Source organism: Petromyzon marinus, unplaced genomic scaffold, assembly GCF_048934315.1.
Source record: "Petromyzon marinus isolate PM22_M1 ecotype Great Lakes invasive population unplaced genomic scaffold, UKy_Petmar_22M1.pri1.0 PM_G_Scaffold_30, whole genome shotgun sequence".
Classification (NCBI taxonomy): domain Eukaryota; kingdom Metazoa; phylum Chordata; class Hyperoartia; order Petromyzontiformes; family Petromyzontidae; genus Petromyzon; species Petromyzon marinus.
This window is the reverse complement of record NW_027422873.1, coordinates 1,519,573-1,591,661: the sequence shown is the minus strand read 5'-3', so window position 1 is coordinate 1,591,661 and position 72,089 is coordinate 1,519,573. Positions and strand designations below refer to the sequence as shown.

The following is a 72,089-nucleotide window of genomic DNA, read 5'->3' as shown; positions in this document are numbered from 1 at the left end:
GGGCCGCGCATGATCAATGACCGAATGCTGTGTTGTGTGACAATTCAAGTAACGAAGCATTGTGGCCATCGAGTGGTGTTGATAAGGCAATTCGAAGTATTTCAGTCGAACGCTTTAAATTCATAATCGTTATGAATCAATGAACGAACATCAACGTGGTACTGTGCTGACGATTTCAAGCATAATAACTTCGCATATCAGAATGTATTAAGGATTGGATACGAATCAAAGACCAAGTGCCGTGTTGTGTAACAATTCAAGCATACGAGTTTGCATATTATAAAGTTAAGGTTTGATAGAATAGTTCGCATGTTTTTAATCTCTCTCTCAACAACCGATTGATTGCGTTACGCGTCGGGAATTAACCACAGGTGCCGCTATCGAGGTGAAACAACGTAATCGTGATGGTATCATGTTCACGCTGTGTTGAAATTCCAAAATCCCGAGATTGAGTTTTCATATTATCCAAAAATTAAAGTTAGCTAGAAAATAAAATTGATTAAAGCAGAAGGTTTGTGTGTGATTCTTCCTGAAATTCTGCCTAATATTGTTCTGCGTATGAGATCTGAATCCTGGGGACCTATCATAAGCACACTATCACCACACATAATCCATAACACACATAATCCGTAATGTTCAATCGAGAGTAATCGTATCCTTATCGATAATACGGAATTAAAGAGCAGAGTCGAATCGACTCTCTCTCATTCACGCTCACAACGCCTGCGTCACTGCATACGATTAATTGCGTCATTCCATAATTCATAACACAATCCTCGTCACCGAGGCTCGACCTGATAATCCATAGCGACCTGCATTATCATAACCACGCCCACTCGCATAAATTAATACAATTATCTCTCGAATCAGCATAATTTATGCGCATAATTATACTGATTAACATAATTTCGGATAAATTATGCAAATCTCAAATTTAATTTAATTTTCATTATTTTCATCAATTTTCATAACACCTATATATACAACATATTGGGCGCGTCGTCCGGGATCTCTCGCAGACAGTTTATGCTTGAATTAAGGAACAAATCACTGTTGTAATAACCAAGGTTTTATGATCTAACGCTACCCTGTGACTGTAACGGGTGTAAAACAAACAAAAAAACGCACTCTGAAGGGAAATTCCAGAGTAGCAGGGTATAACAAAGACAATTGAAGTAAGATTATTTGCTCGAGTCAAACTGACCACATCCTGTGATACAAGTGTTTTTATATGTACTCTGAAGGGAATACTAGAGTCACACGAGTCGAACTGATGCATTCTGGATACAACTGTTTTGATATGCACTCTGAAGTGAAATTCCAGAGATGCTCGTATTAAGAGTATTTTTTGAGTGGATTGCGGGATATTGGGAACTTGTACCAAAAAGGTCAGGCCGATCTGCTACAGAGCAAACAAATCATGGAGACACATGGAAAGGGAGCTGTATTGATGACATTGGGACACTGCTTAAGAACTGGATAAAATGGTACAAAAGCGAACACGATGTAAAAACCTCAGGAATAGCTACGCTGAACTCAGACCCTCTCGCACAGACAGACAAACAGAGATTATGGAATGAGGAAAAATTCGGAAAAGAAACGGGTGGGGCTGATTACCCCGAAGTCAGAGTGAGACAGAATATTAAAACCAAGTCACTCGGGGATTCTGTACTGATAACGCGAGAAAGGGCGGAGCCGAAGCTCCGAGGCAACTCTCCAGGAAAACGCACACCACGCACAGACGGCCGACACAAACATCGCGACAGGCACGACGCACCAGACAAATATAAAGCAAACACCCCACAAAAACCACATAAGTATGAGCCATGGGACAAACATGAGTCACCGAGCAAAGTTGACCCACGTTACAGGCGCAAAATACGCTACAAAAATCATGTTAAGCAACGCCACCGTGATGTTAATGACTCATCCGAATTTGACTCGGATGACGATGATCAACTTTCCGAATACTCGTTCAGTAGTAACACTCTGAAATTGATGGACAAAGCTCTCGTCAGAATTCCCTATTTTGATCCACACAATAAGAACAGGGACATTCACACTCACATCGCAACGGTAGAAGCAGAAGCAATGATCAGGGGTCTGAGGAAAACTGATGAAAAAGCGAGTTTGCTGAAACGCAGCTTGCATGGACAGTCCATATCATGGGTAAAGTCGCTACCATACGAGGTTCGGAACGATTTCAAAAAGCTGAGCCTGGCAGTGATTTGGAAGTTTGGAGAATATCTAACACTGTCTGAGGGATTTAACGCTGCAAAATCTATGATCCAGTGCGCAGACGAGGATCCTCGGGATTACCTCATGCGATTTAAAAGAGCGTACTACGCAGGCGATGTGGATCAGTATCACGAAGGTGACAAAAGGTTCAAAATTATGTTTTTTGGATCTTTGAGTCCAGAGATTACAGAAATTGTGGGAATGGTCTTGAGTCCAGAGACAGCCTCCTTAGACCACATAGTGGATCGGGCACACATGGCTTGGCAGTACCGGGCTAAAAACAATGATTCCACAGCACACAGAGAATGGGGCAAGGTAACCGGCCTATCAGAGGAAAAGAAAAAACATGTGAGGCATTTGATGCACGCAGGCCCACAGTGCAGAAAACAAGAAGCACCCACGGATTACCAACATAATTACATGCACGGGTGGTCAGATAACAATTACACGAGACAATGGCACACAGACCAGGAGCGATCGCAGCATGTAGGGACGCGTATTTGCGAGAATCGCAACGCGTGGAGACCACGAGCAAAGTCAGACCAGTGCCCAATTCCACGGCACACAGGCCAGGAGCGTTCGCAGCGTGCAGAGACGCGTATTTGCGACAATCGCCACGGGTGGAAGCAAAGAGCAGGACCATATCTTCACCCAATGCAGCGGCACACAGCCGGCCAAAATTACCCACACAGATGGCAAGATAACAATTACGGTCGACAGTGGCACATAGAGAATGGGCGGCCACGACACACAAAGACACATAATCGCGAGAATCACGGCGTGTATAGGCCAAGAGCAGAATCACGCCGATTCCCCATTCCACGATACAGAAGGGGCACACATGGCTTGGCTGTAACAAAGAGGGTGACATGGGCACGTGATAAATCGCTCACACTGGTTGAGAGGAAAATGACAGGGAAAGAGGTGTCCGCTGATCTGAAAAAAAATCACAGCCCTTGGAAAAAATCAAGCAGGCTGGAGGTTACAAACAGAACCAGGAGGGGAACCATGATTGTGGAAAACGAAATGCGCCATGCACACGCTTTGATGTGGTGGGGAACGCGAGAGTCGCTCCCGTGGTGAACCCACCTATTGAACAAGGAAAATTAACCATGAAGCGTGATCTAACAGGAAATGATAACCAACAGGATCGGGGGGATAAACATGCTTGTTTGGTAAATGGAAACGCGATCAATTGTGTCGCAAAATTGCGTGAGAGTACTGTGAAAGTGCCAGGGAAACGCGTTACGGAGACAAAAATCCATGATGGATCGGGGAATGTGTGGAAATCCAGCACACACAAAAACATGGAATCGAATCGAGGCACGGAATCGAATCGTGGTACGGAGTCAGCAAATCTGCACTTGGCTGCGGAGAAGGCAAATGACCCCAACAGTCGAGCACGGAAACTCGTGTTGTGTACTAATCCTGGTGGCGCTCGACATGGCTTCACGCCACATAAACCCACAGGGAAGGCGAGGGATAAAAAAATTACCGATACGAACCAAGGAACCGTGCTCATTTGGCTAAAGCCATACCGACGATGAACCAAAACGACGATGTGATGATGTTGCATGGAAAGGTCACAGGTTACTCTAAAATACCTGGTCATGAGGAAAATTATTCTGCACTCTTGACCAAAGGTGGCAGTAAGGTTGCCAATAACTTGGTGAACATTAAACAAAGAGATGCCAGGAGGGAAACGGTGTACCACCGGGCTCGAAACCGCTATCCAGTGTTTCCCAGGAACTGAAACAAAAATCAAAGTAGCAATAATTGATAACAACCGATGTAACATGTTGCCTTTATTTTTTCTTTTTCCTGTTCTTTTATTTTCTTATTTCAAATGTAATCATGCTGTGACACGTACACGCGCGTTGTAAGGAAAAATCAGTCAACTCGAGGAATGTCGATGGTTCGAGATGGAAAAGGCATTTTTCTTTTATTTTTAAAAATAATCCGTGGCAGACCACCGATCATTTTTAAAAGGGCGGTGTGTTGTATATGAGCCTTTTCCAAAATTGATATTAACAACAATATTTGCCGTTATATATATTTTTTTTCAACAAACGAAAAAAATAATTAATAAAACCCGTAAGCCAGGCACACGAAAAACCAGGTGTCGGTCATAAACATGCCATTAATAAATAAAGAAATAATAAAACTCTCGAGGCGAGGATGTTAGCAGCTATCTGCGAAGATCTCCAGATGAACAAGAGTTTGATGTGCCCTAAGGGAGGTCACGCAGAGGGAAGCCCTCCGCAAGCCAGAAATGAGGACGCCCACGGGTTAAACTATTTTTTTTTTTAAACAACGGTTCAAATTTAAAATGCCATAACAAGAATAAGCTAAAGTTAGCGGTCCTCGCGCTCACTCCAATCAAGACCAGGCCTCCAGATACATCAGTGAATTATTATCCAATGATTAATTCGCTATCAAATGATTTTCACCTTTAATACTTTTCCTGTTAAAACAAAGCTTGGAGCAGGAATACCGAGTCACATCAAAGGTTATCGAGAAGGAACGAGACAACGGGCAAACTTGCGAAAGAGTTTAAACAATATCCCAAGCAACCCCGACCACCTTTGTCTCTCTCACAGCGCGGAGAAGCAGGAATCACACCTTATCACAAGGGGCCATCTGGAAAAGCCAGCCGGGTTTGATGAGGAGACACACCCCACCCCACACACGGCAACCAGGCAAAGAAAGTTTTAAAGAAAATTGCAATATAATATTAATAATAACAACGTGTTAACCTTACACGACATTCCATTATAGAACCTTACAGAACCAAGGGATATGGATTCCAACAATCAAGAAACGGACCTCTTAAACTCAGGATGATAATTATTTTTCTTTTTAATAATTCCATCATAACAATTCGAACCTCGGTAAAACCGAGAGGTGTCGGGAGGACGTAGTTACAAACACGAGTCTTGGCGAACATGGGACCAAATGGTATTTGAGAAATATAAGTCGAAAGTATAAAGAGGTGCTCCCGACCACCTTTGTCTCTCCCGAAGAGCACGAGAGAGGAATTTCACGCCAGGGCAACCAGATCGTTATCGCGGGGACCATCTGCCACACACGGAACTTAGTAGTAGCCCCCACCCCACCCTGCACACGGGCAGCAAAAGAGCGAGCGAGCTTTAAGTTAAACTGTCACACATTTATAAACGCACAAAGTGACGAAAATTAATAAACTAAGTAAGAGCCAAGGTAACGGGGTGGATTAGGCTGGTAGAATGTGGAGTCGAAATGATATTTGCAAAGTATAGAGAGATGGGAAGATCCCGGCCACCTTTGTGTTTCCCTGCAGCACGTGATAAAATGCATACGCTCGGAAGAGCATCTTCACTTGGAAATAAATCAAATACTATGAATCACAAGCAGGATCATAACTGTGTATGATAAGATACCAACTGTGATGTGAAATGTTAAACTTAAAAAAAATCTTAACCATTTCTTTGTGCGTCGGAACGCGTACGGAAAAGGGGGGGGGGGGGGAACCCGCCCCTCTCTCTGGGTGGAGGGATTAGACAACCAGACGCCACCAAGATGAATCGAGGTGTCTGTTGTCTTGATGTTTATGGCTTGAGGAAAGACCCGAACAGGACCGTGTCATAAATGACACACACACAAACATACACACTGACACACGAACCCCCCCCACCACCGACACACGAACCCCCCCCCCCCACCGACATACGATCAGATCAAAGATAGCTCTGCCTCGTGAGGGGGAGCCGAGAAGGAGAGAGATTTTTGGCATAAAAAGGAGCTGTTTCAGCATTGAAATCAGCTCATCAGCCCTCGGGGCCAACTCATCAGCCCTCGGGGGCAGCTCAACAGAAGAAGACTCATCTCAACTCAGCTCAACAGAAGAAGACTCATCTCTACTCATCTCAGCAGAAGACCCGCTCAACTCATCTCAGCAGAAGACCAGCCATCACCGACGCCGGAGACGTCTCTACAACTCGCCGAATTGGCGAGTGTCGCCGATTGGCGACCCGCTGCCGCTGTTAGCGGCCAGCGCCACCACGAGCGAATCGTGAGCCTGCAATCTACAACCGCCGACGACGGAGCACCAGAGCGCCAGCTGCTCGCAGACGTACTGCGCGCATTACCTACCGAGTCCGCGTACAACCGCGCCGCTGCGGGCGTGCTTCTAACGCCGTCTACCAGACGGTCATCTCAGCTACAACAACGCATCTACTCGTTCACCAACGTCCGTCGAGTCCGAACCAACTACTGAAAGAAGAATCAACTGATACGTATGATACACTGCCCCCCACTACACGACAAACCAGACGTCTGCTTGACGCAAAGAATCGATTCCGAACATTGGCCTACTCTTTCACCACTCATACCATTCAACACACACACACACACGGGTCATTAACAAAGCCTAAAAACCTCAAGCCATTGAACCATCCATGATTGTGGAAACATCGCAACGACCGAGTGAATAATCCATCGTTTTTAAGAGTGTTCATAATTTTCCTCTGTAATATTGCGCTGGGGCTGTACTTCTAACCGCATAAATTACCAACTGACCCATTAACAAGGATTAATTCTTGACACCTCACCACGGAGCGCCGCTCGCGGGGATAGAGAGCGTGTTCAACCGGTTCCCTGTCAGGGGTCTGGCCACAATTAATTAAAAGATTGGCCCGAGATAAGGATCTCAAAAGGAAACATCGCCACCCATTGAGTCGCGTTGAGAAGTTGATTAGAAATACTTGAGTCGTTCGTTAATATTTGTCTTTCTGCATAATCTTGCTGGTATCCACGAATGAAATAACGAATTGAAACGCATATTTGTGCCTCCAAGAATAATACTGGTTGGAGTGCCCTGTCAACGAGTTGCGTTGCATAATAATCAGTCATCCTATTGTTAACAACGTGACAATAATTGCATTAAGGGCCGCGCATGATCAATGACCGAATGCTGTGTTGTGTGACAATTCAAGTAACGAAGCATTGCGGCCATCGAGTGGTGTTGATAAGGCAATTAGAAGTATTTCAGTCGAACGCTTTAAATTCATAATCGTTATGAATCAATGAACGAACATCAACGTGGTACTGTGCTGACGATTTCAAGCATAATAACTTCGCATATCAGAATGTATTAAGGATTGGATACGAATCAAAGACCAAGTGCCGTGTTGTGTAACAATTCAAGCATACGAGTTTGCATATTATAAAGTTAAGGTTTGATAGAATAGTTCGCATGTTTTTAATCTCTCTCTCAACAACCGATCGATTGCGTTACGCATCGGGAATTAACCACAGGTGCCGCTATCGAGGTGAAACAACGCAATCGTGATGGTATCATGTTAACGCTGTGTTGAAATTCCAAAATCCCGAGATTGAGTTTTTATATTATCCAAAAATTAAAGTTAGCTAGAAATAAAATTGATTAAAGCAGAAGGTTTGTGTGTGATTCTTCCTGAAATTCTGCATAATATTGTTCTGCGTATGGGATCTGAATCTTGGGGACCTATCATAAGCACACTATCACCACACATAATCCATAACACACATAATTCGTAATGTTCAATCGAGAGTAATCGTATCCTTATCGATAATACGGAATTAAAGAGCAGATTCGAATCGACTCTCTCTCATTCACGCTCACAACGCCTGCGTCACTGCATACGATTAATTGCGTTATTCCAATTCATAACACAATCCTTGTCACCGAGGCTCGACCTGATAATCCATAACGACCTGCATTGTCATAACCACGCCCACTCGCATAAATTAATACGATTATCTCTCGAATCAGCATAATTTATGCGCATAATTAGACCGATTAACATAATTCCGGATACATTATGCAAATCTCAAATTTCATTTAATTTTCATTATTTTCATCAATTTTCATAACACCTATATATACAACAGTACCTATCGGTTGAAGCAGACCCCACTGCTGTTGTTGAGACGCTGTGCACCAATAAGGGTCCAAGCATTTTAGGGCCTTCGGCCCTAAACGCATTCACGCAAGCGCCCCATGCTCCGTTTTGAAGTTTTAAAATGAAACATCTTTGAATCGTGTTGTGTTTTGAATTAGATTATTTTATTTCTTCATTAAAAGCTTAGTTCATTTTACATCCGGAAGACTTCCTTGAAAAGGACATTTCTAGTGAATTTTCTCTCGTCGTTAAGTAGACGGCCTTGCCGGGGGTTCGGTTCGATGCGGACTTTCACCTGGTGGGGGATTGCGGGATCCAGATGAGGCGACACGGAGCTGCTGGCCGTCTGCAGATCGATTCCAACGTAATCGAGCGTCTGTCCCTGCCCGTCCGTCGTTCGCATGCAGGGGGCGCGTGTAGGTTTACAGCGCCCCCTGCGTGAAAACGACAGTGCAGCGTTCATCACAGATAAAGTTGTGCGCTTATATTTTAAATGTTATTCTTTTATAAGGTGATGTTGATATCGAAAACTGATACATAGCTGGCATGCCATAAATAGGAAATTGACTCTGCTTATTCGAATCAATGTATTCATATATGTTGATAAACTGTTTTTAAGCAGATGTTGTGTCTCTAACGGCGACTACAGGGACCACGTGATTGTTTAAAAATGTATTTTGATTATAACTATAATTGCCTACAATTCGTCATGTGTAGCTTATTTAGACTAAAATGTATTCACTACCCAAAATGTATTTACTTGAAAACATAGAGCTGATATTTCTTCTTGGTTCTTTCGGTAAAGTCACGTAGAAGGGAAACAAAATAACAAAAATATAAAACAGTTACATTCTCACGACATTTCGACTGCAACACAAGCAATCATCATCAGGTGTCACACACAGGCACACACACACAGAGACTCAGGCACACACAGAGATACAGGCACACACACTGTGTACACAGTGTACACACAGTGTACACACATAGTGTACACACACACAGTGTAGACAGTGTACACACACACAGTGTACACACACACAGTGTATACACAGTGTATACACACATAGTGTACACACACACTGTGTACACACAGAAACAGTGTGTACACACAATGTCCACGTAGTTGCTGAGCTCACGCACGTAAGGGGTCTCTGTTCAAGCGATGGAGCAATGGAAAATGAATCTAAATCAACTTAAACTCCATCCCTGCTCTGTGACGTCACCACTCAGCATGACCTCATCGGTGTGAAACGCCAGGGGGAGGTGTGCCTCGCTAGTGACGTCATGTCACCAAGGTATTCACCCCACCCCCGTCCACCGCGCCCTTGAGCGTGATGTCACCTCTGCTTGGTCACTGCCGATATCTGTTCCGGTACAATCCTTATTTGGGCAAAGCTACGCCCAGTGACTGGCGTGTCATTAACATAATGTATTCGTGAAAGCCGTCGCGAGTTTATTGGGACGGGTTCAGCACCCACGCCCCCATCCCTCGACCTATGGCCCGGACTCATTAACATAAATTATGCACTTACGGGGCCACTCGTGGGAGGGGAGTGTCTTGTACCCCGGACGTGACGTCATGTCAACTACAGCTGCCGCGTGACGTCACGAGGCAACAGGAAGCGATCGCTTCGCTCTTGCACTGAAATCCGAGGTGAGAAATGATTATCGTGTTGGTGGTCGTGGTTGTTGTGGTGGTGGTTGTTGTGGTGGTTGTTGTTGTTTACCAAGGTAGAGCCTCTCTCTCGTAGGGATGTCAGTTGAGTAGCAGCGAGCATGGAAATCGATGTCCAGGTTGGAACTTTACAACGCGGGGCCTAGCCACGCGGGGCCTTGCCTCCTGCCCTCGCCTGATTGCATTCACTTTAATTATCTCGCTTAAGTTTAATTTGTCTTCACCCGGCTCGCTACTTTGTAACTTTGATTTATTGTAAATATTCACGCAGTTTTTATTTTCTTTTGTTAGCAGGCCAAGCCCGCTTGAGCTGCTATACCGCTCTTGTTATCAGAAGCGACCTGCCCACAACAACACAAGGTGAGGCTTTGTCAACGTGTGTGAATGTTTTGACTTAAAACTTTGGTGACTGCAGGAATTAATATTCTTGGTTCTTTCGGTAAAGTCACGTAGATAGAAAATAAAAATAAAATAACAGATAATAAATTTTCTTTTTTTTAATGAAGCAAAACACCCCACGACGTTTCTATGGCAACATTAATGTTGAAGATGCGAGAGCTTACAGGAATGTTTATGACATTTGCCCTCTCATTGCGTGCCATGAGAGTGCTGTTTGCACAGTCACACATAGTCACTGTAAGATGTTTCTCTTGGTCGTGTTTTTGTTTTTTTGCTTGTTGTGGTTGCACCCGATTCAAGAGCCGAATGGCTCACGGGACTAACCAAAATAAATCAAACTGAAAATCAAAAAACTGAAACCGCGTGATGAATTTGGGAAAGTTTTTCACTGCATCTCCAAATATATATAAAAGGCAAAGTTGTGATTGTGTGTGTTGTCTGTTCAAAATGTTTAGCGTACTTCCCGACATGCAACAAACTGGAAATTTGCCATGTGGGTACTTTCCAGACTGTACACCGTGCAAACATTATACAAATACGCTTTTGTGTTTTTGTTGGGGGGGGGGGAGCTCAATAATGTATAGATTTTTTGCACGGCAAGTGACCTGTGACGTCAAATCTGTCACGTGACCCTCGCATGTGGAAGCGTCACGCATTGTAGTGTAGCAGTTAGCGTTGTCAGTGTGTGTGTCTGTGTGTGTCTGTGTGTGTGTGTGTCTGTGTGTGTGCGTCTCTGTGTGTGGAAGCGTCACGCATTGTAGTGTAGCAGTTAGTGTTGTCTGTGTGTGTGTGTCTGTGTCTCTTTGTGTGTGTATCGGTGTGTGTGTGTCTGTGTGTGTCTGTGTGTGTGTATCTGTGTGTGTCTGTGTGTGTCTGTGTGCATGTGGAAGCGTAACACATTGTAGTGTATCGGTTAGCGCTGCACCGCGCTACGAACCCGGCGACCTGAGTTCGATTCCCGCTCACGGCCACCACCGGTGACGATTATTTTAACCGCTTCTGGGCCTCCCCTAGGTCGACTCAGCCTCAAACGAGTAACTGTTGCGGTGTGAACATCGCCACTGGGGAGACAAAGGCGGCCGGACGTGATGGATCCAAGTCCCGGGCAAAGCCGGTTAGTACAGCTAGTCATGAATATATGAATGAATATAGACGTGTAAGTCACATGTGACTATATATTCATTCCTCCATGGCTCGATACTGACGTGTAGATGGTGTGGATATTCTTATTTTCTGTCTGCAGCTGACGCTGGTCTGATGGAGCAAATGCAGTCAGCACAGCTCGGTACGACAATTCAACAATGCGACCAGCGTGCATACAGCACGGATCGGACTGTAAATTTGACACAGCACCAGAGAACTCGCACAGGAGAGAAACCCTTCAAGTGCACTGTGTGTGACAAGGCATTTGCATGGCCATCAGTTCTTGAGACCCACCAGAGAACACACACAGGAGAGAAACCCTTCAAGTGCACTGTGTGTGGGAAGGCATTTTCACAGTCATCTGCTCTTAAAGTACACCAGAGAACACACACGGGAGAGAAACCCTTCAAATGCACTGTGTGTGGGAAGACATTTTCAGATTCATCTACTCTTAAAACACACCAGAGAACACACACAGGAGAGAAACCCTTCAAGTGCAGTGTGTGTGGAAAGGCATTTTCAGATTCATCTCATCTTCAAAGACACCAGAGAACACACACAGGAGAGAAACCCTTCAAATGCACTGTGTGTGGGAAGACATTTTCAGATTCATTTGCTCTTAAAACTCACCAGAGAACACACACGGGAGAGAAACCCTTCAAGTGCAGTGTGTGTGGGAAGGCATTTTCAGATTCATCTACTCTTAAAAAACACCAGAGAACACACACAGGAGAGAAACCCTTCAAGTGCAGTGTGTGTGGAAAGGCATTTTTAGATTCATCTCATCTTCAAAGACACCAGGGAACACGCACGGGAGAGAAACCCTTCAAGTGCAGTGTTTGTTCGAAGACATGTTCAGAGTCATTTGCTCTTAAAACACCCCAGAGAACACACACAGGAGAGAAACCCTTCAAGTGCACTGTGTGTGGAAAGGCATTTTCAGATTCATCTACTCTTAAAAAAACACCAGAGAACACACACGGGAGAGAAACCCTTCAAGTGCACTGTGTGTGGGAAGGCATTTTCAGATTCATCTGCTCTTAAAACACACCAGAGAACACACACGGGAGAGAAACCCTTCAGGTGCAGTGTGTGTGGGAAGACATTTTCAGATTCATCTACTCTTAAAAAACACCAGAGAACACACACAGGAGAGAAACCCTTCAGGTGCAGTGTGTGTGGGAAGGCATTTTCACAGTCATCTGCTCTTAAAACACACCAGAGAACACACACGGGAGAGAAACCCTTCAAGTGCAGTGTGTAGGAAGACATTTTCAGATTAATCTGCTCTTAAAACACCAGAGTACACACACGGGAGAGAAACCCTTCAAGTGCAGTGTGTGCGGGAAGGCATTTGCACATTCATCAAATCTTCAAGTACACCAGAGAACACAGAAGCATCAGAAGATCCACAAGGAGTGCAGTCTGAAATCAGCTTGTGAAAGTCAAAGTGCCGCAATTAGCCCACCCCTCATGAAACACGAACCTGAAGAAAATCCCTACTTGGACACTTTTAAAGGTATCGAGGTGAAATGTGAAGAGGTAATGGTGAAATGTGAAGAGGTGATGGTGAAATGTGAAGAGGTGATGGTGAAGAGGTGATGGGGAAGAGGGAAGAAGTGATGGTGAAGAGCGAAGAAGTGAAGGTAAAATGTGAAGATGAAGATTCAACTCCAAAATGGGACCTTCACATCGATGGAGGCAACGTGAAGCAGGAGGAGAATTCTGACTGTGAGGCAGAGCGAGGCAACTCCCAGCAGTTTGTGGAAGTGGAGGTGTGCGTGGACTTCCTCCTAGACAATACAAAGTCAAGTGGTGACCCGGTAGATGTGTAAGCCAGAGACGATGTCGCTACAATAGATGCACCTTTGTCACAGGCCTTTAATGACAAGAATATGAAGTTGAACACTGATTTCCTAGGTTCAACCTGCAGAGTAAGAGTGGCCAGTCTTTGTGGACCTGTGGGTTGGGTCAATCTCTCACCAGGAGCGAGAGCCAATAAGCTCCCAAGCATTCACGATGTTCTCATGATAATTGCTTTTACGCTTTGCTCGCTTAATCGCCTCGGCAACTCGGAGTTTTGTGTCGTACCTCGTCTGAAACGCTCGAAGAGCATCCCCAAGTAGCAGCTGCCCCTGTGTGGCACAGGGTGGTGGCCCTGCACCGGCCTGCATGTGGACAAGAGCCTGTCAGTAGGGGGTGATGATTGACGTGTCATCTCAGTTGTGTAGTTTGTAGGTAATGTTTAGAATTTGCTACATTTTCACTCAGACGCCAGCATGCAATGGCCTACTCGTTTTGAATGACACAAGAGTATGTTTTACATCCACTGTTAAGCAGACGGTGCATTTTTTTAAAATAGCTTCTTAATCAGATGTTATCTGATGCAGTATATTTCACTGCAGTAATTAAATGTTGTTAAAATGTCTGTCAATAATTCAGAATGAACACTTGTCTGATTTTGTGTGTACATGCATCATTTCATTTATATGGGTTAAACATTGAATAAGTGATGTTAGGACAAAGTGTGTGTGTGTGTTTTTGGAAATAACCTGTACAGATAACTCAGGTGAGTCCCGTTGTTCTTGTGATACAGGTCAAAGGGTATTTTTGTGTTTCATGAAGCATCTGGAGCAACTCATTGTCTTTGACATTGGAAGCACACTCGGATAATTCATCAGTTACAAGGCATACCACCTTAAAGTTACACGCAGAGGAGATACATTCTCTGCAACACGAATTATAATTTTGTCTTACGTGTTGACGTAGATTTTGTCGAACTTGGACTAGAAATGCTCCTTGCTGATTAACGTCTGGATGTTCACAACCATGGCTTGAAGCAAGCCCCACTGCTGTTGAGACATTGTCCACCAAAACCGGTCCACAGTTGGCTTGCACACACAGTGTACACACACACAGTGTACACACACAGTGTACACACAGTGTACACACACAGTGTACACACAGTGTCCACCAACACCGGTCCACAGTTGGCTTGCACTGAATCAATGCAGTAATTATGGACTCGCACGAAGGCCGTGGGATTTATATTTCGTGTTCAACATTCCTTTGTTTCAGTGGAGAGACCGATTAAATTAAAGACGTCTTGTCTGCTGATCTTGTTCATATCTGTGTACATCGATATCCCACATTGCTTGCACGTACACACCACACGCAATTAGATCAATAAAAATAAGAACGACTTCCGGGCATTGCGAAGATCGAGGAATCTCTTTCAATGGAGCGAGTTCAGTGTGTTCGATTCAACATCTCTCTGTCCGTCTGTGTCATCTGTTTGCCTCTGTGTTTCTCTCTGCCTGTGTCTCTCTGTCGTCTCTGTGTTCCTCTTGTCTGTGTCCGCCTGTCTTGTCTGTGTCTCTCTATCAGCGTCTATCCAACCGTATTCAACGACTCTCAGTAGCAACACGCGCCCGGTCAACTTCCACGGCCCGCGACTCAAACTTGCTCAAAGGAGTGTTTATCTGTAATTTATTTCGCACCGTACGTAGCCAACCGTGATAATCTATGGGGCTCTGTGTGAGTCTCTGTGTGTGCATCTGGAACTTATTTCGCACCGTACGTAACCGAACCTGCCCAGGAGGAGCGGCTGGTATCTGTGGAGCTGTGGGCTGGGTAAATCTGTGAGCAGGAGCAAGAGACAAGATCCCAAGCATTTGCTACGTTATAAACAACATTTGCACTCATAAGTCGCTTGCCTAATTGCCTCAGCAACTCGGTGTTTCGTATCAAACCTCATCTCAAACAATCGAAGGGCGCCCCCTAGTGGCAGCTGCCCCTGTGTGGCACAAGGTGGCCCTGCACCGGCCTGCACGTGGACATGAGTCTGTCGGTAGGGGGCGATCATTGACGCGTCATCTCCCTTGTGGAGTTTCTGGATAGTGTCTGGAATTGCCACAATTTTGACCGTGACACCAACATGCAATGTGCGTTGTGAGTGACACAGTGGTTTGTTTGACATCCGCTGTTAAGCAGACAGCGCATATTGTGGTGAATGTTACTGGGGTAGCCAGATATGCCTGTCGGATTTGAACCTTGAACCTCTGCAACAAATAGAGAATGCGCTACCATATTCCTGGTTCTTTCGGTAAAGTCACGTAGATAGAAAACAACAAATAAACAATGAAATATTTAAAAATGAAAAAGTTAATACGAATAAATAAAAATAATACATTTTTAAAAATTAATTGATGATAAGATGCCATGGGTCTACTGACTCAGATAACTGGCCAATGCACCGCCTTTGCCCCCCACTACACACACACTGTTTGTACGTACACACACACACTGTACGTACGTACACACACACACTGTGTGTACGTACGTACACAGTGTGTGTGTGTACGTACACACTATGTGTGTGTATGTACACACTGTGTGTGTGTATGTACGTACACTGTGTGTACATACACTGTGTGTACGTACATACATACACAGCGTGTACACACACACTGTGTACGTACACACACACAGTATACACAATAATGTCCACGTTGTTGCTGAGTTCACGCACCCAAGGGAGGGGGCAATGGAAAATGAAGCTAAATCAACTTAAACTCCAATCCCGCTCTGTGACGTCACCACTCAGCATGACCTCATCGTCATGAAGTGCCAGCGGGAGGTGTACCTCGCTAGTGACGTCATGTCACCAAGGTATTCACACTCCCCCAACCCCGTCCACAGCGCTCTTGAGCGTGACGTCACCTCCGCTTGAGTCACTGCCGATATCAATCCAGTGGCAATCCTTATTTGGGCAAAGGTACGCCCAGTGACTGGCGGTTCATTAACATAATGTATTCGTTGAAGCCGTTGAGAGTTTATTGCGACGGGTTCAGCAGCCACGCCTCATCCCTCGACATATGGGCCGGACTCATTAACATAATTTATTCAGTTACAGAGCTGCTCATGGGAGGGGCGTGTCTCTTACCCTGGAAGTGACGTCATGTTACCTGCTTACCCGCGTGACGTCGCAAGGTAATAGGAGGCTGCCTATCCGCCCTTCCACTGAAATCCGAGGTGAGAAATTCTCATGGTAGTGGTGGTGGTTGTTGTTTACCAAGGTAGAGCCTCTCTCTCTCGTAGGGATGTCAGTTGAGTAGCAGCGAGCATGGGAATCGATGTCCAGGTTGGAACTTTACAACGCGGGGCCTAGCCACGCGTGGCCTTGCCTCCTGCCCTCGCCTGATTGCGTTTACTTTAATTATCTCGCTTAAGTTTAATTTGTCTTCACTCGGCTCGCCACTTTGTAACTTTGTTTTATTGTCAATATTCACGCAGTTTTTATTTTTTTCACCAGGCCAAGCCCGCTTGAGCTGCTATACCGCTCTTGTTATCAGAAGCAACCTGCCCACAACAACACAAGGTGGGGCTTTGTCAACGTGTGTGAATGTTTTGACTTAAAACTTTGGTGACTGCAGGAATTAATATTCTTGGTTCTTTCGGTAAAGTCACGTAGATAGAAAATAAATAAAAACAATAAAAATAAAAAATAGTAAATAAAGCAAAAAAAAGCCACGTTTTGATTGCAACACAAGTGGTCTTTATTTAATTTGATTGTATTATTTGTTATTGTTATTTCCTATCTACGTAACTTTACCGAAAGAACCAAGAATACGTGTGTCAATATAAATAGGTTTTACCCTTTTAACTGGCACAAAAACTGACACCTTTATTCAAGGCATCATGTTTGCAATAGCCACAACACAAGCAGTCAAAATGCAAACAAAAAAGAGACAACTCTGATAATAATATTGGCACTGTCCTTGAATTTGATTGGTCCACACCCGAGACGACTTTTCTTAGAGCCTAGTCTCCACTGGTGTTGGACCAGAAGATGCCAAAATGCGTACAACTCAAAAACAGCGCACTATCAGAGTTATTGAGGGCTCGGGGTGAGCATTTACATGATGAGACCTCATTTGCCAGTAACAAGATATAGAAATAGGTTTTACCCTTTTGTTTGCATTTTGACTGCTTGTGTTGTGGTTATTGCAAACATGATGCCTTGAATAAAGGTGTCAGTTTTTGTGCCAGTTAAAAGGGTAAAACCTATTACTATATCTTGTTACTGGCAAAGGAGGTCTCATCAAGTACGTGTATCAATGTCTATCGGTCAAAGACGATAAACGGAGAGACTCGCAAACTCCAAATATACAGCAGGCGTCTGGGTCGGGATCGAACCCATGACTTCCTGTATACCAGGTGAGGTAGTTAACATCTCACCACGGAGAGAGACACGCAAACTCCAGTTAGCCTCGGCTATGTTCATTGATCCTCAATTAATTACTTGGTGGAGTGAGGAAACATTAATGCTGAGCAGATGAAGGTGGCTAGGCATGATTCTGGACATGCCACCGCCTCTTGACCTGTGCCAGTGTGTGACAGTGTCAAGTTTGTGTTTGCAGTAAAGTCTATGCTAAATTATCCTGTTTGATACGTAATCCCCTTTGTCAAGGTGCCTCACTTCTCTCAACCAGCTTAAAAGACGCAGCAAATCTTAGCAGTGTTCATTGTAGCTATGTCGTCCCGACAGGTTTGTTCCTTTCACCTGAAGAAGGCCACTTGTGTTGTGGCCGAAACGTCGTGAGAATTAAATTGTTTTATTTTATTATTTTATTCTCATTCTACGTGACTTTACAGAAAGAACCAAAGAAGATCTATTAACTCTGTTGAACACGGACGTTATATCAAAACAAGTTTATTTTTGTTTTCCTCTGGAACTCTTTGTAAGAATGGAAACAGGAGGTGAACACAGCACACACATGCAGCTGAAGTCGGATCTGTTCATCCCAGCATTCAAGGACATCTGAGCCTGGATTTACACCTCTAAGTTGCGATTGAACATTAATATATGCATTTCTGCATAACCCAAATAGTTTTGCTTTCAACACCCTTTGCCGAAATTGTGTACTTAGAGTTTTTGGTGAACATTCATTTTGAAGATACGAGGACTTCCAGGCATGTTTATAACCATTTGCCCTCTCATTGTGTGCCATGACAGCCCGTGTGAGGAATTTGGGAAACGTTTTTACTACATCATGAATATATGAATAAGTATAGACGTGTAAGTCACCTGTGACTCTATATATGCATTCCTCTGTGCCTCGATACTGACGTGTAGATGGTGTGTATATTCTTATTTTCTGTCTGCAGCTGACGCTGGTCTGATGGAGCAAAGGCAGTCAGCACAGCAGCTCGGTACGACAAGTCAACAATGCGACCAGCGTGCATACAGCACGGATCGGACTGGAAATTTTACACAGCACCAGATAACTCGCACAGGAGAGAAACCCTTCAAGTGCACTGTGTGTGACAAGGCATTTGCATGGCCATCAATTCTTCAGACCCACCAGAGAACACACACAGGAGAGAAACCCTTCAAGTGCACTGTGTGTGGGAAGGCATTTGCATGGCGATCAGTTCTTGAGACCCACCAGAGAACACACACGGGAGAGAAACCCTTCAAGTGCAGTGTTTGTAGGAAGGCATTTTCACAGTCATCTGCTCTTAAAAGACACCAGCGAACACACACGGGAGAGAAACCCTTCAAGTGCAGTGTGTGTGGGAAGGCATTTCCAGATTCATCTACTCTTAAAAAACACCAGAAAACACACACGGGAGAGAAACCCTTCAAGTGCAGTGTGTGTGGGAAGGCATTTCCAGATTCATCTACTCTTAAAAAACACCAGAGAACACACACGGGAGAGAAACCCTTCGAGTGCACTGTGTGTGGGAAGGCATTTTCATGGTCATCTGCTCTTAAAATACACCAGAGAACACACACTGGAGAGAAACCCTTCAAGTGCTGTGTGTGTGGGAAGGCATTTGCACGGCCATCAGATCTTCACACCCACCAGAGAACACACACGGGAGTGAAACCCTTCAGGTGCACCTTGTGCGGGAAGGCGTTTGCACATTCATCAGTTGTTCAGACCCACCAGAGAACACATACAGGAGAGAAACCCTTCAAGTGCAGTGTGTGTGGAAAGGCGTTTGTACATTCATCTGTTCTTAAAAAACACCAGAGAACACACACAGGAGAGAAACCCTTCAGGTGCACTCTGTGCGGGATGGCGTTTGCACAGTCATCACATCTTAAAGTACACCAGAGAACACACACAGGAGAGAAACCCTTCAGGTGCATTCTGTGCAGGATGGCGTTTGTACATGTGTCACATCTTCAAAGACACGAGAGAACACACACGGGAGAGAAACCCTTCCGGTGCACTCTGTGCGGGAAGCCGTTTGCAGATTCATCAAATTGTCAAAGACACCAGAGAACACACACGGGAGAGGAACCCTTCAAGTGCAGTGTGTGCGGGAAGGCATTTGCACATTCATCAAATCTTCAAGTACACCAGAGAACGCACAAGCATCAGAAGATCCACAAGGAGTGGAGTCTGAAATTAGCTTGTGAAAGTCAAAGTGCTGCAATGAGCCCATCCCTCATGAAACAAGAACCGGAGGAAAATTCCAGCTTTGACACTTAAAGGTATCGAGGTGAAATGTGAAGAGGTGATGGTGAAGAGCGAAGAAGTGAAGGTAAAATGTGAAGATGATTCAACCCCAAAATGGGACCTTCACATCGATGGAGGCAACGTGAATCAGGAGGAGAATTTGACTGTGAGGCAGAGCGAGGCAACTCCCAGCAGTTTGTGGAAGTGGAGGTGTGGGTGGACTTGCTCCTAGACAATACAAAGTCAAGTGGAGACCCGGTAGATGTGTAAGCTTGAGACAATGTCGTTACAATAGAAGCACCTTTGTCACAGGCCTTTAATGACAAGAATGCGAAGTTGAACACTCAGCTCCTAGGTGCAACCTGCAGAGTAAGGGCGGCCAGTCTTTGTGGACCTGTGGGTTGGGGAGATCTCTGACCAGGAGCGAGAGCCAATACGCCCCCAAGCATTCACTATGTTATAATAATTGCTTTTACACGGTGCTTGGCAACTCCGAGTTTTGTATCTCGTCTGAAACACTCGAAGAGCATCCCCAAGTAGCAGCTGCCCCTGTGTGGCACAGGGTGGTGGCCCTGCACCGGCCTGCATTTATTTTTTTTTCCGCCTGAGGATGACCGCTTGTGTTACGATCGAAACGTCGTTATCTATTATTATTTTTTCTACCTACGTGACTTTACTGAAAGAACCAAAGAGTATGTGAACAAGAGGCTGTCAGTAGGGGGCGATGATTGATGTTTCATCTCAGTTGTGTAATTTGTCGCTAATGTTTAGAATTCGCCAGCATGCAATGGCCTACTCGTTTTGAATGACAATAGTATGTTTTACATCTACTGTTAAGCAGACGCTGCATATTTTTTTTAAAATAGTTTCTTAATCAGATGTTATCTGATGCAGTATATTTCACTGCAGTAATTACATTTTGTTAAAATGCCTGTCAATAATTCAGAATGAACACTTGTCTGATTTTGTGTGTACATGCATCATTTCATTTATAAGGGTCAACCATTGAATAAGCGATGTTAGGACAAAGTGCGTGTGTGTTTTGTAAGTAACCTGTACAGAGAACTCAGGTGAGACCCGTTGTTCTTGTGATACAGGTCAAAGGGTAATTTTGTGTTTCACGAAGCATCTGGAGCAACTCATTGTCTTTGAAATAGGAAGCACACTCGGATCATTCATCAGTTACAAGGCATACCACCTTAAAGTTACACGTAGAGGAGATACATTCTCTACAACACGAATTATAATTTTGTCTTACGTGTTGACGTAGATTTTGTCGAACTTGGACTAGAAATGCTCCTTGCTGATTAACGTCTGGATGTTCACAACCATGGCTTGAAGCAAGCCCCACTGCTGTTGAGACATTGTCCACCAAAACCGGTCCACAGTTGGCTTGCACACACAGTGCACACACACACAGTGTACACACACTGTACACACACAGTGTACACACACACATAGTGTACACACACAGTGTACACACAGTGTACACACACACAGTGTATACACAATAATGTCCACTTTGTTGTAGCTGAGCCCACGCACCCAAGGGAGGGAGCAATGAAAATGAATCTAAATCAACTTAAACTCCAACCCCGTTCTGTGACGTCACCACTCAGCATTACTTCATCGGCGTGAAACGCCAGGGGGAGGTATACCTCGCTAGTGACGTCATGTCACCAAGGTATTCACACTCCCCCAACCCCGTCCACGGCGCTCTCGAGCGTGACGTCACCTCCGCTTGGGTCACTGCCGATATCAATCTAGTGGCAATCCTTATTTGGGCAAAGGTACGCCCAGTGACTGGCGGTTCATTAACATAACGTAGCCGCGCCCCCATCCCTCCACATATGCGCTGGCCTCATTAACATAATTTATTCAGTTGCAGAGCTGCTCATTTTGGGAGGGGCGTGTCTCTTACCTCGGAAGTGACGTCATGTTACCTGCTTACCCGCGTTACGTCGCGAGGTAACAGGAGGCTGCCGATCCACGCTTGCACAGAAATCCGAGGTGAGAAATTCTCATGGTGGTTTTGGTTGTTGTTGTTTACCAAGGTAGAGCCTCGCTCTCTCTCGTAGGGATGTCAGTTGAGTAGCAGCGAGCATGGGAATCGATGTCCAGGTTGGAACTTTACAACGCGGGGCCTAGCCACGCGGGGCCTTGCCTCCTGCCCTCGCCTGATTGCATTCACTTTAATTATCTCGCTTAAGTTTAATTTGTCTTCACCCGGCTCGCCACTTTGTAACTTTGTTTTATTGTCAATATTCACGCAGTTTTTATTTTCTTTTTCACCAGGCCAAGTCCGCTTGAGCTGCTATACCGCTCTTGTTATCAGAAGCGACCTGCCCACAACAACACAAGGTGAGGCTTTGTCAACGTGTGTGAATGTTTTGACTTAAAACTTTGGTGACTGTAGGAATTAATATTCTTGGTTCTTTCGGTAAAGTCACGTAGATAGAAAATACAATAAAAATAACATAATAAAAATGAATTAAATAAAATTGTAAATAAAGCAAAAAACTCACGTCGTTTTGATCGCAACACAAGTCTTTATTTAATGTAATTGTATTATCTGTTATTGTTATTTTCTATCTACGTAACTTTACCGAAATCAACAAGAATACGTGTGTCAATGTCTATCGGTCAAAGACGCTAAACGGAGAGACGCGCAAACTCCAAATATACAGCAGGCGTCAGGGTCGGGATCGAACCCACGACTTCCTGTATACCAGGTGAGGTAGTTAACATCTCACCACGGAGAGAGACACGCAAACTCCAGTTAGCCTCGGCTATGTTCGTTAATCCTCAATTTCTTGGTGGAGTGAGGAAGAATTAATACCAAGCAGATGAAGGTGGCCAGGTGTGATTCTAGACACGCCACCGCCTGTTTACCCAGTGACAGTGTACAGTTTGTGTTTACAGTAAAGTCTATTCACTCTGTTGAACACGGAGGTTATAGCGTAACAATAGTTTACTTTTGTTTTCCTCTGGAACTCTTTATATGAATGGAAACAGGAAGTTAACACAGCACACACATTCAGCTGAAGTCGGAACTGTTCATCCCAGCATTCAAGGACATCTGAGCCTGGATTCACACCTCTAAGTTGCGATTGAACGTTAATTTATGCATTTCTGCCTAACACAAATAGTATTGTTTTCAACACCCTTTGCTATGTCAGCTGAATTTAGCTCTCATAAATATTCCTTTTGTCGCCAGACAGCCGAAATTGTGTGCTCGGAGTTTTGGGTGAACATTCATTTTGAAGATTCGAGGGCTTCCAGGCATGTTTATGACCATTTGCCCTCTCAGTGTGTGCCATAACAGCCCGTGTGATGAATTTGGGACACTTTTCCACTATATCATGAATATATGAATAAGTATAGACGTGTAAGTCACGTGTTACTGTGTATATATGCTTTCCTCTGTGCATCGATACTGACGTGTAGATGGTGTGGATATTGTTTTTTTCTGTCTGCAGCTGACACTTCCTCTGACGCTTCCTCCGCAGAATTGGTCTGATGGAGCAAATGCACTCAGCGCAGCTCGGTAGGACAAGACAACAATGCGACCGGCGTGCATACAGCACGGATTGTACTCGAGATTTGACACGGCACGAGAGAACTCACACGGGAGAGAAACCCTTCAGGTGCAGTGTGTGTGGGAAGGCGTTTGCACATTCATCTACTCTTGTAGCACACCAGAGAACACACGGGAGAGAAACCCTTCAAGTGCAGTGTGTGTGGGAAGGCGTTTGCACATTCATCTACTCTTGTAGCACACCAGAGAACACACACGGGAGATAAACCCTTCAGGTGCAGTGTGTGTGGGAAGGCATTTGCACGTTCATCAAATCTTGAAGTACACCAGAGAACACACACGGGAGAGAAACCCTTCAAGTGCAGTGTGTGTGGAAAGGCGTTTGCACAGTCATCTACTCTTGTAATACACCAGAGGACACACACAGGAGAGAAACCCTTCAGGTGCAGTGTGTGCGTGAAGGCGTTTGCACGTTCATCTAATCTTGTAGAACACCAGAGAACACACACGGGAGATAAACCCTTCAGGTGCAGTGTGTGTGGGAAGGCGTTTGCACGTTCATCAAATCTTGTAGCACACCACAGAACACACACGGGAGAGAAACCCTTCAAGTGCAGTGTGTGTGGGAGGGCGTTTGCACATTCATGTACTCTTGTAATACACCAGAGAACACACACGGGAGAGAAACCCTTCAAGTGCAGTGTGTGTGGAAAGGCGTTTGCACAGTCATCTGCTCTTGTAATACACCAGAGGACACACATGGGAGAGAAACCCTTCAAGTGCAGTGTGTGTGGGAAGGCATTTGCAAATTCATCAAATCTTCAAGTACACCAGAGAACGCACAAGCATCAGAAGATCCACAAGGAGTGCAGTCTGAAATCAGCTTGTGAAAGTCAAAGTGCCGCAATGAGCCCATCCCTCATGAAACACGAACCGGAGGAAAATCCCAGCTTGGACACTTAAAGGTATCGAGGTGAAATATGAAGAGGTGATGGTGAAATGTGAAGAAGTGAAGGTGAAATGTGAAGAAGTGATGGTGAAGAGGGAAGAAGTGAAGGTGAAATGTGAAGATGAAGATTCAACTCCAAAATGGGACCTTCACATCGATGGAGGCAACGTGAAGCAGGAGGAGAATTCTGACTGAGGCAGAGTGAGGCAACTCCCAGCAGTTTGTGGAAGTGGAGGTGTGGGTGGACTTCCTCCGAGACAATACAAAGTCAAGTGGAGACCCGGTAGATGTGTAACCTTTGCGTTTTAATAATTGTGTTTTTTTTATTTTATTTTGGGCACCATTATAATATATGCCACAGGACCCGCACGAGCTTAATCCGGCACTGTCAGGGATACCGTTCCAGTGCCCAACCAGGCTGTTGAAAACACCGTGAGTGGATATTCTTAGCTCTTTCGGTAAAGTCACGTTGAAGGGAAACAAAATAATAAAATATATATAAAACAATAAAAATTCTCACGACGTTTCGACCATAACACAAACGGTCGTCATCAGGTGTGTCGAAACGTCGTGAGAATTTTTATTTTTATATATATTTTATTATTTTATTGTTTCCCTTCAATGTGACTTTACCGAAAGAGCTAAGAATATGAATTACTGCAGTCACAAATGCTTTAAATCAAAATTTTACCACAAGTAGAGTTGAGGGTGACGGTGGAGGGCGCGAAGGGGGCGAGTGATGCCGATGGGCGGCGAGGGGGTCATCCGAGAGGATGCCCAGTGGGGAGACGAAGCAATGAAATCGCTCCACGTGTCAGGCGCTGGGTGGATCACCGCACAGCGGCATCGTGGGAGGTGGCGACGGCACGGGGGAGGTCTCTACCCGCTAGTGGATTGACCGTGGCTGATGGTGACGACGACGACGATGGATGTTGCTCACTCAACTCTGCGACGTACGAAACGCCGGAGACGCACGGCGATGTGCGGGGTGTTCAGCGGCACGGTGGAGCCGATGGCCTCCTTGCAGCCGCTGTACAGTTGACGCACGACGTGGAGCAGGGCAGGGAGCACGCTGTCCACTATGTCCTGGCAGCTGCCGCTCAGCTCACCCATAGCCTGCAGTAGGGCAGGGAGCACGCTGTCCACTTTGTCCTGGCAGCCACTGTACAGCTGACCCATAGCCTGCAGTAGGGCAGGGAGCGAGCTGTCCACAATGTCCTCACTGTGGCTACTGCACAGCTGACCCATAGCCTGCACTAGGGCAGGGAGCACGCTGTCCACTATGTCCTCACTGTGGCTACTGCACAGCTGACCCGCAGCCTGCAGGAGAGGAGTCGGCGCGCTGTCCATGAGCCAGAACATCCCGGGGGGCCAGGCTGGGCCGTCCCTCTCCTGTCCGTCTGCGTGTCCGCTGGTGAACATCGGTCCCCAGGTGGCGACCGCTGCCGGTGGAGAGACGTCCTTCATGAGTCCCGAGTAGTTGTTTATCGTTATGGTGGTAGTGGTGGCGTTGGAGCCGTTGATGTTCGAACCCCCACGCCGAGATCCTCCGAGGAGTTCCACCACCGGCTGCGTGAGCAGCAAAACCACAGTGAGCACAGCCGTGAAGATCGCCACGCTGGTGGTGGTGGTGGTGGCGAAGTTCTCCGCAGACCTCGAAGTGGAGGAGCGGCGTGGGGCAAGGTGGTTGCCTCTCCCGGAGCCGACTCCACTCTGGTCGCTCCAATGGATGCACCTTTGTCACAGGCCTTTAATGACAAGAATGTGAAGTTGAACACTCAGTTCCTAGATGCAACCTGCATGGTTAGAGTAGCCAGTCTTTGTGGACCTGTGGGTTGGGTTAATCTCTAACCAGGAGCGAGAGCCAATAAGCTCCCAAGCATTCACTCGGTTTTAATAATTCCATTCTAGATTTGAAGCTTTCGTGACTGCAAGGATCTATACTCTTTGGTTCTATTCGGTAAAGTCACGTAGATAAAAGATAAAATAACAAAAATCACGACGTTTCGGCCACAACACAAGTGGCCTTCATCATGACAGCACGGTCCCTTCACCTGATGAAGGCCACTTGTGTTGTGGCCGAAACGTCGTGATTTTTGTTATTTAATTATTCCACTTATATGGTGCTTGCTTAATCGCCTCTGGCAATTCGGAGTTTTGTATCTCGTCTCAGACACTCGAAGAGCATCCCCAAGTGGCAGCTGCCCCTGTGTGGCACAAGGTGGTGGCCCTGCACCGGCCTGCATGTGGACAAGAGCCTGTCAGTAGGGGGCGATGGTTGATTTGGCATCTTAGTTGTGGAGTTTGTAGGCAATGTTTAGAATTTGATAAATTTTGACCCAGACGCCAGCATGCAACGGCCTACTCGTTCTGAATGACACTACAATAGTATGTTGTACATACACTGTTAAGCAGACGGTGCATATTTTTAAAATAGCTTCTTGTTAATGCGATGTAACCTGATGCAGTCTATTTCACTGCAGTAATTCAATTTTGTTAATATGCCTGTCAATAATTTAGAATTAATACTTGTCTGATTGTGTGCGTACATGTAACATTTTGTCTATAAGGGTCAAACATTGAATAAGTGATGTTAGGACAAAGTGTGTGTGTGTGTTTGGAAGTAACCTGTACAGCTAACTCAGGTGAGACTCATTGTTCTTGTGATACAGGTCAAAGGGTATTTTTGTTTTTCGATTTAAAACTTTCGTGACTGCAAGGATTCATCTTCTTTGGTTCTTTCGGTAAAGTCACGTAGAAGGAGAATAAAATAATAAATTGATAAAATAAAATAACAATAAAATTCTCACGACGTTTCGGCCACAACACAAGCGGCCTTCATCAGGTGAAGGGACGAGACTGTCTGGAGGAAAGAACCAAAGAAGGGTATTTTTGTGTTTTCAGGAAGCATCTCCCTCTGGAGCAACTCATTGTCTTTGAAATAAGGAGCACACTCGGATCATTAATCAGTTACATGGCACACCACTCAAAGGTTACACGTTAGGAGGTTCATTCTCTGCAACACGAATTGTAGTTTTGTATTATGTGTTGACGTAGATTTTGTCGAACTAGGACATAGTTCATAGTTAGTTCATCGTTCATTTATTTGGTATAGTCCTGTGAGCCATTCGGCTCTTGAATCGGGTGCAACCGCAACAAACAAAAACCATGAACAAGAAAACATCTTAAAGTGATTATGTGACTGTGCAAACAGAAAATCCAGGAAAAATATCAAAATATTCCTGAAATAGCACCGTACACCAACGCTGTGTGCAAAAATCCCAGTGGGATGCAAGTCAAATAACAACAACAACCACAAGACAACTAAGATTAAGGCCATCAGTCTAACTCCGTACTAGAATAAACAAAAACATGGCCAAAACAAAAAAAAACTTTTCGAAATCACCAAAATAAAGCCATAAATCCAATGTAACAGTGATCATAGGGACTGTGACCGAATTTTTAACAATAAACTACATAAATAAATTATAACACCAAAATCTAGAGCCATATTTTAGGCCACTGAATAGTGGCAGCTAGGGTTGTACAACTCCTCTTGAGCAGTTTTGAGTGAAGATCTCATAGGTAGTGATTCAAGTTGCAGTTTATTGGCAATAGCATTCCAGACCCTGGGGGCATCAATAGCAAAGGCCCTTCCTCCAGTTTTTGTACGGCAATAGGGAATGTGAAGCTGGTAAATGAGCGAAGACCTGAGGTCAAATTTGTTCTTTGAAACAGAGAGGAGATCCAGTAGGTAGTCTGCGGAATTTTTTGTAAGTACATCGTGAATAAATAAGATCTGGTGCACAAGCCGTCGAACATTAAGAGATGTTAAGTTTGACCCAATGTAGAGATCACAGTGGTGAGTCCTATATGGGCAGTTCAATGCAAATCTTAAGGCCGAGTGATAGATGGAATCAAGCTTCTTCAGTACAGTACTTGGGGCTGATTTATACACGATGTCACAGTAGTCAAGTAGAGGCAGTATGGTAGCTTTTATCAATTCCAAACGGAACATTGGGGGGAAGCAGTGCTTGTGTCGATACAGAAAACCAATTTTATTTTTTGTATTTTTACCAATATAATCAATGTGATCTTCAAAACTAAGTTTTGAATCCAGGATGACCCCAAGATACTTATAGATCTTGACTTGCTCTATTTGATAATTATTCAAGGAATATAATTGGGGAAAAATAACTTCCTGCTTTAGTCCCGGAGAGAAGCATAGCACCTTGGTTTTGGAGGTATTCAGGACTATGAATAAAGGTGTCAGTTTTTGTGCCAGTTAAAAGGGTAAAACCTATTCTTATATTTTGTTTCTGGCAAAGGAGGTCTCATAATGTTAATGCTCACCCCGAGCCCTCAATACTCTGATAGTGCGCTGTTTTTGAGTTGTACGCCTTTTGGCGTCTTCTGGTCCAACACCAATGGAGACTAGGCTCTAATAAAAGCTGTCTCGGGTGTGGACCAATCAAATTCAAGGACAGTGCATATTATTATCAGAGTTGTCTTTTTTGTTTGCATTTTGACTGCTTGTGTTGTGGTTATTGCAAACATGATGCCTTGAATAAAGGTGTCAGTTTTTGTGCCAGTTAAAAGGGTAAAACCTATTCTTGTATTCAGGACTAGTTTAAGAGAAACTAGCTGATGTTGTAGTTTGTTGAAATCACCCTGGAGCTTAGCAATCACGGCATCCGGAGAGCGGCCAGCAGTAATCAGTATCGTGTCATCTGCAAAAAGATTTACCCTGGAATGATCCAGTTCAGTGCCCAAGTCATTGACATAAAGAGAAAACAAGAGGGGGCCGAGGATGGAACCCTGTGGAACCCCTTTTGTTATCTTAACACTGTTTGACCTCCAGCCATCTGTGAATACAGTTTGGGTGCGAGAAAAGAGGTAATTTTTAACCATTGTACTGTGTTCTCGGAAAAACCAAGGCAACTTAGTTTACTAAGCAGGGTGTTGTGGTCAACTGTATCAAAAGCTTTGGACAGGTCAAGAAAAAGACAGGCACAGTACTGCTTATTATCAAGGCTATTGTAAATTTAATTCAAAGAGTCTAATGCAGCAGATGTGGTGCTGTATTTTTTCCGGAACCCAGATTGTTTTAGATGTAGTAGATTGTTGGTGGACAGGAAACTGCTAATTTGGTAGTTCAATAATTTTTCAAAAATTTTCATCAATGGGGACAAAATTGAGATAGGTCGGTAGTTATTGGGATCATCTTTAGGGCCCCCTTTGTGAAGTGGACGGACATAGGAATGTTTCCATTCTAGAGGAACTGATGCTTCTTTGATGGACAGGTTGAAAATATGGGCTATAGGTTTGTATATTAGGTGACCAACAGTTAGTAGAGCAAAGACGGGAAAACTATCTGCTCCGGTAGAGGAGGACCCTTTGAGGTAGGACAGTTGTTTCAGAACATTACTTTCGTGGATTGGTTGGAAACTAAATTCGTTTAATGTTTGGACAGGGGTGTAGGAATTTGCAGGAGCAGGTGTGACTCCCAATACATCAAAAAGATTACCAGCTTCAGAAAAATGAAGGTTAAAATTGTCAACTATTTTTTTGGGATCTGAAAAATATTCCCCATTTCGGTGAAGCTCAACAGGCAGATTTTCTGTTTTGGATGCCTTTTCGATAGATTTGATTGTTTTCCAAAAAATCCTGGCATTTCCATGTGATTCCAGGAGAGTGGAGGAAAAATAGGCATTTTTTGCATGCCGTATTTTTTTTACGCATCTATTCCTTAAAATCCTGTATTCTAGCCAGTCATTTACCAAATTACTTTTTTGAGCACATGCCCAAGCCTTGTCCCTAGTTTTCATGAGCTTTGTAATCAAAGGATCATACCATGGTGGGCGGTTGCCTTTAGTTTTAAATCTAACCAACGGAGCATGTTTGTTAAGAATTTGGAGAAACGTGTACCTGAAAGTCTCCCAAGCCGTAGTCAGGTTGGGGATATCACAGACCTTATCAATATCCGAGTGAAGCACATCATTTGTAAATGCCTGAGTGCTGAAGTGCCTCAAAGAGTGCTTCTCAACAATTTTAGGGGGGGGCTTTGGGTCTGGCTGATGATCTCACACCAAAAATGAAGGAGTGATCGCTAAGGTTATTACCCAGAACACCAGTCAGTGCGAAATTGTGAGGGGCATTTGTCAATAGGACGTCAAGCAGAGTTGACTGTCCCGGATTTTTTAGGTTGGGTCTTGTGGGGACATTTATTAATTGAAACAAGTTAAATTCATCTGTAAAATTTGTTGCCACGGCCGCGGGTTTAGCCAATTCCAATTTAGATCACCCACTAAAATTATTTCACCTTTAGGGAGGCCCCCAAAAAGCTCTCTCAGTGCCGATGCAGCTTCAACATCCTTCCCACAAGGTGGTCTATAGCAGCACACTACCAATATCTGTTGATTATTTGGGAGAGTTATTCTGAGAGCCAGACCTTCAAAGCAACATTTTTTAAACAAGGAGTGAGCTGGTGAACATGCAATAGTGTTACGAACATAGATGGCAATTCTACCTCCTTTAGATCCTCGGTCAAGCCGAAAAAGGTTGTAGTTTTCAATCGTAATCTGCAAGTCATTGACGGCAGGAGTGAGAAATGTTTCTGTTAGGCAAAAAATGTCCGGGTCAAGATGTGCCACTTCTAGTTTTAGTTGACTTAATTTAATCACAAGCCCTCTGATGTTGACATGTAGAACACCAACACCTTTCCTGCCAGAAAAATCTACAGAATTATACGAGCTCTTTTCATTTGGGCCAGGATGAAGCTCAATACCACCCAGAAATAAGAAAAGTAGAATTAACAGTTTGCATAAGTATTTTCTGTGAAAGGATGAAGAGCGGCGAACCTTGGACGAATAGCAGCTCGCAGATGGTGTTATTTTTAAGAGCAGAATGAAGTTTGGAAGGAGTGCTGGTGATGTAATAGGACAAAGATAGGGTTTAAAAGGATACAATGATGGAGTGTAGAAGTGTCTATGAGCTGTTTCATTTGCAGGTGTAGTGGCAAATCGAGCAACAAGTATTGACGCAAAATAACGAGGGTAGCCGTTTGTAGAGTTGAGTGTGGCACTAGATATGGCCGGGAGGGACAGCAATAGGACACACAGCAGGAGAATTGCCATCTCTAAAATATCCAGGGTGTACACAGATTTACACACAAGTGGAATAGAAAAATATATATACTTGTAGGCCGAGCGTGAGAAAAACATCTTGCCGCACTCGTCACACATGCACGGCTTCTCGCCCATGTGCTAAGGTTTAACAGCGCCCACCCCCCTCTCCCAGACAGCAGATTCTTGGTTGTTGTGGGCTCGGCTGAACCGCTTGCACCGCCTCCTTTCCCCGCCGCAGGATGGTGCTCGAGCTAGCCCTCCTTGAGCTCAGCCCACGACTGGAATGTCGTTTCTTGGCCTCTCGTGTCTCTGCTGCCCGTCCAGACGGCCCCACTGAAGCCCACACAGGTGACTCTTCATTCACAACCCTTGGCCGTCTCGAATGATCTCCGTGAAGTTGTCCAGGATGGAGCGCACGTCGTCCTTGAGCCGCTTGAACGACTGCAGCAGCGCCTCCTTGCTCTGGGGCAGCGCCCGCGACATCTAGGGGGAGCAGTGGACGTAGCACGGCACTCCCTCAGGGCAGCAGTGGATGGAGCACAACCCTGCCTCAGGGCAGCAGAGGAGAGAGAGTCTGGCTCCCTCACGGCAGCGGTGGAGATAGTGCGGCTCTCCCTCATGCCAGTAGTGGAGAGCACGGGGCTCCCTCCGGGCAGCAGTGGACGGGGCACGACCCTGCCTCAGGGCAGCAGTGGAGAGAGCACGGCTCTCCCTCAGGGCAGCAGCGGAGAGAGCACGACCCCACCCCAGGGCAGCAGTGGACAGAGCACGGCTCTGCCCCAGGGCAGCAGTTGAGAGAGCGCGGCTTTCCCTCAGGGCAGCAGTGGACGGAGCACACACTAGGCCGCTACAGTAACTGGAAGCCCACGGCCCCACCCAGTTACGCCCGCCGGGAAAATGCTCATTTCTCTCTCTCTCAACTTTGCACTCCGAACGTCGTGTTGTTGTATCGTTCGTGTTTGGGGAGAGAGACATGGGGAGAGACACGGGAAAGAGACACGAAGAGACACTAGGAGACATACACCGGGAGAGAGACACGGAGAGACACGGGAAAGAGACAGACAACTAGGATACAGAGACACGGGGAGAGACACTCAGCATCGCGTGTAAATTTGAAATGCTCCTTGCTGATTCACGTGTGGATGTTCACGACCAAGGGTTGAAGCCAGCCTGACCGCCTGCGGCGCCCCTCACAACCATTTGCGGCCTTGGGACAGGAAAGTCACGAAAGAAATTGCACGCGAACGACGCCTCCACACAAACTCCCGATGCTCCGTCTTGAAGTGTGAAAATGAAACAGCTTTTAATTGTATTGTCTTGAATTGTATAATTGTATTTCTTCATTAAAAGCTTATTCATTGAAAACGACATTTTGTGTGAATTTTCTCTCTTCATTAAGTAGACGATGGCCTTGCCGGGGGTTCGGTTCGATGCGGACTTTCACCTGGTTGGGATTGCGGGATCGAGATAAGGCGACACGGAGCTGCTGGCCATCTGCAGATCGATTCCAACGTAATCGAACGTCTGTCCCTGCGACTCCATCGTTGGTACAGGTGGTGCGTGTCTCCGTTGTGGAGTTTCTGGATAATGTTTGGAATTGCCACAATTTTGACCGTGACAACAACATGCAATGTGCGTTGTGAATGACGCGACGTTATGTTTTACATCTGCCGTTTAGCAGACTCCGCATATTGTGGTGAATGTTACTGGGGTAGCCAGGTGTGCCTGTCGGATTTTAACCTGGAACGTCTGCAATGAATAGAGAATGTGCTACCACATTCTTGGTTCTTTCGGTAAAGTCACGTAAATAGAAAATAACAAAAACAAGAAAATTGGAAAATAATAAATTGATGAAAAGATGCCCATTGGTCGACTGAGATGACTGTGCCCCCCACAGTGTACACACACAGTGTACACACACACAGTGCACACACACAGTGCACACACAGTGTACACACACACACAGTGTACACACACACAGTGTACACACACACAGTGCACACACACACAGTGTACACACACAGTGCACACACACACAGTGTACACACACACAGTGTACACAATAATTTCAGTATATTTTTTGGTATACCCCTGTGAGCCATTCGGCTCTTGAATCAAGTGCAACCACAACAAACACAAACCCGAACAAGAAACACATCTTAAAGTGACTACTTTGTGTGACTCTGCAAACAGAAAATTCATGAAAAAAACAGCTAAATGTTCCTGAAAAAAGCACCGTACACCAACGCTGTGTGCTAAAAATCCCAGTGGGATGCAATGTCCACGTTGTTGTTGCTGAGTTCAAGGGAGGGAGCAATGGAAAATGAATCTAAATCAACAAACTCCAATCCCGCTCTGTGACGTCACTACTCAGCATCACCTCATCGGTGTGAAACGCCAGAGGTGTCCCTTGCTAGTGACGTCATGTCACCAAGGTATTCACCCCTCCCCCATCCACCGCGCTCTTGAACATGACGTCACCTCCGCTTGGGTCACTGCCGATATCGTTCCAGTGGCAATCCTTATTTGGGCAAAGTTACGCCCAGTGACTGGTGGCTCATTAACATAATGTTTCCGTTAAAGCCGTCGCGAGTTTATTACGACGGGTTCAGTGCCCACGCCCCCATCCCTCGACACATGGGCCGGCCTCATTAACATATTTATTCAGTTTGGAGAGCCGCTCTTGGGAGGGAAGTGACGTCATACTACTTCCTGCTGTCGCGAAGCAACAGGAAGCTGCCTTGTGCGCGCTTGCACTGAAATCCGACGTGAGAAATTCTCATCGTTGTGGTGGTGGTGGTCGTTGTGGTGGTGGTGGTTGTTGTTGTTGTTGTTTACCAAGGTAGAGCCTCGCTGTCTCTCTCGTAGGGATGTCAGTTGAGTAGCAGCGAGCATGGGAATCGATGTCCAGGTTGGAACTTTACAGCGCGGGGCCTAGCCACGCGGGGCCTTGCCTCCTGCCCTCGCCTGATTGCATTCACTTTAATTATCTCGCTTAAATTTAATTTGTCTTCACCCGGCTCGTCACTTTGTAACTTTGTTTTATTGTAAATATTCACGCAGTTTTTATTTTCTTTTGTTAGCAGGCCAAGCCCGCTTGAGCTGCTATACCGCTCTTGTTATCAGAAGCGACCTGCCCACAACAACACAAGGTGAGGCTTTGTCAACGTGTGTGAATGTTTTGACTTAAAACTTTGGTGACTGCAGGAATTAATATTCTTGGTTCTTTCGGTAAAGTCACGTAGATAGAAAATAAAATTAAAATAACAGATAATATTTTTTCGTTTTTTAAATGAAGCAAAAACCCCACGACGTTTCTATGGCAACATTAATGTTGAAGATGCGAGGGCTTACAGGAATGTTTATGACATTTGCCCTCTCATTGCGTGCCATGACAGTGCTGTTTGCACAGTCACACATAGTCACTGTAAGATGATTTTCTTGGTCGTGTTTTTGTTTTGTTGCTTGTTGTGGTTGCACCCGATTCAAGAGCCGAATGGCTCATGGGACTATAACCAAAATAAATCAAACTGAAAATCAAAAAACTGAAACCGCGTGATGAATTTGGTGAAGTTTTTCACTGCATCTCCAAATATATATAAAAGGCAAAGTTGTGATTGTGTGTTGTCTGTTCAAAATGTTTAGCGTACTTCCTGACATGCAACAAACTGGAAATTTGCCATGTGGGTACTTTCCAGACTGTACACCGTACAAACATTATACAAATACACTTTTGGTTTTTTTTGGGGGGGGGAGGGGAGCTCAATAATGTATAGATTTTTTGCACGGCAAGTGAGCTGTGACGTCAAATTTGTCACGTGACCCTCGCACGTGGAAGCGAAACTCATTGTAGTGTAGTGGTTAGCGTTGTCTGTGTGTGTCTGTGTGTCTGTGTGCGTGTGTCTGTGTGTGTCTGTGTGTTTGTGTCTGTGTGTGCGTGTGTGTGTCTGTGTGTGTGTCTGTGTGTCTGTGTGTGTCTGTGTGTGTGTGGAAGAGTAACGCATTGTAGTGTAGCGGTTAGCGCTACGCTACGCTACAAACCCGGCGACCCGGGTTCGATTCCCGCTCACGGCCAACACCAGTGACGATTATGTGAACCGGTCCCGGGCCTCCCCTAGGTCGACTCAGCCTCAAATGAGTACCTGGTGCGGTGTGTAAACATTGCCACTAGGGAGACAAGGCGGTCGGGCGTGGTGCGGGCCACCCACCCCCTCGTGTACCGTTCCGGCCTTCATAGGTGCTCGCTAACAGCACTTGCCCCAACAGTCTGTCAAGGCTATACGGGGGATATTTGTCTTTGTGTCTGTGTGTGTCTGTGTGTGTGTCTGTGTGTGTCTGTGTGTGTGTCTGTGTGTCTGTGTGCGTGTGTCTGTGTGTGTCTGTGTGTTTGTGTCTGTGTGTTTGTGTCTGTGTGTGTGTGTCTGTGTGTGTGTCCATGTGTGTGTGTCTGTGTGTGTGTACGTGTGTGTGTACGTGTGTACGTGTGTGTGTACGTGTGTGTGTACGTGTGTCTGTGTGCGTGTGTCTGTGTGTTTGTGTCTGTGTGTTTGTGTCTGTGTGTGTGTGTGTCTGTGTGTGTGTGTCTGTGTGTGTGTCTGTGTGTGTGTGGAAGAGTAACGCATTGTAGTGTAGCGGTTAGCGCTACGCTACGCTACAAATCCGGCGACCCGAGTTCGATTCCCGCTCACGGCCACCACCGGTGACGATTATTTGAACCGCTTCTGGGCCTCCCCTAGGTCGACTCAGCCTCAAACGAGTAACTGTTGTGGTGTGAACATCGCCACTGGGGAGACAAAGGCAGCCGGACGTGGTAGATCCAAGTCCCGGGCAAAGCCGGGTAGTACAGCTAGTCATGAATACGTAAATGAATATAGACGTGTAAGTCACGTGTGACTGTATATATTCATTCCTCCATGGCTCGATACTGACGTGTAGATGGTGTGGATATTCTTATTTTCTGTCTGCAGCTGACGCTGGTCTGATGGAGCAAAGGCAGTCAGCACAGCAGCTGGGTACGACAAGTCAACAATGCGACCAGCGTGCATACAGCACGGATCGGACTGGACATTTGACACAGCACCAGAGAACTCGCACAGGAGAGAAACCCTTCAAGTGCACTGTGTGTGACAAGGCATTTTCAGATTCATCGACTCTTAAAAAACACCAGAGAACACACACAGGAGAGAAACCCTTCAAGTGCACTGTGTGTGGGAAGGCATTGTCACAGTCATCTGCTCTTAAAATTCACCAGAGAACACACACGGGAGAGAAACCCTTCAAGTGCAGTGTGTGTGGGAAGACATTTTCAGATTCATCTGCTCTTAAAACACACCAGAGAACACACACGGGAGAGAAACCTTTCAAGTGCAGTGTGTGTGGGAAGGCATTTTCAGATTCATCTACTCTTAAAAAACACCAGAGAACACACACGGGAGAGAAACCCTTCGAGTACAGTGTGTGGGGGAAGGCATTTTCAGATTCATTTGCTCTTAAAACACACCAGGGAACACACACGGGAGAGAAACCCTTCAAGTGCAGTGTGTGTGGGAAGACTTTTTCAGATTCATCTACTCTTAAAAAACACCAGAGAACACACACGGGAGAGAAACCCTTCGAGTACAGTGTGTGGGGGAAGGCATTTTCAGATTCATTTGCTCTTAAAACACACCAGGGAACACACACGGGAGAGAAACCCTTCAAGTGCAGTGTGTGTGGGAAGACTTTTTCAGATTAATCTACTCTTAAAAAACACCAGAGACCACACACGGGAGAGAAACCCTTCAGGTGCAGTGTGTGTCGGAAGACATTTTCAGGTTAATTTGCTCTTAAAACACACCAGAGAACACACACGGGAGAGAAACCCTTCAAGTGCAGTGTGTGTGGAAAGACATTTTCAGATTCATTTGCTCTAAAAACACACCAGAGAACACACACGGGAGAGAAACCCTTCAAGTGCAGTGTGTGTGGAAAGGCATTTTCACAGTCATTTGCTCTTCAAAGACACCAGAGAACACACACGGGAGAGAAACCCTTCAAATGCACTGTGTGTGGGAAGACTTTTTCAGTTTCATCTGCTCTTAAAACACACCAGAGAACACACACGGGAGAGAAACCCTTCAAGTGCAGTGTGTGTGGGAAGGCATTTTCACGGTCATCTGCTCTTAAAACACACCAGATAACACACACGGGAGAGAAACCCTTCAAGTGCAGTGTGTGTGGGAAGGCATTTTCACGGTCATCTGCTCTTAAAAAACACCAGAGAACACACATGGGAGAGAAACCCTTCAAGTGCAGTGTGTGTGGGAAGGCATTTCCAAATTCATCAAATCTTCAAGTACACCAGAGAACACAGAAGCATCAGAAGATCCACAAGGAGTGGAGTCTGAAATCAGCTTGTGAAAGTCAAAGTGCCGCAAATAGCCCATCCCTCATGAAACACGAACCGGAAGAAAATCCCAGCTTGGACACTTTTAAAGGTATCGAGGTGCAATATGAAGAGGTGATGGTGAAATGTGAAGAAGTGATGGTGAAGAGCGAAGAAGTGAAGGTAAAATGTGAAGATGAAGATTCAACTCCAAAATGGGACCTTCACATCGATGGAGGCAACGTGAAGCAGGAGGTGAATTCTGACTGTGAGGCAGAGCGAGGCAACTCCCAGCAGTTTGTGGAAGTGGAGGTGTGGGTGGACTTCCTCCGAGACAATACAAAGTCAAGTGGAGACCCGGTAGATGTGTAAGCCAGAGACGATGTCGCTCCAATAGATGCACCTTTGTCATGGGTCTTTAATGACAAGAATGTGAAGTTGAACACTCATTTCCTAGGTTCAACCTGCAGAGTAAGGGCGGCCAGTCTTTGTGGACCTGTGGGTTGGGTAGATCTCTCACCCGGAGCGAGAGACAAGCCCCCAAGCATTCACTATGTTCTAATAATTGCATTTACACGGTGCTTGCTTAACCGCCTCAGCAACTCGGAGTTTTGTATCTCGTCTGAAGCACTCGAAGAGCATCCCCAAGTAGCAGCTGCCCCTGTGTGGCACAAGGTGGTGGCCCTGCACCAGCCTGCATGTGGACAAGAGCCTGTCAGTAGGGGGCGATGATTGATGCGTCATCTGAGTTGTGTAGTTTGTAGGCAATCTTGATTCGAAGCTTTTGTGACTGCAGGAATTCACACTCTCTCTCGTTATTTCGGTAAAGTCACCACGTGGGTAGAAACATAACAGATCACGGCGTTTAGATCACAACACAAGCAATCGTCATCAGGTGGGACAACCACAGCAAGAGAAACTGCTGAAGTAGTAGGCGCCTACTACTTCAGCAGTTTCCTCTTATTGTTGCTGTGCTTGTCCTACCTGATGACGATTGCTTGTGTTGCGATCTAAACGCCGTGACCTATTATTTGTAGTGTAATGTTTAGAATTTGCTACATTTTGACCCAAACGCCAGCATGCAACGGCCTACTCGTTTTGAATGCCGCAATAGTACGTTGTACATACACTTTTGATTTAAAGCTTTCGTGACTGCAGGGATTCATATTCTTGGTTCTTTTGGTAAAGTCACGTAGAAGGGAAACAATAAAATAATACAAATATAAAACAATAGAATTCTCACGACGTTTCGACTGCAGTGAGAATTTTATTGTTTTATATTTTTATTATTTTATTGTTTCCCTTCTACGTGACTTTACCGACAGAACCAAGAATATGTACATACACTGTTAAGCAGACGGTGCGTATTTTTAAAAATAGCTTCTTGTGAATACGATGGAACCTGATCCAGGATATTTCACTGCAGTAATAAAATTGTGTTAATATGCCTGTCAATAATTAAGAATGAATACTTGTCTGATTGTGCGTGTACATGTAAAAAAATTTCTATGAGTGTCAAACATTGATTAAGTGTTCAAATCTAGATCAAGTGATGTTAGGACAAAGTGTGTGTGTGTTTGGAAGTAACCTGTACAGAGAACTCAGGTGAGACACGTTGTTCTTGTGATACAGGTCAAAGGGTACTTTTGTGTTTCACGAAGCGTCTGCCTCTGGAGCAACTCATTGTCTTTGAAATAGGGAGCACGCTCAGATCATTCATCAGTTACAAGGCATACCACTTAAAATTTACACATAGCGGAGATACATTTTCTACAACACGAAGTAGTTTTGTCTTACGTGTTGACGTAGATATTGTCTAACTAGGACTAGAAATGCTCCTTGATGATTGACGTCTGGATGTTCGTTACCCATCGGTTGAAGCAAACCCCACTGCTGTTGTTGAGACGCTGTGCACCAATAAGGGTCCAACATATTGACGGCCTTCAGGCCAGTAAAGTCACAACATTTGCACATGACGGACGCATTCACGCAAGTACCCCATGCTCCGTTTTGAAGTTTTAAAATGAAGCATCTTTGAATTGTGTTGTGTTTTGAATTAGATGATTTTATTTCTTCATTAAAAGCTTGAATCAATTTACATCTGGAAGGCTTCATTGCAAAGGACATTTCGTGTGAATTTTCTCTCGTCGTTAAGTAGATGGCCTTGCCGGGGGTTCGGTTCGATGCGGACTTTCACCTGTTTGGGATTGCAGGATCGAGATAAGGCGACACGGAGCTGCTGGCCGTCTGCAGATCGATTCCAACGTAATCGAACGTCTGTCCCTGCGCCTCCGTCGTCCATGCAGGGGGTGCGTAGGTTTGCAGCGCCCCCTGCATGAAAACAACGGAAAGTGCAGCGCTCATCACAGATAGATAAAGTTGTGCGCTTATATTTAAAATGTTATTCTTTTATAAGGTGATGTTGAAATCGAAAAGTGTTTGGCCAGGTCATGATTTCAATCAGATTGATTCATTTATTATGAACCACATCTGAGCTTTTGTGGTCCTGTTGAGCTAAAGTTGGAAAAAGTCCGTGACTATAACTTCGCTCAATATTGTAATTGTGTTTCTATTATTTAGTTATTGTTTAATACAAACTACTTCAGATAATGGGTTTCAAGATGTACTTGAATGGCACGTTCGTTGTTCCGGTGTTTAATGGCTTGGACGTCATGGCAAATGGCTTCCATCGATGTGGAAGTCAATGGTGGATGATAATTTGACATTTCGGTGTTGATTTGGAGTAGATTGTTTAACTGTTGCATACCGAGAGGTGAAATGCTTTGCCGAGTACCTGAACTGTTTGACCAAGTGAATTCATGAAGAGTTCGATACGAGTCTGAGCGTTAATATTCTTGCGGAACGACAAAGGTCTGATATTTTAAACATTCCTGATCGTACGTTTATTGCGACAATGTTCAAGGGGAACACGTGTGGAGGCGAGTTCCGGGTGAAGTCTCCCCTTACCTGGCAACCATGGTGGCTGTCCGCTGATCGCTCTCGCTCCGTCACAGCTACTAGCTGTAGGGATCGGGACTCTCCATGCTGGCGCTGTTTTAATTCACAGCGCCAAGAGCGGAGAGCCTCATCCCTGCAGTGCCCTCCTGTTGTGCCGCAGCATTTACCGCGTAACGAGGCAGTGTTTTCATGAGCAGTGCGTTCCAGTACACACCCACACGAGCGAACCATGTGCAACAGTGTGCGTACATACAGACACGAACAAACACGCGGGTGCACATACACACACGAGCGCTTACTTGCATACACGGATGAGTGGAGGTGCACGCACGAGTGTGGTCACCACCTGGCTAGCTACACTAGTCACGTGATAGCTAGTATACTAAACTATACACTACACTATACACTACTATACACTTATACACTACACTATACACTACACTACTATACACTACACTATGCACTACACTAAACACTTATACACTACACTACTATACACTACACTATACACTTATAGACTAAAATATACACTACTATACACTATACAATACACTATTATACACTACACTATTATACACTACACTATGCACTTATACACTACAATATACACTACAATATCCACTACTATACACTACACTGTACACTACACTATACACTACAATATACACTACACTATAGACTACAATATACACTACTATACACTACACTCTACACTACAATATGCACTACACTATACACTACAATATACATACACTATACACTACTATACACTACACTATACTATACACTACAATATATACTACAATATGTACTACTATACACTACTATACACTACACTATACACTACAATATGTACTACTATACACTACACTACTATACACTACACTATACACTACACAACTATACACTACTATACACTACACTATACACTTATACACTACAATATACACTACAATATACGCTTCAATATACACTACACTATACACTACTATACACTAATATACACTACACTATACACTACTATACACTACACTATACACTACTATACACTACACTATACACTACTATACACTACACTACTGTACACTACTATACACTACACTATACACTACACACTCGTACTGTACTAGTATACTACACTATACACTACACTACTATACACTACTATACACTACACTATACACTTATACACTACAATATACACTACACTGTACACTACTATACACTACACTATACACAACTATACACTACACTATACACTACTATACACTACACTATACACTACACTACACACTACTATACACTACACACTATACACTACACTAGTGCTGCACACACACTACACTAGTGCTGCACTAGTCCCCAAACTGCAAAGACAAAGGCTCCCCAATGTAGACTGACGCATCCACAGACCCACACGTGGACCCACGGACTCGCACAGAAACCCACGGACTCATCGACTCCCACTGGGCGTGCGCTGTTAGCGAGCACCGGTGAGGGTCGCGATGGAACACCACCAGGGGCTGGTGTGGACAGAACCACGGCTGGCCGCTCGTCTCTCAAATTCTGATGTTAGCACCCCCACCCACCTCACCACCTCCTTAATTATGGCTGAGTCCACCTAAGTGACGCTCAGGACTGCTTCAGGTAAGGGGCGGACCTTAAATGACGTCACGCGATTTTAGAGAATTTTTGACCCCCCCCCCGCCCCCATCGTCACACGACGTCACAAAGTCAGACCCCTCCCCCTCAAATATGACGTCACAAAGCTCTGCCCCCCTCCGCCCTCCCCCCCCCAAAAAAGGTAAAACATGCTTCAAATCGCTTTAAACTATTGTTGTCATTGTAGTGCGTAGTTAATATGGCGCTGCATACTGATGTAGGTAGAAAACATTTATTACAAAGTCTTATTAAGTAGAACGTGTTTATATTTATTTAAAGTTGCGCAATTTGATGTGACGTCACTTTTCTCAAACCCCCCCCCCCCCTTGTCACACATCGTCTCAAACGTCTGACCCCCCCCCTAGGTGCGTGACGTCATTCACGGACGGCCCCTAATTGTCGCTGGCATTGGCCGTGAGCGAGAATGGTGCAGCGCCGCTAACCGCTACGCCGTGATGGTGCCCTTACCTGCATGAACGGAGACGCGGTCAGACGATGGGTGAGCCGTTGGTGCGGGCAGGACGAGTGATCTCGGGCGTACCTCCTGACGTGGAAGGCGAGGGAGGTCGGAGTGCGCGTGTGAAGAGAGACGGCAAGGGGCGGGAGGAGAGGGGGGCCATCGGACTGAGCGGAAGCAGGAGGACGAGGGCAGGAGAGGCAGCGGAGCCGTGGAGGAGTCTGGGCGCGCTTGATGGTGAAAGTTGACGTGGACGCACGCTGCGGAAGAGAAGAAAATCTTCACGCTCGGCGCCACACACAGCCAGACGTAGCTCACCTCATCCGTCTTGCTGACGATGTGAAGGACGACTAGACTCGGATTGTCTTGTAGCTCTGTGGAAAGAAGGAGAGGTGTCTTGGGTCCAACAAGGCCCTCTGCCACCGGTGTGGGCGGGGGGGTACCCTAGTGGAGGGCTGAGCGTGGGAGTGAGTCGAGGGGAGGGTGAGTGGTGGTTGACATGAATTTGAATTCTTATACATGCTATGTATTGTAACGTTTATTGTCGTATGGGTTTACATATGGTAGAACATATAGGCTATTAGACGAGGACCAATTCAGTGCTAACATCGTTAACACGGACCCAAAGCGTCATCAGGGACCAACATCGTCAACAGGGATGCTCGCCTTGTCAATAGAGACCCACATCAAAAGGGACGCGCTCACCTCTTTAATCCGGACCCATATCTTCAATCGGGACCCATATCATCAACAGTGACCCACAACATGAATATGGACATTCACCTCGTCAGTAGGGACCCACATCGTCAACAGTGACCCACAACATGAATATGGACACTTACCTCGTCAGTAGGGACCCACATCGTCAACAGTGACCCACAACATGAATATGGACACTCACCTCGTCAGTAGGGACCCACATCGTCAACAGTGACCCACAACATGAATATGGACACGTTTTTGTTTTGTTGCGGTTGCACCCGAGTCAAGGGCCGCACGGCTCACAGGGCTATACACCTGACACGTGAAACTTAAATTAAACTGAAGACGACGTCTCGCCAGCATGCATCTATCCTCCACGCGTGGCTTCTGTCACGCGGCTTCCACGATTTCGCCTGAGAGTCTCCCGCCGCGTGCCCCCATAGGTCTTCTCCATCGGTCGCTCGACTCACGTAGACCATTCATCCGCGTGGTCCACGTGGTCAAAGAAGAAGTTGGTACCAGCCAAGACAGCACAACGCCAGTAACACAGACTCATGTTAATGGTCGATAAGAGTGAAGTACAGTACGTCATAACCCACTCATTTCAAATGCTTGCCACATTATTCGTTGCTATTGGTCACCTAAAGAACTTGGAATTGCTAATGCTGTGCCACCTCAGGTTCTAAGGCAAAGTGAAATGTCTGCTCTGGGCCGGTCAAGGACACCATTTCTGGGATGAAACTATCACATTCACGACACGTGATAAAGCATAAAAGCGGTATGCACTGCTGTAACCTTAGCAGGTACCACCACAGTCAGTATGCACTGTTGTAGTGAAAGCAGGTACCACCACAGTATGCCCTGCTGTAGTGAAAGTAGGTACCACTAGTCAGTATACCTGCTGTAATCATAGCAGGTACCACCACAGCCAGTATGCACTGCTGTTATAATAGCATAAAAAAATATAACGATACTATCATAGAATGTTAACTAAACGAGCATACATTGTTAACTAATTTAGGATAAACATTAAACTTAATGAGTATGGATAAATGTACCGCATTAGCATACAGATTAAAATTAATTAGCATACCAAAATTTGCATAGGACAACCGTTGACCAATCGCTGCGCACCATCGCCCGAGACGCTCCCAGGTTTGCCTCTCGACCAATCGGATCGCTGGCCCTCCCCCCCTCCCCACTTTGGCACGCGGCGACCAATCAGATCGCGGGAAGGACGCTACCATTTTTAATGCCCTACGCTGAACGCCGCGCGCCCATGTGCGTGTGAGTGTTTAGTTTTAATTATTTTAATCATTAAAGTTCGCGAGTGTCAAGGTAAGCTACGTTGACTTTGTTTTTTAAAGCATTTTCTCAAGAGAACCGTTGTTGTTGCTGCTGCGGCTGTTGTTGTGAAAGGCCCGGTACACCCTGAGGCCTTGCCTAGACTAGGACAGCCTTGATGTCACGTGGGTCCACACTCTTTGTGTCTTTCGGTAAAGTCACGTTAAGTTTAATTTAAATTTTTAATTAAGTTGATTGAAACTTATACCTACGTATTTTTTTATAAATGAATATTTTTTATAATTTAAATTAAGTTTATTTTATGTTATACCTACGTTAAATTAAATTTTGTAATAAATTAAATTTCATTTAAATTTATTTTATTTCATACCTATGTAAAATAAAATTGAAAATTTTAATAAATTAAATTTATTTAAATTAATTTTATTTTCTACCTACGTTAAATTACATTTTTAATAAATTAAATTTATTTTATTTAAATTTATTTTATACCTACGTTACATTTTTTATAAATCCTTTTTTAATTTATTTTATTTTATACCTACGTTAAATTAAATGTTTTAATAAATTTAATTTATTTTATTTAAATTGCATTTATTTTATTTAATACCAACGTTTAATTTTTAAAATAAATAACATTTTATTTAAATTAATTTTATTTTATACCTACGTTAAATTAAATTTTTAATAAATTAAATTATTTTATTTAAATACTTTTTTTAATAAATTACATTTATTTTATTTAAATTACATTTATTTTATACCTACGTTAAATTAAATTGTTTTAATCAAATTTATTTTACATGTACAGTCATTTTAACTGCTCTGACTGCTACAAGCTAAGTGAGGCCTGGAAGCATATTATTAAGTAATACATTTTACAATTGCTTATAGAGGAACCCCATACTAATGAACTGACTACGTATCTATATAATTAAAAGACCGCATGCAGATATCGCAAAAGCGGACCCCGTTGTCAATGATATAATTCGATGTACATACAGCAGTTGCTGTATGTACATTAAAATTACACCGATTGTAATACGTCACCAAAGACGACACAATTTTAATTTGACCCCCGGGTCTGATCGCGTTAACTGTGCAGGTGGCGGGTCGAGAGGTGACTTGCACGTGTGTGCAGCTTGTTGAATATTGACGTGCGATGACTTGTGGAGAGGGAGAATGATGATGATGGCGATGCAAGTCTTGAAGTCTGACGCTGTTCTCCGAGTCGTGTAGCCGACCGCGTGCCACTTTGGGGATTGCGTAATGTAATTTTAGTTTCCTCTGTGGAACTTTTTATTTTGTTGATCCTAACGATGTAACTAACGTAGGGCGGGCTTGGGAGCGGCGTTGACGATGTGTTTTGGCGTTGCACCAACCAGTACCTTTGCATTCAGAAGTTGGAGGTGCTTTGATTGTTACAGCGAGAGGTGGAATCATCACCGCCATCGTCATGGGTTTAAGTGGGCACGGAGCCCGTCAAGGGAATGGGTAGGTAGAGGAATGGGGTTGGAGAGTATACACAACTTGCATTTCTAGTAATTTCAACAATATATGGGCATGCACATCATTAACAGTATCCTGATTGATGAGCAAAACAAAATCGCAATTTAATCGTGAATCTATTGTCATAAATGAGTCTGAAATATGAATAGTCATGCTCAAAACTGCATTCCTATTATAAAAAAATCATTGTACCCCCATTCATGATGACAATTCCAATATGGTCATTATGATGCTCAGAATTACACTTATATTCTCAGAATCATGAACATTTATTAAAACAGCAGTGTGCTCAAAATGCTCATTTAACAATTTCAACATGTACACAATCAATTCCAAGATTCTAATCAAAGTAAGTCCTATGTATCGTGGTGTTTTCATTCTTATACATTATTGCGCGCCCCCCCAAAAAAATATACAAAAGTCTATTTTTATAATGTTTGCACGGTGTACAGTCTGGAAATTACCCACATGGCAAATTTCCAGCTTGGTGCGTGTCGGGAAGTACGCTAAACATTTTGAACAGACGCACACATTCACAACTTTGCCTTTGGTATATATGGAGATTAGTAATAAATTGTTAATTTAACTACTTTCAAGTTGACGGATTGGAAATAGGAATAGCACTGGCTCACCACGGGGCTTATCGCGTGGTATCTGGGCACTTTATTTGAAACGTAAACCCCACAGTTTGTGAGTACAATTCCTCGCAAGTTGCGTCCACAGAGACAGACAGACAATGAGGTTTCTAGGTAAGAGTAAGAAATTAATCTACGTGTCGAGGAGAGACGAGAGAGCCAAGAGGTCACCTCGGGAGACGGGGCGACGCGTCAACCTTAGTCATGTGACTGAAGGAGTGTGGGCGTGCCGTGCGTACGTGTGTGTGTACCGTGTTGGTGTGTGTACTGTGCGTGTGTGTGTGTGCCGTGTGTGTGTGTGTACTGTGTGTACTGTGTGTGTGTGTACTGTGCGTGTGTGTGTACTGTGCGTGTGTCGTGTGTGTGTGTACCGTGTGTGTGTACTGTGCGTGTGTGTGTACTGTGCGTGTGTATTGTGCATGTGTGTGTACCGTGTGTGTGTGTGTACCGTGCGTGTGTGTACTGTGCGTGTGTGTGTGTACTGTGTGTGTGTACTGTGCCTGCGTGTGTACTGTGTGTGTGTACTGTGCGTGTGTGTGTATTGTGTGTGTGTGTACCGTGTGTGTGTACACTGTGTGTGTGTGTACCGTGTGTGTGTAACGTGTGTGGCGGTAGTCTAGCGGTTAGTGCGCTGCTCTACAAACATGACGACCCCAGTTTGATTCCCGCTCACAGCCAACACCCAGTGACGATTCTTTAGGATATGTTTTTCAAACGAACAGTTGTTTGGGTTGCGTTGTGTTCATTAAAGTTACTTGCAATTCAAATACAGGTGTGTTTTTGGTGGTTGTGATGCCAGACGATAACATTGTGAGGAGCAATGCCTGAATCCTTACCCTTGGGGTTCCTCTAGAAATGGCAAAAAGTCACTGAGAGTGGCCACGTGGAGGAGAGGCTGCTACTCTGTACAGAGCTGGACCGGTACCGCCTGGATCTCTGTGGCATTCAGGAGATCCAGTGGACCGGCTCTGACTCCAATCATCATGAGGGGTGCAGAGTCCTCCACTCGGGGCAGGAGACTGCCAAACAACAAGGAGTGGCTCTTATTCTGAAAAAAAGAATGAAGGCGGCGTGGGAAGGTGGCGGCGAGGTGTGGGAAGCTGTAAGCCCCAGGCTACTTTGGGCTCGCCTCCCCATCAACAGGAGGCAGAGAATGGTGGTGGTGGTGGCTGCTTACGCCCCCACCGAAGACGAACATCAGTGGAGGGATGGAGGCAAGCCCGTGGATTCAGATTCCTTCTATGACCTCCTGTCACAGGTGTTAGCTAAAAGTGGCCCCTCGGGATAGAGTCATCCTGTTGGGTGACTTCAATGCCCGACTTGGTCATGATGCTGGCACCTGGTCTGGAGCGATTGGAAGGCATGGGCCAGATCAACTCAATAACAACGGTAGGAGGCTGTTAGACTTCTGTGCAGCCTGTGGGCTTGTCATTGCCAACACGCTGTTCTGGCATCTGTGCATCCAGACAACATCGTGGATTCACGCCGGGTCTAAGCAAGAACATCCGCTGGACTATATAGCAGTGGACCAGCGAATGCAGGCCCATGTCCTTGACACCAGAACCTACAGTGCTGCTGACCTCACTGACCATTAGCATTTCATATGTAAGATCTGTGGGCTGGGTAAATCTGTGAGCAGGAGCGAGGGACAATTAAGCTCCCAAGCATTCACTACGTTATAAACAACATATTTGCACTCATAAGTCGCTTGCCTAATTGCCTCAGCAACTCGGTGTTTCGTATCAAAACTCAACTCAAACAATCGAAGGGTGCCCCCTAAGTGGCAGCTGCCCCTGTGTGGCACAAGGTGGCCCTGCACCGGCCTGCACGTGGCATGAGTCTGTCAGTAGGGGGCGATCATTGACGCGTCATCTACGTTGTGGAGTTTCCGGATAATGTTTTGGAATTAACCACAATTTTGACGGTGACATCAACATGCAATGACCTGTGCGTTGTGAGTGACACAATACTCTGTTTTACATCCGCTGTGAAGCAGACAGCGCATATTGTGGTGAATGTTACTGGGGTAGCCAGGTGTGCCTGTCGGATTTGAACTTTGAACCTCTGCAACAAATAGAGAATGTGCTACCATATTCCTGGTTCTTTCGGTAAAGTCACGTAGATAGAAAAAAAAAATGTACAAAATAAAATATTTAAAAAATTAAAAAATACAATTTTTTTAAAATAAATTGATAAGATGCCATGGGTCGACTGACTCAGATGACTGGCCAATGCACCGACTTTGCCCCCCACTACCCACACACACACAGTGTACGTACACGTACACACACAGTACGTACACGTACACACACAGTGTGTACGTGTACGTACACAGTGTATACACACAGTGTGTACGTACTGAGCAGATAAAGGTGGCCAGACATGATTCTAGACACGCCACCGCCTGTTTACCCAGTGACAGTGTACAGTTTGTGTTTGCAGTAACGTCTATTAACTCTGTTGAACACGGAGGTTATATCATAACAATAGTTTACTTTTGTTTTCCTCTGGAACTCTTTATAATAATGGAAACAAGAAGTTAACAGCACACACACAGCTGAAGTCGGAACTGTTCATCCCAGCATTCAAGGACATCTGAGCCTGGATTGACACCTCTGCCTAACACAAATACTATTTTTTTCAACACCCTTTGCTATGTCAGCTGAATATAGCTCTCATAAATATTCCTTTTGTAGCCAGACAGCCGAAATTGTGTGCTCGGAGTTTTTGGTGAACATTCATTTTGAATATACGAGGGCTTCCAGGCATGTTTATAACCATTTGCCCTCTCATTGTGTGCCATAACAGCCCTGTGATGAATTTGGGACACTTTTTCACTACATCATGAATATATGAATATAGACGTGTAAGTCACATGTGACTTTATATGCATTCCTCTGTGCCTCGATACTGTCGTGTAGATGGTATGGATATTATTTTTTTCTGTCTGCAGCTGACGCTGGTCTGATGGAGCAAAGGCAGTCAGCACAGCAGCTCGGTAGGACAAGGCAACAATGCGACCAGCGTGCATACAGCACGGATCGTACTGGAGATTTCACATGGCACCAGAGAACTCACACAGGAGAGAAACCCTTCAAGTGCAGTGTGTGTGGGGAGGCATTTGCACGTTCATTTACTCTTGTAGAACACCAGAGAACACACACAGGAGAGAAACCCTTCAAGTGCACTGTGTGTGGGAAGGTGTTTGCACATTCATCTACTCTTGGAACACACCAGAGAACACACACGGGAGAGAAACCCTTCAAGTGCAGTGTTTGTGGGAAGGCATTTACACAGTCATCTGTTCTTGTAGAACACCAGAGAACACACACGGGAGAGAAACCCTTCAAGTGCAGTGTGTGTGGGAAGGCGTTTGCACAGTCATCTGCTCTTGTAACACACCAGAGAACACACACAGGAGAGAAACCCTTCAAGTGCAGTGTGTGTAACAAGGCATTTGCACGGTCATCTGCTCTTAAAATACACCAGAGAACACACACAGGAGAGAAACCCTTCAAGTGCAGTGTGTGTGGGAAGGCGTTTGCACGTTCATCTACTCTTGTAACACACCAGAGAACACACACGGGAGAGAAACCCTTCAGGTGCACTCTGTGCAGGAAGGCGTTTTCACAGCAACCACATCTTCAAGTACACCAGAGAACACGGAAGCATCTGAAGATCCACAAGGAGTGGAGTCTGAAATCAGCTTGTGTAAGTCAAAGTGCCGCAATGAGTCCATCCCTCATGAAACAAGAACCGGAAGAAAATCCCAGCTTGGACACTTTTAAAGGTATCGAGGTGAAATATGAAGAGGTGATGGTGAAGAGGGAAGAAGTGATGGTGAAGAGCGAAAAAGTGAAGGTGAAATGTGAAGAAGTGATGGTGAAGAGCGAAGAAGTGAAGGTAAAATGTGAAGATGAAGATTCAACTCCAAAATTGGACCTTCACATAAATGGAGGCAACGTGAAGCAGGAGGAGAATTCTGACTGAGGCAGAGCGAGGCAACTCCCAGCAGTTTGTGGAAGTGGAGGTGTGGGTGGACTTCCGAGACAATACAAAGTCAAGTGGAGACCCGGTAGATGTGTAAGCCAGAGACGATGTCGCTACAATAGTTGCACCTTTGTCACAATCCTTTAATGACAAGAATGTGAAGTTGAACACTCAGCTCCTAGGTTCAACCTGCAGAGTAAGAGCGGCCAGTCTTTGTGGACCTGTGGGTTGGGTCAATCTCTCACCAGGAGCGAGAGCCAATAAGCTCCCAAGCATTCACAATGTTCTCATAATAATTGCTTTTACGCGTTGCTTGTTTAATTGCCTCGGCAACTCTGAGTTTCGTGTTTCGTCTGAGACTCTCGAAGAGCATCCCCAAGTAGCAGCTGCCCCTGTGTGGCACAGGGTGGTGGCCCTGCACCGGCCTGCATGTGGACAAGAGCCTGTCAGTAGGGGGCGATGATTGATGCGTCATCTCGGTTGTGTTGTTTGTAGGCAATCTTGATTCGAAGCTTTTGTGACTGCAGGAATCCACACTGTCTAGTTATTTCGGTAGAGTCATCACGTGGGTAGAAACATAACAGATCACGGCGTTTAGATCACAACACGAACAATCGTCATCAGGTGGGACAACCACAGCAGCAAGAAGACAACTGCTGAAGTAGTAGGTGCCTACTTCAGCAGTTTTGTCGTCTTGCTGCTGTGGTTGTCTCACCTGATAACAATTGCTTGTGTTGCGATCTAAACTCCGTTATCTATTATTTGTAGCTAATGTTTATAATTTGCTACATTTTGACCCAGATGCCAGCATGCAATGGCCTACTTTTGAATGACACTACAATAGTACGTTGTACATACACTGTTAAGCAGGCGGTGCGTATTTTAAAAATAGCTTCTTGTTAATACGATGTAACCTGATGCAGTATATTTCACTGCAGTAATTAAATTTTGTTAATATGCCTGTCAATAATTACGAATGAATACTTGTCTGTGCGTATTTTAAATGTTATTCTTTTATAAGGTGATGTTGATATCGAAAACTGACACATAACCGGCGTGCCATTAATAGGAAATTAACTCTGCTTATTGGAATCAATGTATTCATATATGTTGATAAACTGTTTTCAAGCAGATTTTGTCTCTAACGGCGAATACAGGGACCACGTGATTGTTTAAAAATGTATTTGATTATAACTATAATTGCCTACAATTCGTCATGTGTAGCTTATTTAGACTATAATTTATTCACTACCCAAAATGTATTTACTTGAAAACATAGAGCTGATATTTGTAAGCAATGTCTGTTATTTATACGTTTGAAAAAAATATTTGCACATATTTAACTTGTTCAGATACAAGGTGAATTCACAAGGCTTTGTAAAAAATCCAATATTTCAGAATTTTGCCTTAACGGAGAATATTTTTTAAAATGTTGGTAAAAATAAAGATTCAGAAGTATATATTGTGCCGTGTCTACAATTTTACTGTAAAGTGGAATTGGTAAAAACAATTGATGGTTCAATGAGCCACTCTGTCTACGGGAAAGCTACCCATACGGATGCTTATCTGAAACCGGATTCCCACCACCATCCATCCCAGAAGAATTCCCTCATCAAGATTCTGCACTATAGAGCCCAATGCATATCCGACCAGGAACACATAGCCAGTGAACTCAAGCACGTACACCAAGCTCTTACAATCCGCAAAGCTATTACTCCAACCATGAAGAAGGACCCTCTTGAGGAGCATTTCAAAACCATCACTTTGCCCTACATTGCGGGGATCACAAAAAAATCTCCAAAATCTTGAATAAACACAAGATCCAGGTCCGATTCAACACATTACATAAAATCCGTGATCTGGTCCCGTCTGTAAAAGATGTGATTCCGGACATACAGTACCCTGGCGTCTACAAATTAAGTTGCCTCTGTGGTAGTAGTTACATTGGAGAAACCAAATTACATGTCTCGGACCTCATTCGTGAACAGAATGCAGACCTAAAACACGGTAGGACCAACACCTCGGCCGTGGCAGATCACTGTTATAATTCAGTAGGCTCACATGACATTGACTTCTCCAAGACAGAGGTTCTTTGCAATCCATCTGGCTACCATGAGAGATTCGTTCATGAGGCCATCCACATATACACAGAGACAATTTCAACCGAGAGGAAGAAATTGTGGCTTAGCAATCATTGGAAGGATTTGATAAACCATTTCGGGTCTTAATTGATTGTTCACGCTTACGGTGGCTTTCAGACCGCATTCCATTATTTTCATCTCCCCCCACCTCTATTCCGAACATAGATGGACTTGTCCATCTGAACAAACTGTCAAATCGCTCTCCGTGGTGCTAACGTTAAAAAAGCCCGCCACTTTTTTCAAAATTTCTTGCTGTGGTTTTCACACCTGACGTCGATTGCTTCTCGTGTTGCAGTCGAAACGTCGTGATAATTTTATTGTTTTATATTTTTATTATTTGATTGTTTCCCTTCTACGTGGTGGTGACTTTACCGAAAGCACCAAGAACATGAATTCCTCGCAGTCACGAAAGCTTTAAATGAACATTTATTATTACTTCGTTAACATCTTTCACTTTCGCACGCCGCTACTTTTTCGCGACAAGAGGTTTCATTACCACAGGTGACACGTGCAGTGGGTCCAAGACGAGGCGAGACGGTTCGCTGGAGGCAACACATTTATTCAACAAGGGAACCACAGCACAGAGGGGTGACGACCCCTCACAGCCGATAACCTCAGGAGGCAGTCCCTCCACACTACGGTGCCCTTACTCTGGTTCTAGCGCTAACCCTACACTGGTTATGTCTGAACCCGACCCTAGCCAGGGTCACAGGGCTCTTCGCTTCAGGGTCTTCAGGGTCTTCAGGGTCTTCAGGGTAGCGCTCAGAGACTTCTTCAGAGCTTCAGGTGGACGAGGACCGCCAAACCCGTTCAGGGGTCCGGCTTTTATCCCCGTTCCAGGGTCTCTCCGCCCCTGGCCAAGCCTTCTGGAACTCTCTAGGGGGCCCTGGAAAATCCCCCCCCCCCACCCCCCCTGGGGTCTGGGGGCCCTGTTCGTCACACCTGGTCTGTACACCACCCCCTGTTGACGCATGTCCGCTATTACAGGTCAGCTCCCGTGGTAATACACATACAGCCCAACAATGGCGCTACATCATCCCCCCCCCCCCCCCCCCGTAGCATCCAGCCGTCTGCTACGTTCACAGGAAGCCCTAGACGCATGCACGAATATGCTCAAGGTGCCATGTCATACGTTTGAGCGTATGGATGTCCCCGACTTATTTATTACCTTTACATGTAATCCAACTTGGCCTGAGATAAAACAAAAATAATAATAACTTTCATTCGGCCAGACACCCAGCCGTCGATACGACTTCACAGCCAGGGTGTTCAGACAAAAGCAAGTCAAATTCATCGAGAGCATTCACTGAGAGTCGTGTTTTTTGGAGAAACAAGATGCTGGATGTACTCAACTGAGTGGCAGAAACGAGGACTTCCACATCATAGGGGTTTCCCCTTTTTTTGTGGCAACAAAACTGAAACCTTTTGGCGTCCTCTGGTCGAGCACCAATTGGGTCGAGGCTCTCAAGAAAGCCGTCCCTTGGTGTGGAACAAGCGGTTTCAAGGACAATGCCACATATATATTATCATAGTGCGTGATTTTTTGTTTGCATTTTGACTGCAGGTATTGTGGTTAATGCTGTAATATGAATCCTTGTAAAAAGGTTTCAGTTTTGTTGCCAGAAAAAAGGGGAAAAACCCCTATTATATTTTGGTACTGCCAAAGGAGGTCTAATGATGTAGATGACTTCCCCACGCTCATATTTTAATCTGGCTGAAAGAAAAAAATCATCCAATCCAAATCGATGTTATATCTGTCGAGTTTCCAAATCCAGAGGAAGACCCACCACCCAGCCCCACCTCACCACCCTACACCTCACCACCAAGCCCCTCCTCACCACCCTACACCTCACCACCCAGCCCCTCCTCACCACCCTACACCTCACCACCCAGCCCCTCCTCACCACCCTACACCTCATCTGCTCCTCCTCACCCTGCATCTCCCCTCCAGCTGGTGTATCTCAGCCATGATGTCGTCTATCTGCTTGAGAATCTGGCACTCCTCCACCCTCTTGAGACTCGCCACCCTCTCCTCCTCCTCCTCCTCGACCTCGTCGCCCGACTTGCAGTCGCCATCATCGGCTGCACTGCGTGATCTCCGTAGTCCCCTCCTCCTCCTCCTCTTCTTCTTCTTCCTCCTCCTCGTCTTCCTCTCCTCCTCCTTCTCCTCCTCCTCGTTGTCCGCCGCCTCCTCCTCGTCTCGTGCTCTGTCGACGCTCGGCTGCAGGCGGCTGGCGCGAAACTTCAGCAGCAGCCTGCGGACACCCCCCGGAGACTCCACCACCTCCTCCTCCTCGTCCCTCCGCTCCTTCACCTCGTCACCCTCCACCACCACCTCCCCCTCCTCCTCCTCGTCGTCCGTCCGCTCCTTCACCTCGTCACCCTCCACCACCACCTCCCCCTCCTCCTCCTCGTCCCTCCGCTCCTTCGCCTCGTCACCCTCCACCACCACCTCCTCCTCCTCGTCCCTCCGCTCCTTCACCTCGTTACCCTCCACCACCACCTCCCCCTCCTCCTCCTCGTCGTCCCTCCGCTCCTTCACCTCGTCATCCACCACCACCTCCTCCTCCTCGTCCCTCCGCTCCTTCGCCTCGTCACCCTCCACCACCACCTTCTCCTCATCCCTCCGCTCCTTCACCTCGTTGCCCTCCACCACCACTTCCCCCTCCTCCTCGTCGTCCCTCCGCTCCTTCACCTCGTCATCCTCCACCACCACCTCCCCCTCCTCCTCCTCATCGTCCCTCCGCTCCTTCACCTCATCACCCTCCACCACCACCTCCTCCTCCTCGTCGTCCCTCCGCTCCTTCGCCTCGTCCCCCTCCACCACCTCCTCCGGCGATGACGATGATGAAGACGACGACGACGACGATGCGTCCGAGAACGACCAACAGCTGGACGACGATGACGACGCTCTCTGCTGCCGGTATTGTTGCTGAATTTGTTTCCGTCGCTGCCGCTGCTTCTCCAGGGCGCGACCCCGGCGCCTCTCGGTGGGCGGCGGCGGCTCAGCCAGCGGCCGCGGCATCAGCGAGGAGAAGTGGAACGTCGCCTCACGCGGGGGCGAGCCCCGCTTGCTCGCGACCGCCGGCGCCGGCGGCGGCGGCGGAAGATGAGCCGGCGGCGATGGAGGAGACGGAGGAGGCGGAGGAGGCGGAGGAGCGCGGCAGGTAGAGGAGCCCGGGCAGGGATCGGGATTCGGTCCCGCCGGGCAATTCGCCGCCGCCGCCACCTCCCGCCGCTTGCTTAGCGGCGACCGCCCGGCCAAAACCTCCTCTTCCTCCTCCGCCTTCATCACCGCCTCGGCCTCCTCTTCCCCTCCTCCTCCTCTCGCTCCGCCTCCTCCTCCTCCGCCCCTCCTGCTGCTCGCCCTCCTGCCCACGCCCTGCCACCAAAAGTCGAAGTGTCTCTTCCACGCCGCACGTGGTTCAACCGCGGCCTCCCTGCGTCTCTCCGCCTCCTCCTCCTCCACCTCCTCCTTGTCCGCCGTCTCGTCGGCACCGAGCGCCGGCCCCGACTCTCCGCCGCCGTCTCCGCGCTCCGGGGCGACCCTCGGGCCGATTCCCGGCGGCGTCGGCGTCGTCCGGGCGCCGCCGCTGCCGTCACCGCCGCCGCCGTGGGAGCTCTCCCAGGGGGGCGCCGCCGGAGTCTCCTGGCGGCGGCGCCCCCCCTCGAGAGCCCGGAACGTCACGGGGCGACGAAGATGACGGCCGCGGCGGGGAGGCCCCGGCGTGGGCCCCGGCCCCCTGGCGTCGTCGTGGAGCGGGCGAGCGACCTTGGAGGGCGCCGCGTGGGACTCGGCTCCTCCTCCTCCGGCGTCGTCCGTGGAGCGCTTGGGCACCCGGATGGGCCGGGAGGAGCGAGCCCTCGCGGAGGGGGCGGCCGTGGCCATGGCCGGGGTCGGGGCTGGGGCCCGGGCTGGGGGAGGCCGTCTGGGAGGCCGCTGGTGAGGGGGGAGGGCCGGAGGAGAGGGAGGAGACGCGGGATCAGATTCCAGCATTCAGCAAGCAAACATCCCGGTAGCGGTGTTGTTATTAGTGGTAGCGGTGGTGGTCAGTGATTGTAGTGATGTTGGTAATGGTGGTGGTGATGGTAGTGATGGTAGTGTATGGTAGTAGTGGTGGTGGTGCTGCTAATGGTGGAAGTGGCGGTAGAAGTGGTGGTGGTGATGGTGCTAGTGGTGGTGGTAGTAGTGGTGGTGTAATGGTGGTGGTAGCGTTGCTGGTAGTAGTGGTGGTAATGGTGGTGGTAGTGATGGTAGTGTATGGTAGTAGTGGTGGTAATGGTGGAAGTGGTGGAAGTGGTGGTGGTGATGGTGCTAGTGGTGGTGGTAGTAGTGGTGGTGTAATGGTGGTGGTAGTGACACCCGAGATTGTATACAGGTTAAGGGGGGGGGGAGAGACAAGAAGGGCCGTGGGGCGGGGGCTAAGTTAAGCCGCCTTCTGTTATGCTGCAGGGGGTTGGGGACGGAGAGATGGCCGTGTGCATGTTGAAGAGCGTTACACACGTGAACCGGAGGCAGGAGGCAGTAGTTAAGCTGACAAACTGGTTGCCTTGCAGAGTATACTGCTGTAAACTATAAGGCTGCTAAAGTTTAACTTGGGTTTAACTTTATTTTTTTTACCTCCGCGACTTTACCGAAAAAAATCCAAAGAGTATGAATCCTTGCACATCATGAAAGCTTCAAATCTAGCGCCTCACATCGTGTTAGCTTGGCACCGATGTTCGTGCTGATTTTTTAAACTAGATCAATAAAACAACATTGATTACATAATAAAGTATAAAAGCTTTCGTGACTGCATAAAATTACTCATTGGTTTTTTCGGTAAAGTCACGTATGTAGACATTTTATTGTAGAAATACAATAAAAATTATATTAAAAAACCAATGAGTAACATTGATTACAGCCCCAGCTCAGGTTTTTTTTCCCATCAATGAAACAGCCCCTGGAGTGAGAGCACCTTCCAGGGTATAAACCAACACTGCCGCACGTCTGTCCAAGAGCTGTGTAAAAAAACAATTGAGTTGAAAACAATGTCAAGCCGACAGGGAAAGGGGCTCCTGGCAACTTTGACCACCAGCCAGGTCGATGTGTTGGTAATGAGAATGTGCAATTTGTTTTATCCTTGGAAACACGGACTATGAATAAAACGAGATATTCTTAGTTCTTTCGGTAAAGCCACGTTGAAGGGAAACAATAAAATAATAAAATATATATAAAACTAAAAAATCTCACGACGTTTCGACCATAACACAAACGGTCGTCATCAGGTCGAAACGTGATAATTTTTATTGTTTTATATACATTTTATTATTTTATTGTTCCCCTTCAACGTGGAGACTTTACGGAAAGAGCTAAGAATATGAATTACTGCAGTCACGAAAGCTTCACATCAAAATTCAAAACGAGATACTCGCAGAGTTTACGCTTCTGAATGTGCACTTGTTCAAGCGATTCACTCGGGTCTAAGAGGCAGACGCACGGTAAATTATTGGGCGGCACTTTGTAAGCTCCTAAGGTAGACAAAGCGAGCTTGAACACAACGCGCTCGAGTGAAGTCTTTGAGCGACGCATAGTTCATAGTTCATTTATTTGGTATAGCCCTGTGAGCCATTCGGCTCTTGAATCGGGTGCAACCGCACCAAACAAAAAACATGAACAAGAAAACATCTTAGTGATTATGTGACTGTGCAAACAGAAAATACAGGAAAAAAATATCAAAATATTCCTGAAATAGCACCGTACACCAACGCTGTGTGCAAAAATCCCAGTGGGATGCAAGTCAAATAACAACAACAACCACAAGACAACTAAGATTAAAGCCATCAGTCTAACTCCGTACTACAATAAACACAAACATGGCCAAAACAAAAAAACTTTTCGAAATCACCAAAATAAAAGCCATAAATCCAATGTAACAGTGATCATAGGGACTGTGACCGAATTTTTTACAATAAACTACATGAATAAATTATAACACCAAAATCTGGAGCCATAATTTAGGCCACTGAATAGCAGTGGCAGCTAGGGTTGTACAACTCCTCTAGAGCACATTGACACGCGTGCATTGCAAATAATTCAAGTTTAAAACACGCAGCAAAGATTCGTTACAAAAGCCTAGCGGCAGCCTTCACGCATCCTTTGGAAGCTTGCTAACCCACAACATAACCTAGAGACCATCTTCCAGGTCTCTATGGAGACCATCGCATGACAGCGGCATCTGTAGCCGGCCAAAGTGCCGCCTCGGCCGGCTGGGCAATCTAGCCGAGACCGGTGACACTCCCGGAATAGGCCTCAACGCGGCACTCACCAGCGCAACGCTGCGTAGTTGTCTGGGGGGGGGGGTCTTGAGCTATATCCTCCTTCGTGGTGAGGTTACAAACAAAACAATGTCCTCGTGTGGTCGTGGTGGAGGAGGAGATTCGACGTTCCGTGCCTCGAATCACGGGCAGGCGACTCGGCGGGGCTGTTATCACGTGAGGCCTTAGCAGGGCGCTTTTATAAATCGTAGTGCGGATAGGCGAACACGCAGTGCGAGCGAGGCTCAGATTCTGTAGAATTGATAAACACTGCCCATAGACTCAACACTGCTCATAGACTCAGCACTGCCCATAGACTCAACACTGCCCATAGACTCAGCACTGCCCATAGACTCAGCACTGCCCATAGACTCAACACTGCCCATAGACTCAACACTGCCCATAGACTCAACACTGCACCATAGACTCAACACTACACCATAATAGACTCAGCACTGCCCATAGACTCAACACTGCCCGTAGACTCAACACTGCCCGTAGACTCAACACTGCCCATATACTCAACACTGCACCATAGACTCAACACTGCCCGTAGACTCAACACTGCCCATAGACTCAACACTGCCCATAGACTCAACACTGCCCATAGACTCAACACTGCCCCATAGACTCACCACTGTGATCTCTACATTGGGTCAAACTTAACATCTCTTAATGTTCGACTGCTTGTGCACCAGATCTTATTTATTCACGATGTACTTACGAAAAATTCCGCAGACTACCTACTGGATCTCCTCTCTGTTTCAAAGAACAAATTTGACCTCAGGTCTTCGCTCATTTACCAGCTTTACATTCCATATTGCCGTACAAAAACTGGAGGAAGGGCCTTTGCTATTCATGACCCCAGAGTCTGGAATGCTATTGCCAATAAACTGCAACTTGAATCACTACCTATGAGATCTTCACTCAAAACTGCTCTAGAGGAGTTGTACACCCCTAGCTGCCACTGCTATTCAGTGGCCTAAAATATGGCTCTAGATTTTGGTGTTATAATTTATTTATGTAGTTTATTGTAAAAAATTCGGTCACACTCCCTATGATCACTGTTACATTGCATTTATGGCTTTTATTTTGGTGATTTCGAAAAGTTTTTTTGGTTTTGGCCATGTTAATGTTTATTGTAGTACGGAGTTAGACTGATGGCCTTAATCTTAGTTGTATTGTGGTTGTTGTTGTTATTTGACTTGCATCCCACTGGGATTTTTGCACACAGAGTTGGTGTACGGTGCTATTTCAGGAATATTTTGATATTTTTTTCCTGTATTTTCTGTTTGCACAGTCAAATAATCACTTTAAGATGTTTTCTTGTTCATGTTTTTTGTTTGTTGCGGTTGCACCCGATTCAAGAGCCGAATGGCTCACAGGGCTATACCAAATAAATGAACTAATGAACTAAAATGAACTAATATCGAAAGTACATTAACATAATTTATTCATACTCTAATTTATTTATTTACGGAGACGCTCATTGTGGGAGGAGCGTGTCTCGCACCCCGAAAGTGACGTCATGTCACCTGCTGCCACGTGACGTCACGAGATAACAGGAAGCTATCGCTTCCTGCACTGAAATCCGAGGTGAGAAATTCTCATTGCGATTGTGGTTGTTGTGGTGGTGGTTGTGGTGGTGGTTGTTGTAGTTTACCAAGGTAGAGCCTCTCTCTCGTAGGGATGTCAGTTGAGTAGCAGCGAGCATGGGAATCGATGTCCAGGTTGGAACTTTACAACGCGGGGCCTAGCCACGCGGGGCCTTGCCTCCTGCCCTCGCCTGATTGCGTTCACTTTAATTATCTCGCTTAAGTTTAATTTGTCTTCACCCGGCTCGCCACTTTGTAACTTTGTTTTATTGTAAATATTCACGAAGTTTTTATTTTCTTTTGTTAGCAGGCCAAGCCCGCTTGAGCTGCTATACCGCTCTTGTTATCAGAAGCGACCTGCCCACAACAACACAAGGTGAGGCTTTGTCAACGTGTGTGAATGTTTTGACTTAAAACTTTGGTGACTGCAGGAATTAATATTCTTGGTTCTTTCGGTAAAGTCACGTAGATGGAAAATAAAATTAAAATAACAGATAATAATTTTTCTTTCTTTAAATGAAGCAAAACACCCCACAACGTTTCTATGGCAACATTAATGTTGAAGATGCGAGGGCTTACAGGAATATTTATGACATTTGCCCTCTCATTGCGTGCCATGACAGTGCTGTTTGCACACTCACACATAGTCACTGTAAGATGATTTTCTTGGTCGTGTTTTTGTTTTGTTGCTTGTTGTGGTTGCACCCGATTCAAGAGCCGAATGGCTCACGGGACTATAACCAAAATAAATCAAACTGAAAATCAAAAAACTGAAACCGCGTGATGAATTTTGGGAAAGTTTTTCACTGCATCTCCAAATATATATAAGGCAAAGTTGTGATTGTGTGTGTCTGTTCAAAATGTTTAGTGTACTTCCCGACATGCAACAAACTGGAAATTTACCATGTGGGTACTTTCCAGACTGTACACCATACAAACATTATACAAATACACTTTTGTGTTTTTTTTTTGGGGGGGGGGGAGCTCAATAATGTATAGATTTTTTGCACGGCTAGTGAGCTGTGACGTCAAATCTGTCACGTGACCCGCGCATGTGGAAGCGTCACGCATTGTAGTGTAGCGGTTAGCGTTGTCTGTGTGTGTGTCTGTGTGTGCGTGTGTCTGTGTGTGTCTGTGTGTGTGTGTCTGTGTGTTTGTGTGTTTGTGTGTGTGTCTGCTTGTGTGTGTCTGTGTGTTTGTGTGTGTGTCTGTGTGTGTGTATCTGTGTGTGTGTGTGTGGAAGCGTAACGCATTGTAGTGTAGCGGTTACAAACCCGGCGACCCAAGTTCGATTCCCGCACACGGCCACCACCGGCGATGATAATTTGAACCGCTTCTGGGCCTCCCCTAGGTCGACTCAGCCTCAAACGAGTAACTGCTGTGGTGTGAACATCGCCACTGGGGAGACAAAGGCGACCCGACGTGGTGGATCCAAGTCCCGGGCGAAGCCGGGTAGTACAGCTAGTCATGAATACATGAATGAATATAGACGTGTAAGTCACGTGTGACTGTATATATTCATTCCTCCATGGCTCGATACTGACGTGTAGATGGTGTGGATATTCTTATTTTCTGTCTGCAGCTGACGCTGGTCTGATGGAGCAAATGCACTCAGCACAGCAGCTGGGTACGACAAGTCAACAATGCAACCAGCGTGCATACAGCACGGATCGGACGGGAAATTTGACACAGCACCAGAGAACTCGCACAGGAGAGAAACCCTTCAAGTGCAGTGTGTGTGACAAGACATTTGCGTGGCCATCAGTTCTTCAGACCCACCAGAGAACTCACACAGGAGAGAAACCCTTCAAGTGCAGTGTGTGTGGGAAGGCATTTTCACAGTCATCTGCTCTTAAAATACACCAGAGAACACACACAGGAGAGAAACCCTTCAAGTGCACTGTGTGTGGGAAGGCATTTCCAGATTCATCTAATATTAAAATACACCAGAGAACACACACGGCAGAGAAACCCTTCAAGTGCAGTGTTTGTGGGAAGGCTTTTTCACGGTCATCTGCTCTTAAAACACACCAGAGAACACACACAGGAGAGAAACCCTTCAAGTGCAGTGTGTGTGGGAAGACATTTTCAGATTTATCCACTCTTAAAAAACACCAGAGAACACACACAGGAGAGAAACCCATCAAGTGCAGTGTGTGTGGGAAGGCATTTCCAGATTCATCTAATCTTCAAAGACACCGGAAAACACACACGGGAGAGAAACCCTTCAAGTGCAGTGTGTGTGGGAAGGCATTTTCACGGTCATCTGCTCTTAAAAAACACCAGAGAACACACATGGGAGAGAAACCCTTCAAGTGCACTGTGTGTGGGAATGCATTTGCACATTCATCAAATCTTCAAGTCCACCAGAGAACACACAAGCATCAGAAGATCCACAAGGAGTGGAGTCTGAAATCAGCTTGTGAAAGTCAAAGTGCCGCAATGAGCCCATCCCTCATTAAACACGAACCAGAAGAAAATCCTAGCTTGGACACTTTTAAAGGTATCGAGGTGAAATATGAAGAGGTGAAGGTGAAATGTGAAGAGGTGATAGTAAAGATCGAAGAAGTGAAGGTAAAATGTGAAGATGAACATTCAAATCCAAAATGGGACCTTCACATCGATGGAGGCAACGTGAAGCAGGAGGAGAATTCTGACTGAGGCAGAGCGAGGCAATTCCCAGCAGTTTGTGGAAGTGGAGGTGTGGGTGGACTTCCGAGACAATACAAAGTCAAGTGGAGACCCGGTAGATGTGTAAGCCAGAGACGATGTCGCTACAATGGATGCACCTTTGTCACAGGCCTTTAATGACAAGAATGTGAAGTTGAACATCAGCTCCTAGGTTCAACCTGCAGAGTTAGGGCGGCCAGTCTTTGTGGACCTGTGGGTTGGGTAGATCTTTAACCAGGAGCGAGAGACAATAAGCTCCCAAGCATTCACTATGTTATAATATTTGCATTTACACGGTGCTTGCTTAACCGCCTCAGCAACTCGGAATTTTCTGTCGTACCTCGTTTGAAACACTCGAAGAGCATCCCCAAGTAGCAGCTGCCCCTGTGTGGCACAAGGTGGTGGCCCTGCACCGGCCTGCATGTGGACAAGAGCCTGTCAGTAGGGGGCGATGATTGATGCGTCATCTCAGTTGTGCAGTTTGTAGGCAATCTTGATTCGAAGCTTTTGTGACTGCAGGAATCCACACACTTGAGTTCTTTCGGTAAAGTCATCACGTGGGTAGAAACATAACAGATCACGGCGTTTAGATCACAACACGAACAATCGTCATCAGGTGGGACAACCACAGCAAGAGAAACTGCTGAAGTAGTAGGCGCCTACTCCAGCAGTTTCTTCTTATTGCTGCTGTGCTTGTCCCACCTGATGACGATTGCTTGTGTTGCCATCGAAACGCCGTGATCTATTATTTGTAGCGTAATGTTTTAAATTTGCTACATTTTGACCCAGACGCCAGCATGCAATTGCCTACTTGTTTTGATTGACGCAACAATGGTACGTTGTACATACACTGTTAAGCAGACGGTGCGTATTTGTAAAATTACTTCTTGTTAATACGATGTAACGTGATGCAGTCAATGTCGCTGCAGTAATTCAATGTTAATATGCCCGTCAATGATCTAGAATTAATACTTGTCTGATTGTGCGCATGCATGTAACATTTTGTCTGAGGGTCAAACATTGAATAAGTGATGTTAGGTCAAAGTGTGTGTGTGTTTGGAAGTAACCTGTACAGAGAACTCAGGTGAGACCCGTTGTTCTTGTGATACAGGTCAAAGGGTACTTTTGTGTTTCACGAAGCATCTGCCTATGGAGCAACTCATTGTCTTTGAAATAGGGAGCACGCTCGGATCATTCATCAGTTACAAGGCATAGGAGGAGGTACATTCTCTACAACACGAATTGTAGTTTTGTGTTACGTGTTGATGTCGATTTTGTCTAACTAGGACTAGAAGTGCTCCTTGCTGATTCACGTCTGGATGTTCGTACCAATCGGTTGAAGCAAATCCCACTGCTGTTGTTGAGACGCTGTGCACCAATAAGGGTCCAACACATTGACGGCCTTAAGGCCAGGAAAGTCACAACATTTGCACATGAAGGACGCATTCACGCAAGTACCCCATGCTCCGTTTTGAAGTTTTAAAATGAAACATCTTTGAATTGTGTTGTGTTTTGAATTAGATTATTTTATTTCTTCATTAAAAGCTTGTATCAATTTACATCTGGAAGACTTTATTGAAAAGGAGATTTCGTGTGAATTTTCTCTCGTCATTAAGTGGATGGCCTTGCCGGGGGTTCGGTTCAATGCGGACACAGACAGTGTACACACACACACAGTGTACACACACACAGTGTGCACACACAGTGTACACACAGTGTACACACACACAGTTTACACACACAGTGTACACACACACAGTGTACATACACAGTGTACACACAGTGTACACACACAGTGTACACACACAGTGTACATACACAGTGCACACACACACAGTGTACACACACACAGTGTACACACACAGTGTACACACACACAGTGTGCACACACAGTGTACACACACACAGTGTACACACACACATTGTACACACACAGTGTACACACACTGTACATACACAGTGTACACACACACAGTGTACACACAGTGTACATACACAGTGTACACACACACAGTGTACACACACATAGTGTATATACACAGTGTGCACACACACAGTGTATACACAGTGCACACACTGTACACACAGTGTACACAGACAGTGTACAAATCACAGTCTACACACACAGGGTGTATACACAATAATGTCCACGTTGTTGCTGAGCTCACACACCCAAGTGAGGGAGCAATGGAAAATGAATCTAAATCAACTTAAACTTCAACCCTGTGACGTCACCACTCTGCAATACCTCATCGGCGTGAAACGCCAGGGGGAGGTGTACCTCGCTAGGACGTCATGTCACCAAGGTATTCACCCCTCCCCCGTCCACCGCGCTCTTGAACGTGACGTCACCTCCGCTTGGGTCACCGCCGATATCGTTCCAGTGGCAATCCTTATTTGGGCAAAGCTACGCCCAGTGACTGGCTGCTCATTAACATAATGTTCCCGTTAAAGCCGTCGCGCGTTTATTGCGACGGGTTCAGCGCCCACGCCCCCATCCCTCGACATATGGGCCGGCCTCATTAACATAATTTATTCAAATTTTGATTTAAAGCTTTCGTGACTGCAGTAATTCATATTCTTAGTTTTTTCGGTAAAGTCACGTTGAAGAGAAACAACAAAATAACAAAATATATATAAAACAATAAAAAATTCTCACGACGTTTCGACCATAACTCAAATGGTCATCATCAGGTGTGTCGGTTTGCATGGTCGAAACGTCGTGAGAATTTTTTATTGTTTTATATATATATTTTGTTATTTTGTTGTTTCTCTTCAACGTGACTTTACCGAAAAAACTAAGAATATAATTTATTCAGTTGGAGAGCCGCTCGTGGTGGGGAAGTGACGTCATACTACTTCCTGCTGTCGCGAGGCAACAGGAAGCTGCCGTGTGCGCGCTTGCACTGAAATCCGAGGTGAGAAATTCTCATCGTTGTGGTGGTGGTGGTTGTTGTTTACCAAGGTAGAGCCTCGCTCTCTCTCTCGTAGGGATGTCAGTTGAGTAGCAGCGAGCATGGGAATCGATGTCCAGGTTGGAACTTTACAACGCGGGGCCTAGCCACGCGGGGCCTTGCCTCCTGCCCTCGCCTGATTGCATTCACTTTAATTATCTCGCTTAAGTTTAATTTGTCTTCACCCGGCTCGCTACTTTGTAACTTTGTTTTATTGTAAATATTCACGCAGTTTTTATTTTTTTCACCAGGCCAAGCCCGCTTGAGCTGCTATACCGCTCTTGTTATCAGAAGCGACCTGCCCACAACAACACAAGGTGAGGCTTTGTCAACGTGTGTGAATGTTTTGACTTTAAACTTTGGTGACTGCAGGAATTAATATTCTTGGTTCTTTCGGTAAAGTCACGTAGATAGAAAATTAAATAAAAATAACTATAAAAATAATAAAAAATGTAAATAAAGCAAAAAACTCAAGTCGTTTTGATCGCAACACAAGTGGTCTTTATTTAATGTAATTGTATTATCTGTTATTGTTATTTTCTATCTACGTAACTTTACCGAAAGAAACAAGAATAAATGTGTCAATGTCTATCGGTCAAAGACGCTCAGCGGAGAGACACGCAAACTCCAATATACAGCAGGTGTCAGGGTCGGGATCGAACCCACGACTTCCTGTATACCAGGTGAGGTAGTTAACATCTCACCACGGAGAGAGACACGCAAACTCCTGTTAGCCTCAGCTAGGTTCGTTGATCCTTAATTAATTACTTGGTGGAGTGAGGAAGAATTAATGCTGAGCAGATGAAGGTGGCCAGGCATGATTCTAGACACTCCACCGCCTGTTTACCCAGTGACAGTGTACAGTTTGTGTTTGCAGTAACGTCTATTAACTCTGTTGAACACGGAGGTTATAGCATAACAGTAGTTTACTTTTGTTTTCCTCTGGAACTCTTTATAAGAATGGAAACAGGAGGTGAACACAGCACACACATGCAGCTGAAGTCGGAACTGTTCATCCCAGCATTTAAGGACATCTGAGCCTGGATTCACACCTCTAAGTTGCGATTGAACATTAATTTATGCATTTCTGCCTAACACAAATAGTATTGTTTTCAACACCCTTTGCTATATCAGCTGAATTTAGCTCTCATAAATATTCCTTTTGTAGCCAGACATTTTGAAGATACGAGGGCTTCCAGGCATGTTTATGACCATTTGCCCTCTCATTTTGTGCCATCACAGCCCGTGTGATGAATTTGGGAAACGTTTTTACTACATCATGAATATATTAATAAGTATAGACGTATAAGTCACATGTGACTATATATGCATTCCTCTGTGCCTCGATACTGACGTGTAGATGGTGTGGATATTATTTTTTTCTGTCTGCAGCTGACGCTTCCCCTGACGCTTCCTCCGCAGAATTGGTCTGATGGAGCAAATGCGCTCAGCGCAGCTCGGTAGGACAAGGCTCCAATGCGACCGGTGTGCATACAGCACGGATCGTACTGGAAATTTCACACGGCACGAGAGAACTCACACAGGAGAGAAACCCTTCAAGTGCAGTGTGTGTGGGAAGGCGTTTGCACATTCATATACTCTTGTAGAACACCAGAGAACACACACGGGAGAGAAACCCTTCAAGTGCAGTGTGTGTGGGAAGGCGTTTGCACATTCATATACTCTTGTAGAACACCAGAGAACACACACGGGAGAGAAACCCTTCAAGTGCAGTGTGTGTGGGAAGGCGTTTGCACGTTCATCAAATCTTGAAGTACACCAGAGAACACACACGGGAGAGAAACCCTTCAAGTGTACTCTGTGTGGGAAGGCGTTTGCACATTCATCTACTCTTGTAGAACACCAGAGAACACACACGGGAGAGAAACCCTTCAAGTGCAGTGTGTGTGGGAAGGCGTTTCCACGTTCATCTTGTTGTATATATAGGTGTTATGAAAATTGATGAAAATAATGAAAATTAAATGAAATTTGAGATTTGCATAATTTATCCGAAATCATGTTAATTAGTGTAATTATGTGCATAAATTATGCTGATTCGAGAGATAATCGTATTAATTTATGCGAGTGGGCGTGGTTATGATAATGCAGGTCGTTATGGATTATCAGGTCGAGCCTCGGTGACGAGGATTGTGTTATGAATTGGAATAACGCAATTAATCGTATGCAGTGACGCAGGCGTTGTGAGCGTGAATGAGAGAGAGACGATTCGACTCTGCTCTTCAATTCCGTATTATCGATAAGGATACGATTACTCTCGATTGAACATTACGGATTATGTGTGTTATGGATTATGTGGTGATAGTGTGCTTATGATAGGTCCCCAGGATTCAGATCTCATACGCAGAACAATATTATGCAGAATTTCAGGAAGAATCACACACAAACCTTCTGCTTTAATCAATTTTATTTCTAGCTAACTTTAATTTTTGGATAATATGAAAAACTCAATCTCGGGATTTGGAATTTCAACACAGCGTTAACACGATACCATCACGATTGCGTTGTTTCACCTCGATAGCGGCACCTGTGGTTAATTCCTGACGTGTAACGCAATCGATCGGTTGTTGAGAGAGAGATTAAAAACAAGTGAACTATTCTATCAAAACCTTAACCTTATAATGTGAATTCGTATTTAAACATTGCCCACAGAGTACCACATCCATTCATAGACCTTCAAGTCAATTCTTATCACGTTTTTAACAGTAGGACGATTGGTTATTATGCAACTCAATGACAGCAGTATTTTTCGTTATGAATTGATTTTTAATGCCGCACCTTGGAGTGGCAACCCTTCTTGATTATCCCGATATGCGTATCGTGTCTTCGTTATCACTGGTTCAATTCTTTGCGTAAAGCAGACGCCGAGGTTAGCATCTCGTGTGTCCAAAATGTGTTTCCTGTGTGTTGCGGCGCGGTGGGGGAGTGAGGGGAAGAGTGTGGGGGAGGGGTTGGGGCATACGAACGGCTGCCAGTTTCTGTCCACTGCTGGCTGGAAGAGTCAGCACGACGCTCGCCGTCGTCGCGCCGATGGGCGTTGAGTGCGGGGCCGCTTCCCTCTCAGCCCTGGTGACGCGAAGTTGCGCGCTGTAGCACGCTGGTGGCACGCTGTTGGTACGCGCTGGTGCTGATGCAGGTGCTGATGGCACGCTGGTGGCGCGCGCTGGTGCTGATGCAGGTGCTGATGTCACGCTGTTGGCACGCGCTGGTGCTGATGCAGGTGCTGATGGCACGCTGGTGGCGCGCGCTCCCTCTCCTTGAAGATGCGCGAACGCGCCCGTGCTGGTTCGCTGACAGCAGTTTCTCTCCACTGCTGGCTGAGCTGCTGCACGCTCTTGCTTGGCGTTGCTGGCCGCGCTCTTTCTCCTTGAAGATGCGCGAACGCTTCCGTGCTGATTCGCTGACAGCAGTTTCCTCCACTGCTGGATGAGCTACGCCGGCGCGCGCTCTTTCCGCTGCTGTAGTAGCTGACGCTGCGCTCGCGAGCGACAGGTCAAGTTTTTTCTTCTGCTGAGTTGAGTTGAGATGAGTCTTCTTCTGTTGAGCTGAGTTGAGATGAGTCTTCTTCTGTTGAGCTGCCCCCGAGGGCTGATGAGTTGGCCCCGAGGGCTGATGAGCTGGTTTCAATGCTGAAACGGCTCCTTTTTATGCCAAAAATCTCTCCCCTTCTCGGCTCCCCCTCACGAGGTGGAGCTATCTTTGATCTGATCGTATGTCGGTGGGGGGGGTTCGTGTGTCGGTGGTGGGGGGGGTTCGTGTGTCAGTGTGTATGTTTGTGTGTGTGTCATTTATGACATGGCTCTGTTGGGGTCTTTCCTCAAGCCATAAACATCAAGACAACAGACACCTCGATTCATCTTGGTGGCGTCTGGTTGTCTAATCCCTCCACCCAGAGAGAGGGGCGGGTTCCCCCCCCCTTTTCCGTACGCGTTCCGACGCACAAAGAAATGGTTAAGATTTTTTTTTAAGTTTAATATTTCACATCACAGTTGGTATCTTATCATACACAGTTATGATCCTGCTTGTGATTCATAGTATTTGATTTATTTCCAAGTGAAGATGCTCTTCCGAGCGTATGCATTTTATCACGTTCTGCAGGGAAAGACAAAGGTGGCCGGGAGCACCTCTTTCTTTATACTTTCGACTTATATTTCTCAAATACCATTTGGTCCCATGTTCGCCACGACTCGTGTTTGTAACTACGTCCTCCCGACACCTCTCGGTTTACCGAGGTTCGAAATGTTATGATGGAATTATTAAAAAGAAAAATAATTTTCATCCTGAGTTTAAGAGGTCCGTTTCCAGATTGTTGGAATCCATATCCCTTGGTTCTGTAAGGTTCTATAATGGAATATCGTTTAAGGTTAACACATTATTGTTAATGTTATTTTGCAATTTCTTTAAAACTTGTTTGTCTGGTTGCCGTGTGTGGGGTGGGGTGTGTCTCCTCATCAAACACGGCTGGCTTTTCCAGATGGCCCCTTGTGATAAGGTGTAATTCCTGCTTCTCCGCGCTGTGAGAGAGACAAAGATGGTCGGGGTTGCTTGGGATATTGTTTAAACTCTTTCGTAAGTTTGCCCGTTCTCCTCATTCCTTCTCGATAACCTTTGATGTGACTCGGTATTTTGTCTCCAAGCTTTGTTTTAACAGTAAAAGTATTAAAGGTGAAAATCATTTGATAGCGAATTAATTATTGGATAATAATTCACTGATGTATCTGGTGGCCTGGTCTTGATTGGAGTGAGCGCGATGACCGCTAACTTTAGCTCATTCTTGTTATTGCATTTTAAATTTGAACCGTTGTTTAAAAAAAATAGTTTAACCCGTGGGCGTCCTCATTTCTGGCTTGCGGGAGGGCTTCCCTCTGCTTGACCTCCCTTAGGGCACATCAAACTCTTGTTCATCTGGAGATCTTCGCAGATAGCTGCTAACATCCTCGCCTCGAGAGTTTTATTATTTCTTTATTTATTAATAGCCTGTTTATGGCCGACACCTGTTTTTTTTGTGTGCCTGGCTTACGGGTTTTATTAATTATTTTGTTTCGTTTGTTAAAAAAAAAATATGATATATATAACGGCAAATATTATTGTTAATATCAATTTTGGAAAAGGCTCATATACAACACACCGCCCTTTTAAAAATGATCGGTGGTCTGCCACGGATTATTTTTAAAAATAAAAAAAAAATGCCTTTTCCATCTAGAACCATCGACATTCCTCGAGTTGACTGATTTTTCCTTACAACGCGCGCGTACGTGTCACAGCATGATTACATTTGAAATAAGAAAATAAAAGAACAGGAAAAAGAAAAAATAAAGGCAACATGTTACATCGGTTGTTATCAATTATTGCTACTTTGATTTTT

The 72,089-nt window shown here is 45.5% G+C and overlaps 2 protein-coding genes and 1 pseudogene across 2 annotated transcripts; all 3 read left to right on the top strand.

Annotated features, from left to right (window-relative positions):
• The first annotated feature begins 18,558 nt into the window (after positions 1–18,558).
• Positions 18,559–20,842, top strand: LOC142915363 (uncharacterized). Its single transcript, XM_076061200.1, has one exon. The coding sequence runs from the start codon at positions 18,564–18,566 to the stop codon at positions 19,884–19,886; it is 1,323 nt and encodes a 440-aa protein (XP_075917315.1). The 5' UTR covers positions 18,559–18,563; the 3' UTR covers positions 19,887–20,842.
• A 2,530-nt stretch (positions 20,843–23,372) lies between these two features.
• On the top strand, positions 23,373–40,852 carry LOC142915377 (uncharacterized; annotated as a pseudogene).
• A 4,002-nt stretch (positions 40,853–44,854) lies between these two features.
• On the top strand, positions 44,855–51,130 carry LOC142915362 (uncharacterized). The gene is made up of 2 exons (XM_076061198.1): positions 44,855–44,948; positions 50,013–51,130. Exon 2 carries the CDS (start codon positions 50,027–50,029, stop codon positions 51,047–51,049), a length of 1,023 nt encoding a protein of 340 aa, XP_075917313.1. The 5' UTR covers positions 44,855–44,948; positions 50,013–50,026; the 3' UTR covers positions 51,050–51,130.
• The last annotated feature ends 20,959 nt before the right edge of the window (positions 51,131–72,089 follow it).

Excerpts from the sequence above, each read along its gene's own strand:
- LOC142915363 (XM_076061200.1), top strand. The coding sequence starts at position 18,564 with ATGGAGCAAAGGCAGTCAGCACAGCAGCTCGGTACGACAAGTCAACAA.
- LOC142915362 (XM_076061198.1), top strand. The coding sequence starts at position 50,027 with ATGGAGCAAAGGCAGTCAGCACAGCAGCTCGGTAGGACAAGGCAACAA.